General features: G+C 43.8%; 2 protein-coding genes across 2 annotated transcripts; both read left to right on the top strand.

Annotated features, from left to right (window-relative positions):
• Positions 1-41,050: 41,050 nt before the first annotated feature.
• LOC107384976 (protein-glutamine gamma-glutamyltransferase E) lies at positions 41,051-55,455 on the top strand. The gene is made up of 15 exons (XM_015958524.3): positions 41,051-42,258; positions 44,741-44,911; positions 45,048-45,302; positions 46,955-47,073; positions 47,228-47,356; positions 47,628-47,805; positions 48,732-48,864; positions 50,199-50,308; positions 50,728-50,843; positions 50,947-51,073; positions 51,993-52,165; positions 52,285-52,459; positions 52,592-52,755; positions 54,691-54,821; positions 54,994-55,455. Exons 1-15 carry the CDS (start codon positions 41,964-41,966, stop codon positions 55,139-55,141), a joined length of 2,424 nt encoding a protein of 807 aa, XP_015814010.1. The 5' UTR covers positions 41,051-41,963; the 3' UTR covers positions 55,142-55,455.
• Positions 55,456-57,860: 2,405 nt separating this feature from the next.
• On the top strand, positions 57,861-67,763 carry tgm8 (transglutaminase 8). Its single transcript, XM_015958525.3, has 15 exons — positions 57,861-58,080; positions 60,810-60,980; positions 61,118-61,372; positions 61,455-61,573; positions 61,996-62,124; positions 62,666-62,843; positions 63,029-63,164; positions 63,593-63,702; positions 63,966-64,081; positions 64,219-64,345; positions 64,497-64,684; positions 66,346-66,520; positions 66,682-66,845; positions 67,162-67,295; positions 67,544-67,763. The coding sequence occupies exons 1-15, from the start codon at positions 57,954-57,956 to the stop codon at positions 67,686-67,688; spliced, it is 2,274 nt and encodes a 757-aa protein (XP_015814011.1). The 5' UTR covers positions 57,861-57,953; the 3' UTR covers positions 67,689-67,763.
• The last annotated feature ends 3,981 nt before the right edge of the window (positions 67,764-71,744 follow it).

Raw genomic sequence — 71,744 nt, 5'->3', positions numbered from 1 at the left:
CTCGATTTAGTGGTTTTCGCACACGTTGTTTGGAGAGTGTTGCACCATCGCCCTTTTCACCAATCACCTTCAAACTTCTGCTATAGACTCTTAAGACAAAGGGGAAAAAATTCAACCTACGGATTTTAAATAAGTATAAAGGTGTGGGCGTGGCTAAGCCTCAAACTTTGACCTGTCGCCACGCCACTCTTTTTTTTCACCGCTCCCTATTGGACTCCTTTTAACCAATCACCACCATTCACTGGCAAATAGCAGCAGACAAGTTGAGGTCACTTGGTCTATAGTACTGGCAGGTTTCGAATAAAGGCGGGGCTTTGGGATCATGGCGAAATTCACCATCACGCCATGGAAATACGTTTGTGTCTCATTTCTTCAATCATTGTGACATCACCACACAATTTCTGATGAGTGATCTTACTCTGACCCCTAATAGAATTGGACAGCTGAAGTTTGTGGGCGTGGCCTATTTTCTGAAATAGCGCCCCCTAGGACCATTAAAACTATCAGCCCCAAGCCATGCTTTGACTGAGGATCACGAAATTTGGCACACTAATGTAGTGTCTCAGGACCTACAAAAAAGTCTCTTGGAGCCAAGTACAATGTCACACAGGAGGTCGGCCATTTTGGTCCAAGTACTCGATTTAGTGGTTTTTGCACACGTTATTAGGAGAATGATGTCTCGTCGTCCTTTCCACCGATCACCTTCAAACTCCTTCTATATACTCTTAAGACATAGAGGAAAAAATTCAACCGTCGGATTTTAAATAAGTATAAAGGTGTGGGCGTGGCTAAGCCTCAAACTTTGACCAGTCGCCATTACGTTACATGACTTAATAACTCCCATGTGCATGATCAGATCAATGTCAAACTTTGTCTGTGTGATCACTGACCACATGTGAAGACAGTGACAATGTGGACAGCTGACATCACCTAAGCCCCGCCCCCTGACTACAGGAAGTCTACTGTTTTATGGTGAAATGCCCATATTTGTCCCCTCTAATTAAGTCAACATGACACTAAGGTCATGCACTGTCTTCATGATGTTGTAATGACCATTCAGATCTGATAGCTTTTCAGAAAGGGAGGGGCTTTGATGCCATGGCGATTTCTGGCGTGACGCTGTGACCTTACGTTTGACTGTAACTTCCACAAACAGCCTCCGATTTGCCCGAGACTGAACATCACATCACCAGTGTGGTAAAGATAGAGTATCTCCTAGTGGTGAGACGTGTAATGGTGGGCTCAGAGGGGATGCTGAGTCAGGGTGAGGTGTGGACGAGGAGGCCGTTCACGGTTTCTGGTGTCGGGGTGGTTGACTTTCTGTTCTGCCAGACGTGCCCTGGTGCCCCCGGCTGCCGGCCAGGACGGAGAAGCGCGGAGCTGGGTTTGGAGAGCGTAGGGGATGGAGCGGAGGGGGTGCGGAAGGAGGGCGAGCAGCTTCGCTGCGAGGGCCGAACGACGCTGCTTGCAGCTTTAATTAGGCCCGAGCAGTGAAGCTGCGAAGGCCTATTGTATCTGCTCCGTTTATTATTTTTTTTTTTTTCTTTCTTTCTTTCTTTTTTTTTCTTCCGCGTCTTTGGATGGCCTTTAGGGGGTCTTAGCATATCCAAAAAGTCACCAAATTCTGGCCCAATATAGAAAGTGCGTGAAATTTACGTATTTCACTGGCAACCTGAAAGTTGGTAAAAAAATGTTTCAACAGCGCCCCCTGGAAAATTAAAAATACCCCTCCGCTTTGACCTTTTTTCATAGTAGAGTGATGAAATTTGGTACACTTGTAGAACTCAACAATACGCACAGAAAAGCCTCTTGCACCCATGGTCAATATCAAACAGGAAGTCGGCCATTTTGGACTAAAGTGGCCATTTTGACCCCGTTTTGGCCATTTCTAGGGTCTATATTTGGTTTAACAGTTTGGTCATTTTTCGCACGATCGTCTCAAAAATAGTGTGCGATCGAACAGAAGCGATGGACGATTAAAATGAGACAATAAAATTGACTTTTCGTAAATACTGAAGGGGCGGGACCAGGCCTCAAAGTTCGAGCACTCGCCAAAAAAATTCAAATTGCTATAGATTCATAAATGAAAGAATTACAGTTAAAGAAATGTTCTAAGGACAATCGTCGTCGCCCTCCGAAGACAAATGAATGGTCGATTGATGATGTCACATAAGCCCCGCCCCCTCAGGACTTAAAAGGTCAAGATTTACTGGGAAATTTTCCAAAATTCGCCCTTTCCAATAATCACCCCAAATTTGTAGCGGGCAACTGAAGACAAGTTGGGGTTGCTTGGCGTCACTTTATGGGAGTTTTCTCCAGAAGGCGGGGCTGTGGCGGCGCGGCGAAGTCAGGCGTACCGCTTAGGCCTTACGTTTGCCTCCCATTTCGTCATTTCTAGAGATATCGCCACAAAACCTCTTGGGAGTGATCCTAGTTCAGCCCCCCACAAAATGTGATGTGAACATCCGGTGGGCGTGGCCTATTTTCTGAAATAGCGCCCCCTAGGACCATTAAAACTGTCAGCCCCAAGTCATGCTTTGACTGAGGATTATGAAATTTGGCACACTAATGTGGTGTCTCAGGACCTACAAAAAAGTCTCTTGGAGCCAAGTGCAAAGTCGCACAGGAAGTCGGCCATTTTGGTCCAAGTACTCGATTTAGTGGTTTTCGCACACGTTGTTTGGAGAGTGATGCTCCATCGCCCTTTTCACCAATCGCCTTCAAACTTCTGCTATAGACTCTTAAGACATAAAGGAAAAAATTCAACCGTCGGATTTTAAATAAGTATAAAGGTGTGGGCGTGGCTAAGCCTCAAACTTTGACCTGTCACCACGCCACTCTTTTTTTCACAGCTACCTATTGGACTCCTTTTACCCAATCGCCTGCAATCTCTGGCGAATAGCAGCTGACAAGTTGAGGTCACTTAGTCTCCAGTACTGGCAGGTTTTGAAAAAAGGCGGGGCTTTGGGAGCATGGCAAAATTCACCATCACGCCATGGCAATACGTTTGCCTCTCATTTCTTCAATTATCGTGCCATCACCACAAAATGTCTGGTGAGTGATCCTAGTCTGACCCCCAATAGATTTGGACAGCTGTAGTTTGTGGGCGTGGCCTATTTTCTGAAATGGCGCCCTCTAGGACCATTAAAACTGTCAGCCCCTAGCCATGCTTTGACTGAGGAGTACGAAATCTGGTACACTAATGTGGTGTCTCCGGTCCTACAAAAAAGTCTCTTGGAGCCAAGTGCAAAGTCGCACAGGAAGTCGGCCATTTTGGTCCAAGTAGTCGATTTAGTGGTTTTCGCACACGTTGTTTGGAGAGTGTTACACCATTGCCCTTTTCACCAATCACCTTCAAACTTCTGCTATAGACTCTTAAGACAAAGGGGAAAAAATTCAACCTACGGATTTTAAATAAGTATAAAGGTGTGGGCGTGGCTAAGCCTCAAACATTGACCTGTCGCCACGCCACTCTTTTTTTCACAGCTCCCTATTGGACTCCTTTTAACCAATCACCAGCAATCACTGGCAAATAGCAGCAGACAAGTTGAGGTCACTTGGTCTATAGTACTGGCAGGTTTCGAATAAAGTCGGGGCTTTGGGAGCATGGCGAAATTCGCCATCACGCCATGGAAATACGTTTGTCTCTCATTTCTTCAATCATTGTGACATCGCCACACAATTTCTGATGAGTGATCCTACTCTGACCCCTAATAGAATTGGACAGCTGAAGTTTGTGGGCGTGGCCTATTTTCTGAAATAGCGCCCCCTAGGACCATTAAAACTGTCAGCCCCAAGCCGTGCTTTGACTGAGGATCACGAAATTTGGCACACTAATGTAGTGTCTCAGGACCTACAAAAAAGTCTCTTGGAGCCAAGCGCAATGTCGCACATGAGGTCGGCCATTTTGGTCCAAGTACTCGATTTAGTGGTTTTCGCACACGTTATTAGGAGAATGATGTCTCGTCGCCCTTTCCACCGATCACCTTCAAACTCTTGCTATATACTCTTAAGACATAGAGGAAAAGATTCAACCGTCGGATTTTAAATAAGTATAAAGGTGTGGGCGTGGCTAAGCCTCAAACTTTGACCAGTCGCCATTACGTTACTTGACTCAATAACTCCCTTGTGCATGATCAGATCAATTTCAAACTTTGTCCGTGTGATCACTGACCACATCTGAAGACAGTGACAATGTGGACAGCTGGTTTCACCTAAGCCCCGCCCCCTGACTACAGGAAGTCTTCTGTTTTATGGTGAAATGCCCATATTTGTCCCCTCTAATTTAGTCAACATGACACTAAGGTCATGCACTGTCTTCATGATGTTGTAATGACTATTCAGATCTGATAGCTTTTCAGAAAGGGAGGAGCTTTGATGCCATGGCGATTTCTGGCGTGACGCTGTGACCTTACGTTTGACTGTAACTTCCACAAACAGCCTCCGATTTGCCAGAGACTGAACATCACATCACCAGTGTGGTAAAGATAGAGTATCTCCTAGTGGTGAGACGTGTAATGCTGGGCTCAGAGGGGATGCTGAATCAGGGTGAGGTGTGGACGAGGAGGCCGTTCACGGTTTCTGGTGTCGGGGTGGTTGACTTTCTGTTCTGCCAGACGTGCCCTGGTGCCCCCGGCTGCCGTCCAGGATGGACAAGCGCGGAGCTGGGTTTGGAGAGCTTCGGGGATGGAGCGGAGGGGGTGCGGAAGGAGGGCGAGCAGCTTCGCTGCGAGGGCCGAACGACGCTGCTTGCAGCTTTAATTTTTTTTTTCTTTCTTTCTTTCTTTTTTTTTCTTCCGCCTCTTTGGATGGCCTTTAGGGGGTCTTAGCATATCCAAAAAGTCACCAAATTCTGGCCCAATATAGAAAGTGCGTGAAATTTACGTATTTCACTGGCAACGTGAAAGTTGGTAAAAAAATGTTTCAACAGCGCCCCCTGGAAAATTAAAAATACCCCTCCGCTTTGACCTTTTTTCATAGTAGAGTGATGAAATTTGGTACACTTGTAGAACTCAACAATACGCACAGAAAAGCCTCTTGCACCCATGGTCAATATCAAACAGGAAGTCGGCCATTTTGGACTAAAGTGGCCATTTTGACCCCGTTTTGGCCATTTCTAGGGTCTATATTTGGTTGAACAGTTTGGTCATTTTTCGCACGATCGTCTCAAAAATAGTGTGCGATCGAACAGAAGCGATGGACGATTAAAATGAGACAATAAAATTGACTTTTCGTAAATACTGAAGGGGCGGGACCAGGCCTCAAAGTTCGAGCACTCGCCAAAAAAATTCAAATTGCTATAATTTCATAAATGAAAGAATTACAGTTAAAGAAATGTTCTAAGGACAATCGTCGTCGCCCTTAGAAGACAAATGAATGGTCGATTGATGATGTCACATAAGCCCCGCCCCCTCAGAAATTAAAAGGTCAAGATTTACTGGGAAATTTTCCAAAATTCGCCCTTTCCAATAATCACCCCAAATTTGTAGCGGGTAACTGAAGACAAGTTGGGGTTGCTTGGCGTCACTTTATGGGAGTTTTCTCCAGAAAGTGGGGCTGTGGCGGCGCGGCGAAGTCAGGCGTACCGCTTAGGCCTTACGTTTGCCTCCCATTTCGTCATTTCTAGAGATATCGCCACAAAACCTCTTGGGAGTGATCCTAGTTCAGCCCCCCACAAAATGTGATGTGAACATCTGGTGGGCGTGGCCTATTTTCTGAAATAGCGCCCCCTAGGACCATTACAACTGTCAGCCCCAAGTCATGCTTTGACTGAGGATTATGAAATTTGGCACACTAATGTGGTGTCTCAGGACCTACAAAAAAGTCTCTTGGAGCCAACTGCAAAGTCGTACAGGAAGTCGGCCATTTTGGTCCAAGTACTCGATTTAGTGGTTTTCGCACACGTTGTTTGGAGAGTGATGCTCCATCGCCCTTTTCACCAATCGCCTTCAAACTTCTGCTATAGACTCTTAAGACATAAAGGAAAAAATTCAACCGTCGGATTTTAAATAAGTATAAAGGTGTGGGCGTGGCTAAGCCTCAAACTTTGACCTGTCACCACGCCACTCTTTTTTTCACAGCTACCTATTGGACTTCTTTTACCCAATCGCCAGCAATCTCTGGCGAATAGCAGCTGACAAGTTGAGGTCACTTAGTCTCCAGTACTGGCAGGTTTTGAAAAAAGGCGGGGCTTTGGGAGCATGGCAAAATTCACCATCACGCCATGGCAATACGTTTGCCTCTCATTTCTTCAATTATCGTGCCATCACCACAAAATGTCTGGTGAGTGATCCTAGTCTGACCCCCAATAGATTTGGACAGCTGTAGTTTGTGGGCGTGGCCTATTTTCTGAAATGGCGCCCTCTAGGACCATTAAAACTGTCAGCCCCTAGCCATGCTTTGACTGAGGAGTACGAAATCTGGTACACTAATGTGGTGTCTCCGGTCCTACAAAAAAGTCTCTTGGAGCCAAGTGCAAAGTCGCACAGGAAGTCGGCCATTTTGGTCCAAGTAGTCGATTTAGTGGTTTTCGCACACGTTGTTTGGAGAGTGTTACACCATTGCCCTTTTCACCAATCACCTTCAAACTTCTGCTATAGACTCTTAAGACAAAGGGGAAAAAATTCAACCTACGGATTTTAAATAAGTATAAAGGTGTGGGCGTGGCTAAGCCTCAAACATTGACCTGTCGCCACGCCACTCTTTTTTTCACAGCTCCCTATTGGACTCCTTTTAACCAATCACCAGCAATCACTGGCAAATAGCAGCAGACAAGTTGAGGTCACTTGGTCTATAGTACTGGCAGGTTTCGAATAAAGTCGGGGCTTTGGGAGCATGGCGAAATTCGCCATCACGCCATGGAAATACGTTTGTCTCTCATTTCTTCAATCATTGTGACATCGCCACACAATTTCTGATGAGTGATCCTACTCTGACCCCTAATAGAATTGGACAGCTGAAGTTTGTGGGCGTGGCCTATTTTCTGAAATAGCGCCCCCTAGGACCATTAAAACTGTCAGCCCCAAGCCGTGCTTTGACTGAGGATCACGAAATTTGGCACACTAATGTAGTGTCTCAGGACCTACAAAAAAGTCTCTTGGAGCCAAGCGCAATGTCGCACATGAGGTCGGCCATTTTGGTCCAAGTACTCGATTTAGTGGTTTTCGCACACGTTATTAGGAGAATGATGTCTCGTCGCCCTTTCCACCGATCACCTTCAAACTCTTGCTATATACTCTTAAGACATAGAGGAAAAGATTCAACCGTCGGATTTTAAATAAGTATAAAGGTGTGGGCGTGGCTAAGCCTCAAACTTTGACCAGTCGCCATTACGTTACTTGACTCAATAACTCCCTTGTGCATGATCAGATCAATTTCAAACTTTGTCCGTGTGATCACTGACCACATCTGAAGACAGTGACAATGTGGACAGCTGGTTTCACCTAAGCCCCGCCCCCTGACTACAGGAAGTCTTCTGTTTTATGGTGAAATGCCCATATTTGTCCCCTCTAATTTAGTCAACATGACACTAAGGTCATGCACTGTCTTCATGATGTTGTAATGACTATTCAGATCTGATAGCTTTTCAGAAAGGGAGGAGCTTTGATGCCATGGCGATTTCTGGCGTGACGCTGTGACCTTACGTTTGACTGTAACTTCCACAAACAGCCTCCGATTTGCCAGAGACTGAACATCACATCACCAGTGTGGTAAAGATAGAGTATCTCCTAGTGGTGAGACGTGTAATGCTGGGCTCAGAGGGGATGCTGAATCAGGGTGAGGTGTGGACGAGGAGGCCGTTCACGGTTTCTGGTGTCGGGGTGGTTGACTTTCTGTTCTGCCAGACGTGCCCTGGTGCCCCCGGCTGCCGTCCAGGATGGACAAGCGCGGAGCTGGGTTTGGAGAGCTTCGGGGATGGAGCGGAGGGGGTGCGGAAGGAGGGCGAGCAGCTTCGCTGCGAGGGCCGAACGACGCTGCTTGCAGCTTTAATTTTTTTTTTCTTTCTTTCTTTCTTTTTTTTTCTTCCGCCTCTTTGGATGGCCTTTAGGGGGTCTTAGCATATCCAAAAAGTCACCAAATTCTGGCCCAATATAGAAAGTGCGTGAAATTTACGTATTTCACTGGCAACGTGAAAGTTGGTAAAAAAATGTTTCAACAGCGCCCCCTGGAAAATTAAAAATACCCCTCCGCTTTGACCTTTTTTCATAGTAGAGTGATGAAATTTGGTACACTTGTAGAACTCAACAATACGCACAGAAAAGCCTCTTGCACCCATGGTCAATATCAAACAGGAAGTCGGCCATTTTGGACTAAAGTGGCCATTTTGACCCCGTTTTGGCCATTTCTAGGGTCTATATTTGGTTGAACAGTTTGGTCATTTTTCGCACGATCGTCTCAAAAATAGTGTGCGATCGAACAGAAGCGATGGACGATTAAAATGAGACAATAAAATTGACTTTTCGTAAATACTGAAGGGGCGGGACCAGGCCTCAAAGTTCGAGCACTCGCCAAAAAAATTCAAATTGCTATAATTTCATAAATGAAAGAATTACAGTTAAAGAAATGTTCTAAGGACAATCGTCGTCGCCCTTAGAAGACAAATGAATGGTCGATTGATGATGTCACATAAGCCCCGCCCCCTCAGAAATTAAAAGGTCAAGATTTACTGGGAAATTTTCCAAAATTCGCCCTTTCCAATAATCACCCCAAATTTGTAGCGGGTAACTGAAGACAAGTTGGGGTTGCTTGGCGTCACTTTATGGGAGTTTTCTCCAGAAAGTGGGGCTGTGGCGGCGCGGCGAAGTCAGGCGTACCGCTTAGGCCTTACGTTTGCCTCCCATTTCGTCATTTCTAGAGATATCGCCACAAAACCTCTTGGGAGTGATCCTAGTTCAGCCCCCCACAAAATGTGATGTGAACATCTGGTGGGCGTGGCCTATTTTCTGAAATAGCGCCCCCTAGGACCATTACAACTGTCAGCCCCAAGTCATGCTTTGACTGAGGATTATGAAATTTGGCACACTAATGTGGTGTCTCAGGACCTACAAAAAAGTCTCTTGGAGCCAACTGCAAAGTCGTACAGGAAGTCGGCCATTTTGGTCCAAGTACTCGATTTAGTGGTTTTCGCACACGTTGTTTGGAGAGTGATGCTCCATCGCCCTTTTCACCAATCGCCTTCAAACTTCTGCTATAGACTCTTAAGACATAAAGGAAAAAATTCAACCGTCGGATTTTAAATAAGTATAAAGGTGTGGGCGTGGCTAAGCCTCAAACTTTGACCTGTCACCACGCCACTCTTTTTTTCACAGCTACCTATTGGACTTCTTTTACCCAATCGCCAGCAATCTCTGGCGAATAGCAGCTGACAAGTTGAGGTCACTTAGTCTCCAGTACTGGCAGGTTTTGAAAAAAGGCGGGGCTTTGGGAGCATGGCAAAATTCACCATCACGCCATGGCAATACGTTTGCCTCTCATTTCTTCAATTATCGTGCCATCGCCACAAAATGTCTGGTGAGTGATCCTAGTCTGACCCCCAATAGATTTGGACAGCTGTAGTTTGTGGGCGTGGCCTATTTTCTCAAATGGCGCCCTCTAGGTCCATTTAAACTGTCAGCCCCTAGCCATGCTTTGACTGAGGAGTACGAAATCTGGTACACTAATGTGGTGTCTCAGGACCTACAAAAAAGTGTCTTGGAGCCAAGTGCAAAGTCGCACAGGAAGTCGGCCATTTTGGTCCAAGTACTCGATTTAATGGTTTTCACACACGTTGTTTGGAGAGTGTTACACCATTGCCCTTTTCACCAATCACCTTCAAGCTTCTGCTATAGACTCTTAAGACAAAGGGGAAAAAATTCAACCTACGGATTTTAAATAAGTATAAAGGTGTGGGCGTGGCTAAGCCTCAAACTTTGACCTGTCGCCACGCCACTCTTTTTTTCACAGCTCCCTATTGGACTCCTTTTAACCAATCACCAGCAATCACTGGCAAATAGCAGCAGACAAGTTGAGGTCACTTGGTCTATTGTACTGGCAGGTTTCGAATAAAGGCGGGGCTTTGGGAGCATGGCGAAATTCGCCATCACGCCATGGAAATACGTTTGTCTCTCATTTCTTCAATCATTGTGACATCGCCACACAATTTCTAATGAGTGATCCTACTCTGACCCCTAATAGAACTGGACAGCTGAAGTTTGTGGGCGTGGCCTATTTTCTGAAATAGCGCCCCCTAGGACCATTAAAACTGTCAGCCCCAAGCCGTGCTTTGACTGAGGATCACGAAATTTGGCACAATAATGTAGTGTCTCAGGACCTACAAAAAAGTCTCTTGGAGCCAAGCGCAATGTTGCACAGGAGGTCGGCCATTTTGGTCCAAATACTCGATTTAGTGGTTTTCGCACACGTTATTAGGAGAATGATGTCTCGTCGCCCTTTCCACCGATCACCTTCAAACTCTTGCTATATACTCTTAAGACATAGAGGAAAAGATTCAACCGTCGGATTTTAAATAAGTATAAAGGTGTGGGCGTGGCTAAGCCTCAAACTTTTACCAGTCGCCATTACGTTACTTGACTCAATAACTCCCTTGTGCAAGATCAGATCAATTTCAAACTTTGTCCGTGTGATCACTGACCACATCTGAAGACAGTGACAATGTGGACAGCTGGCATCATCTAAGCCCCGCCCCCTGACTACAGGAAGTCTTCTGTTTTATGGTGAAATGCCCATATTTGTCCCCTCTAATTTAGTCAACATAACACTAAGGTCATGCACTGTCTTCATGATGTTGTAATGACTATTCAGATCTGATAGCTTTTCAGAAAGGGAGGAGCTTTGATGCCATGGCGATTTCTGGCGTGACGCTGTGACCTTACGTTTTACTGTAACTTCCACAAACAGCCTCCGATTTGCCAGAGACTGAACATCACATCACCAGTGTGGTAAAGATAGAGTATCTCCTAGTGGTGAGACGTGTAATGCTGGGCTCAGAGGGGATGCTGAATCAGGTTGAGGTGTGGACGAGGAGGCCGTTCACGGTTTCTGGTGTCGGGGTGGTTGACTTTCTGTTCTGCCAGACGTGCCCTGGTGCCCCCGGCTGCCGGCCAGGATGGACAAGCGCGGAGCTGGGTTTGAAGAGCGTCGGGGATGGAGCGGAGGGGGTGCGGAAGGAGGGCGAGCAGCTTCGCTGCGAGGGCCGAACGACGCTGCTTGCAGCTTTAATTAGGCCCGAGCAGCGAAAGCGCTGCGAAGGCCTCTTGTTTTTGCTCTGATTATTATTAGGCCCGAGCAGCGAAGCGCTGCGAAGGCCTATTGTATCTGCTCCGTTTATTATTTTTTTTTTCTTTCTTTTTCTTCCGCGTCTTTGGACGGCCTTTAGGGGGTCTTAGCATATCCAAAAACTCACCAAATTCTGGCCCAATATAGAAAGTGCGTGAAATTTACGTATTTCAATGGCAACGTGAAAGTTGGTAAAAAAATGTTTCAACAGCGCCCCCTGGAAAATTAAAAATACCCCTCCGCTTTGACCTTTTTTCATAGTAGAGTTATGAAATTTGGTACACTTGTAGAACTCAGCAATACGCACAGAAAAGCCTCTTGCACCCATGGTCAATATCAAACAGAAAGTCGGCCATTTTGGACTAAAGTGGCCATTTTGACCACGTTTTGGCCATTTCTAGGGTCTATATTTGGTTGAACAGTTTGGTCATTTTTCGCACGATCGTCTCAAAAATAGTGTGCGATCGAACAGAAGCGATGGACGATTAAAATGAGACAATAAAATTGACTTTTCGTAAATACTGAAGGGGCGGGACCAGGCCTCAAATTTCGAGCACTCGCCAAAAAAATTCAAATTGCTATAATTTCATAAATGAAAGAATTACAGTTAAAGTAACTTTCTATGGACAATCGGCATCGTCCCACGAAGACAAATGAATGGTCGATTGATGATGTCACATAAGCCCCGCCCCCTCAGGACTTAAAAGGTCAAGTTTTACTGGGAAATTTTCAAAAATTCGCCCTTTCAAGTAATCATCCCAAATTTGTAGCAGGTAACTGAAGACAAGTTGGGGTTGCTTGGCGTCACTTTATGGGAGTTTTCTGCAGAAGGCGGGGCTGTGACGGCGCGGCGAAGTCAGGCGTACCGATGTGGCCTTACGTTTGCCTCCCATTTCGCCATTTCTAGAGATATCGCCACAAAACCTCTTGGGAGTGATCCTAGTTCGGCCCCCCACAAAATGTGATGTGAACATCCGGTGGGCGTGGCCTATTTTCTGAAATAGCGCCCCCTAGGACCATTAAAACTGTCAGCCCCAAGCCATGCTTTGACTGAGGAGTACAAAATTTGGTACACTAATGTGGTGTCTCAGGACCTAGAAAAAAGTCTCTTGGAGCCAAGTGCAAAGTCGCGCAGGAAGTCGGCCATTTTGGTCCAAGGACTCGATTTAGTGGTATTCGCACACGTTGTTTGGAGAGTATTGCACCATTGCCCTTTTCATCAATCGCCTTCAACCATCTGCTATATACTCTTAAGACATAGATGAAAAAATTCAACCGTCGGATTTTATATAAGTATAAAGGTGTGGGCGTGGCTAAGCCTCAAACTTTGACCTGTCGCCACGCCACTCTTTTTTTCACAGCTCCCTATTGGACTCCTTTTAACCAATCACCAGCAATCTCTGGCAAATGGCAGCAGACAAGTTGAGGTCACTTGATCTATAGTACTGGCAGGTTTCGAATAAAGGCGGGGCTTTGGGAGCATGGCGAAATTCGCCATCACGCCATGGAAATACGTTTGTCTCTCATTTCTTCAATCATTGTGACATCGCCACACAATTTCTGATGAGTGATCCTACTCTGACCTCTAATAGAACTGCACAGCTGAAGTTTGTGGGCGTGGCCTATTTAATGAAATAGCGCCCCCTAGGACCATTAAAACTGTCAGCCCCAAGCCATGCTTTGACTGAGGATTACGAAATTTGATACACTAATGTGGGGTCTCAGGACCTACAAAAAAGTCTCTTGGAGCCAAGTGCAAAGTCGTGCAGGAAGTCGGCCATTTTGGTCCAAGTACTCGATTTAGTGGTATTCGCACACGTTGTTTGGAGAGTGTTGCACCATTTCCCTTTTCACCAATCGCCTTCAAACATCTGCTATATACTCTTAAGACATAGATGAAAAAATTCAACCGTCGGATTTTATATAAGTATAAAGGTGTGGGCGTGGCTAAGCCTCAAACTTTGACCTGTCGCCACGCCACTCTTTTTTTCACAGCTCCCTATTGGACTCCTTTTAACCAATCACCAGCAATCACTGGCAAATGGCAGCAGACAAGTTGAGGTCACTTGATCTATAGTACTGGCAGGTTTCGAATAAAGGCGGGGCTTTGGGAGCATGGCGAAATTCGCCATCACGCCATGAAAATACGTTTGTCTCTCATTTCTTCAATCATTGTGACATCACAACAAAATGTCTGATGAGTGATCCTAGTCTGACCCCCAATAGAAATGGACAGCTGAAGTTTGTGGGCGTGGCCTATTTTCTTAAATAGCGCCCCCTAGGACCATTAAAACTGTCAGCCCAAGCCATGCTTTGACTGAGGATTACGAAATTTGATACACTAATGTGGGGTCTCAGGACCTACAAAAAAGTCTCTTGGAGCCATGTGCAAAGTCGCACAGGAAGTCAGCCATTTTGGTCCAAGTACTCGATTTAGTGGTTTTCGCACACGTTGTTTGGAGAGCGTTGCACCATCGCCCTTTTCACCAATCGCCTTCAAACTTCTGCTATATACTCTTAAGACAAAGGGAGAAAAATTCAACCATCGGATTTTATATAAGTATAAAAGTGTGGGCGTGGCTAAGCCTCAAACTTTGACCTTTCGCCATTACATTACTTGACTTAACTCCCATCTGCATGATCAGATCTATATCAAACTGTGTCTGTGTGATCATTGACCACATCTCAAGACAATGACAATGTGGACAGCTGACATCACCTAAGCCCCGCCCCCTGACTACAGGAAGTCTATTTTTTATGGTGAAATGCCCATATTTGTCCCCTCTAATTTAGTCAACATGACACTAAGGTCATGCACTGTCTTCATGATGTTGTAATGACCATTCAGATCTGCTAGCTTTTCAGAAAGGGAGGGGCTTTGATGCCATGGCGATTTCTTACTCTGACCCCTAATAGAATTGGACAGCTGAAGTTTGTGGGCGTGGCCTTTTTTCTGAAATAGCGCCCCCCTAGGACCATTAAAACTATCAGCCCCAAGCCATGCTTTGACTGAGGATCACGAAATTTGGCACACTAATGTAGTGTCTCAGGACCTACAAAAAAGTCTCTTGGAGCCAAGTACAATGTCGCACAGGAGGTCGGCCATTTTTGTCCAAGTACTCGATTTAGTGGTTTTCGCACACGTTATTAGGAGAATGATGTCTCGTCGTCCTTTCCACCGATCACCTTCAAACTCCTGCTATATACTCTTAAGACATAGAGGAAAAAATTCAACCGTTGGATTTTAAATAAGTATAAAGGTGTGGGCGTGGCTAAGCCTCAAACTTTGACCAGTCACCATTATGTTACTTGACTTAATAACTCCCATGTGCATGATCAGATCAATTTCAAATTTTGTCTGTGTGATCACTGACCCCATCTAACTTCCACAAACAGCCTTCGATATGCTCGAGACTGAACATCACATCACCAGTGTGGTAAAGATAGAGAATCTCCTAGTGGTGAGACGTGTAATGGTGGGCTAAGAGGGGATGCTGAGTCAGGGTGAGGTGTGGACGCGGAGGCCGTTCACGGTTTCTGGTGTCGGGGTGGTTGACTTTCTGTTCTGCCAGACGTGCCCTGGTGCCCCCGGCTGCCGGCCAGGATGGAGAAGCGCGGAGCTGGGTTTGGAGAGCGTCGCGGATGGAGCGGAGGGGTTGCGGAAGGAGGGCGAGCAGCTTCGCTGCGAGGGCCGAACGACGCTGCTTGCAGCTTTAATTAGGCCCGAGCAGCGAAAGCGCTGCGAAGGCCTCTTGTTTTTGCTCTGATTAGGCCCGAGCAGCGAAAGCGCTGCGAAGGCCTCTTGTTTTTGCTCTGATTATTATTATTTTTTGTTATTCCGTGCCCCCTTTGAACAGCTTTTTGGGGACCTTAACATACCCCAAAACTCACAATATTTTGCACACTTGTCAGGCCTGGTGAAAAATTTGATATTTTAAAGGTCCCAAAAAAATCGCAAAGAAAATGGCTGAACAGCGCCCCCTACAAAGTGAAAAAAACCCCTCTCCATAAAGCTTAGTTTATCGTACAGTTATGAAATTTGGTACACTTGTAGTACTCAACAGTCCGCACAGAAAAGTCTCTTGCAACCATGGTCAATATCAAACAGGAAGTCGGCCATTTTGGGTTGAAATGGCGATTTTTTGCCGTTTTTGCCGTTTTTAGGGTCCGTTTCTGATTGGATTGCTCGATCATTTTTCGCACGATCGTCTCAAAAATTGTGTAAAATTGCTCAGAAGCGATGGGCGAACAAAATGAGATAAGGATTCTGAGTTTTCGTATATGTTGAAGGGGCGGAGCCAGGCCTCGAAGTTTGACTACTCGCCAAAAATATTTAAATTGCTATAACTTCATAACTGAATGGAATAGAGTTACCAAACTTTCTGTGGTCATTCGTCATCCACCCACAAAGTAAATTGAAAGGTCGGATGATGACATCACACAAGCCCCGCCCCCTCAGGACCAAAAAGATCAAGTTTTACTGTGAAAGGTCCCAAATTGCCCCATTTCACTTAATCACCACAAATTTGTAGCTGGTAACTCAAGACAAGTGGGGGTTGCTTGGCGTCACTTTATGGGAGTTTTCGGCAGAGGGCGGGGCTGTGGTGGCGCGGCGAATTCAGGCGTACCGCCTTGGCCTTACGTTTGCCTCCCATTTCGTCATTTCCAAAGATATCGTCACGAAACTTCTTGTGAGTGATCCTAGTCCGGCCCCCCAAAAGATCTGATGTGAACATCTGGTGGGCGTGGCCTATTTTCTGAAATAGCGCCCCCTAGGACCATTAAAACTATTAGCCCCAAGCCATGCTTTGACTGAGGATTACGAAATTTGGTACACTAATGTGGTGTCTCAGGACCTACAAAAAAGTCTCTTGGAGTCAAGTTCAAAGTCGCACAGGAAGTCGGCCATTTTGGATCAAGTACGCGATTTAGTGGTTTTCGCACACGTTGTTTGGAGAGTGATGCTCCGTCGCCCTTTTCACCAATCTCCTTCAAACTTCTGCTATATACCCTTAAGACATAGGGGAAAAAATTCAACCGTCGGATTTTTCAAAAGTTGAAAGGTGTGGGCGTGGCTAAGCCTCAAACTTTGACCTGTCGCCACGCTACTCTTTTTTTCACAGCTCCCTACTGGACTCCTTTTACCCAATCACCAGGATTCTGTGGCAAACAGCAGTAGACAAGTTGAGGTTACTTGGTCTCCAGTACTGGCAGGTTTTGAAAAAAGGCGGGGCTTTGGGACCATGGCGAAAATCGCCATCACGCCATGGAAATACGTTTGTCTCTCATTTCTTCAGTTATCGTGATATTGCTACGAAACTTCTGGTGAGTGATCCTAGTCTGAGCTCCAAGAGAAATAGACAGCTGAATTTTGTGGGCGTGGCCTATGTTTTGAAATAGCGCCCCCTAGGACCATTTAAACTATTAGCCCCAAGCCATGCTTTGACTGAGGATTACGAAATTTGGTACACTAATGTGGTGTCTCAGGACCTACAAAAAAGTCTCTTGGAGTCAAGTTCAAAGTCGCACAGGAAGTCGGCCATTTTGGATCAAGTACGCGATTTAGTGGTTTTCGCACACGTTGTTTGGAGAGTGATGCTCCGTCGCCCTTTTCACCAATCTCCTTCAAACTTCTGCTATATACCCTTAAGACATAGGGGAAAAAATTTAACCGTCGGATTTTTCAAAAGTTGAAAGGTGTGGGCGTGGCTAAGCCTCAAACTTTGACCTGTCGCCACGCTACTCTTTTTTTCACAGCTCCCTACTGGACTCCTTTTACCCAATCACCAGGATTCTGTGGCAAACAGCAGTAGACAAGTTGAGGTTACTTGGTCTCCAGTACTGGCAGGTTTTGAAAAAAGGCGGGGCTTTGGGACCATGGCGAAAATCGCCATCACGCCATGGAAATACGTTTGTCTCATTTCTTCAGTTATCGTGATATTGCTACGAAACTTCTGGTGAGTGATCCTAGTCTGAGCTCCAAGAGAAATAGACAGCTGAAGTTTGTGGGCGTGGCCTATATTCTTAAATAGCGCCCCCTAGAGCCATTAAAACTTTCAGCCCCAAGCCATGCTTTGACTGAGGATTACGAAATTTGGTACACTAATGTGGGGTCTCAGGACCTACAAAAAAGTCTCTTGGAGCCAAGCGTAAAGTCGCACAGGAAGTCGGCCATTTTGGTGCAAGTACGTGATTTAGTGGTTTTCGCACACATTGTTTGGAGAGTGATGCTCCGTCGCCCTTTTCACCAATCACCTTCAAACTTCTGCAATACACTCTTAAGACATAGGGGAAAAAATTCAACCGTCGGATTTTTCAAAAGTTGAAAGGTGTGGGCGTGGCTAAGCCTCAAACGTTGACCTTTCGCCATTACTTTACTTGACTTAATAACTCCCATGTGCATGATCAGATCTTTTTCGAACTTTGTCTGTGTGATCATTGACCATATCTGTAAACAATGACAATGTGGACAGCTGACATCACCTAAGCCCCGCCCCCTGACTACAGGAATTTATTTTTTATGCTGAAATGCCCATATTTGTCCCCTCTAATTTAGTCAACATGACCCTAAGGTCATGCACTGTCTTCATGATGCTGTAATGACCATTCAGATCTGATAGCTTTCCAGAAAGGGAGGGGCTTTGATGCCATGGCGAATTCTGGCGTAACGCCGTAATCTTAATATTCAATTTAATGGTGAGCTCAGAGGGGATGCTGAGTCAGGGTGAGGTGCAGACTAGGAGGCCATTCGCGGTTTCTGGTGTCGGGGTGGTTGACGTTTCTGTTCTGTCAGACGTGCACTGGTGCGACGGCAGACCGGAGCGGCGCGGAGCTGCGAGGGCCGAACGACGCTGCTTGCAGCTTTAATTATTTTTTGTTATTCCGTGCCCCCTTTGAACAGCTTTTTGGGGACCTTAACATACCCCAAAACTCACAATATTTTGCACACTTGTCAGGCCTGGTGAAAAATTTGATATTTTAAAGGTCCCAAAAAAATCGCAAAGAAAATGGCTGAACAGCGCCCCCTACAAAGTGAAAAAAACCCCTCTCCATAAAGCTTAGTTTATCGTACAGTTATGAAATTTGGTACACTTGTAGTACTCAACAGTCCGCACAGAAAAGTCTCTTGCAACCATGGTCAATATCAAACAGGAAGTCGGCCATTTTGGGTTGAAATGGCGATTTTTTGCCGTTTTTGCCGTTTTTAGGGTCCGTTTCTGATTGGATTGCTCGATCATTTTTCGCACGATCGTCTCAAAAATTGTGTAAAATTGCTCAGAAGGGATGGGCGAACAAAATGAGATAAGGATTCTGAGTTTTCGTATATGTTGAAGGGGCGGAGCCAGGCCTCGAAGTTTGACTACTCGCCAAAAATATTTAAATTGCTATAACTTCATAACTGAATGGAATAGAGTTACCAAACTTTCTGTGGTCATTCGTCATCCACCCACAAAGTAAATTGAAAGGTCGGATGATGACATCACACAAGCCCCGCCCCCTCAGGACCAAAAAGATCAAGTTTTACTGTGAAAGGTCCCAAATTGCCCCATTTCACTTAATCACCACAAATTTGTAGCTGGTAACTCAAGACAAGTGGGGGTTGCTTGGCGTCACTTTATGGGAGTTTTCGGCAGAGGGCGGGGCTGTGGTGGCGCGGCGAATTCAGGCGTACCGCCTTGGCCTTACGTTTGCCTCCCATTTCGTCATTTCCAAAGATATCGTCACGAAACTTCTTGTGAGTGATCCTAGTCCGGCCCCCCAAAAGATCTGATGTGAACATCTGGTGGGCGTGGCCTATTTTCTGAAATAGCGCCCCCTAGGACCATTAAAACTATTAGCCCCAAGCCATGCTTTGACTGAGGATTACGAAATTTGGTACACTAATGTGGTGTCTCAGGACCTACAAAAAAGTCTCTTGGAGTCAAGTTCAAAGTCGCACAGGAAGTCGGCCATTTTGGATCAAGTACGCGATTTAGTGGTTTTCGCACACGTTTTTTGGAGAGTGATGCTCCGTCGCCCTTTTCACCAATCTCCTTCAAACTTCTGCTATATACCCTTAAGACATAGGGGAAAAAATTCAACCGTCGGATTTTTCAAAAGTTGAAAGGTGTGGGCGTGGCTAAGCCTCAAACTTTGACCTGTCGCCACGCTACTCTTTTTTTCACAGCTCCCTACTGGACTCCTTTTACCCAATCACCAGGATTCTGTGGCAAACAGCAGTAGACAAGTTGAGGTTACTTGGTCTCCAGTACTGGCAGGTTTTGAAAAAAGGCGGGGCTTTGGGACCATGGCGAAAATCGCCATCACGCCATGGAAATACGTTTGTCTCTCATTTCTTCAGTTATCGTGATATTGCTACGAAACTTCTGGTGAGTGATCCTAGTCTGAGCTCCAAGAGAAATAGACAGCTGAATTTTGTGGGCGTGGCCTATGTTTTGAAATAGCGCCCCCTAGGACCATTTAAACTATTAGCCCCAAGCCATGCTTTGACTGAGGATTACGAAATTTGGTACACTAATGTGGTGTCTCAGGACCTACAAAAAAGTCTCTTGGAGTCAAGTTCAAAGTCGCACAGGAAGTCGGCCATTTTGGATCAAGTACGCGATTTAGTGGTTTTCGCACACGTTGTTTGGAGAGTGATGCTCCGTCGCCCTTTTCACCAATCTCCTTCAAACTTCTGCTATATACCCTTAAGACATAGGGGAAAAAATTTAACCGTCGGATTTTTCAAAAGTTGAAAGGTGTGGGCGTGGCTAAGCCTCAAACTTTGACCTGTCGCCACGCTACTCTTTTTTTCACAGCTCCCTACTGGACTCCTTTTACCCAATCACCAGGATTCTGTGGCAAACAGCAGTAGACAAGTTGAGGTTACTTGGTCTCCAGTACTGGCAGGTTTTGAAAAAAGGCGGGGCTTTGGGACCATGGCGAAAATCGCCATCACGCCATGGAAATACGTTTGTCTCATTTCTTCAGTTATCGTGATATTGCTACGAAACTTCTGGTGAGTGATCCTAGTCTGAGCTCCAAGAGAAATAGACAGCTGAAGTTTGTGGGCGTGGCCTATATTCTTAAATAGCGCCCCCTAGAGCCATTAAAACTTTCAGCCCCAAGCCATGCTTTGACTGAGGATTACGAAATTTGGTACACTAATGTGGGGTCTCAGGACCTACAAAAAAGTCTCTTGGAGCCAAGCGTAAAGTCGCACAGGAAGTCGGCCATTTTGGTGCAAGTACGTGATTTAGTGGTTTTCGCACACATTGTTTGGAGAGTGATGCTCCGTCGCCCTTTTCACCAATCACCTTCAAACTTCTGCAATACACTCTTAAGACATAGGGGAAAAAATTCAACCGTCGGATTTTTCAAAAGTTGAAAGGTGTGGGCGTGGCTAAGCCTCAAACGTTGACCTTTCGCCATTACTTTACTTGACTTAATAACTCCCATGTGCATGATCAGATCTTTTTCGAACTTTGTCTGTGTGATCATTGACCATATCTGTAAACAATGACAATGTGGACAGCTGACATCACCTAAGCCCCGCCCCCTGACTACAGGAATTTATTTTTTATGCTGAAATGCCCATATTTGTCCCCTCTAATTTAGTCAACATGACCCTAAGGTCATGCACTGTCTTCATGATGCTGTAATGACCATTCAGATCTGATAGCTTTCCAGAAAGGGAGGGGCTTTGATGCCATGGCGAATTCTGGCGTAACGCCGTAATCTTAATATTCAATTTAATGGTGAGCTCAGAGGGGATGCTGAGTCAGGGTGAGGTGCAGACTAGGAGGCCATTCGCGGTTTCTGGTGTCGGGGTGGTTGACGTTTCTGTTCTGTCAGACGTGCACTGGTGCGACGGCAGACCGGAGCGGCGCGGAGCTGCGAGGGCCGAACGACGCTGCTTGCAGCTTTAATTAGGCCCGAGCAGCGAAAGCGCTGCGAAGGCCTCTTGTTTTTGCTCTGATTATTATTATTTTTTGTTATTCCGTGCCCCCTTTGAACAGCTTTTTGGGGACCTTAACATACCCCAAAACTCACAATATTTTGCACACTTGTCAGGCCTGGTGAAAAATTTGATATTTTAAAGGTCCCAAAAAAATCGCAAAGAAAATGGCTGAACAGCGCCCCCTACAAAGTGAAAAAAACCCCTCTCCATAAAGCTTAGTTTATCGTACAGTTATGAAATTTGGTACACTTGTAGTACTCAACAGTCCGCACAGAAAAGTCTCTTGCAACCATGGTCAATATCAAACAGGAAGTCGGCCATTTTGGGTTGAAATGGCGATTTTTTGCCGTTTTTGCCGTTTTTAGGGTCCGTTTCTGATTGGATTGCTCGATCATTTTTCGCACGATCGTCTCAAAAATTGTGTAAAATTGCTCAGAAGGGATGGGCGAACAAAATGAGATAAGGATTCTGAGTTTTCGTATATGTTGAAGGGGCGGAGCCAGGCCTCGAAGTTTGACTACTCGCCAAAAATATTTAAATTGCTATAACTTCATAACTGAATGGAATAGAGTTACCAAACTTTCTGTGGTCATTCGTCATCCACCCACAAAGTAAATTGAAAGGTCGGATGATGACATCACACAAGCCCCGCCCCCTCAGGACCAAAAAGATCAAGTTTTACTGTGAAAGGTCCCAAATTGCCCCATTTCACTTAATCACCACAAATTTGTAGCTGGTAACTCAAGACAAGTGGGGGTTGCTTGGCGTCACTTTATGGGAGTTTTCGGCAGAGGGCGGGGCTGTGGTGGCGCGGCGAATTCAGGCGTACCGCCTTGGCCTTACGTTTGCCTCCCATTTCGTCATTTCCAAAGATATCGTCACGAAACTTCTTGTGAGTGATCCTAGTCCGGCCCCCCAAAAGATCTGATGTGAACATCTGGTGGGCGTGGCCTATTTTCTGAAATAGCGCCCCCTAGGACCATTAAAACTATTAGCCCCAAGCCATGCTTTGACTGAGGATTACGAAATTTGGTACACTAATGTGGTGTCTCAGGACCTACAAAAAAGTCTCTTGGAGTCAAGTTCAAAGTCGCACAGGAAGTCGGCCATTTTGGATCAAGTACGCGATTTAGTGGTTTTCGCACACGTTGTTTGGAGAGTGATGCTCCGTCGCCCTTTTCACCAATCTCCTTCAAACTTCTGCTATATACCCTTAAGACATAGGGGAAAAAATTCAACCGTCGGATTTTTCAAAAGTTGAAAGGTGTGGGCGTGGCTAAGCCTCAAACTTTGACCTGTCGCCACGCTACTCTTATTTTCACAGCTCCCTACTGGACTCCTTTTACCCAATCACCAGGATTCTGTGGCAAACAGCAGTAGACAAGTTGAGGTTACTTGGTCTCCAGTACTGGCAGGTTTTGAAAAAAGGCGGGGCTTTGGGACCATGGCGAAAATCGCCATCACGCCATGGAAATACGTTTGTCTCTCATTTCTTCAGTTATCGTGATATTGCTACGAAACTTCTGGTGAGTGATCCTAGTCTGAGCTCCAAGAGAAATAGACAGCTGAATTTTGTGGGCGTGGCCTATGTTTTGAAATAGCGCCCCCTAGGACCATTTAAACTATTAGCCCCAAGCCATGCTTTGACTGAGGATTACGAAATTTGGTACACTAATGTGGTGTCTCAGGACCTACAAAAAAGTCTCTTGGAGTCAAGTTCAAAGTCGCACAGGAAGTCGGCCATTTTGGATCAAGTACGCGATTTAGTGGTTTTCGCACACGTTGTTTGGAGAGTGATGCTCCGTCGCCCTTTTCACCAATCTCCTTCAAACTTCTGCTATATACCCTTAAGACATAGGGGAAAAAATTTAACCGTCGGATTTTTCAAAAGTTGAAAGGTGTGGGCGTGGCTAAGCCTCAAACTTTGACCTGTCGCCACGCTACTCTTTTTTTCACAGCTCCCTACTGGACTCCTTTTACCCAATCACCAGGATTCTGTGGCAAACAGCAGTAGACAAGTTGAGGTTACTTGGTCTCCAGTACTGGCAGGTTTTGAAAAAAGGCGGGGCTTTGGGACCATGGCGAAAATCGCCATCACGCCATGGAAATACGTTTGTCTCATTTCTTCAGTTATCGTGATATTGCTACGAAACTTCTGGTGAGTGATCCTAGTCTGAGCTCCAAGAGAAATAGACAGCTGAAGTTTGTGGGCGTGGCCTATATTCTTAAATAGCGCCCCCTAGAGCCATTAAAACTTTCAGCCCCAAGCCATGCTTTGACTGAGGATTACGAAATTTGGTACACTAATGTGGGGTCTCAGGACCTACAAAAAAGTCTCTTGGAGCCAAGCGTAAAGTCGCACAGGAAGTCGGCCATTTTGGTGCAAGTACGTGATTTAGTGGTTTTCGCACACATTGTTTGGAGAGTGATGCTCCGTCGCCCTTTTCACCAATCACCTTCAAACTTCTGCAATACACTCTTAAGACATAGGGGAAAAAATTCAACCGTCGGATTTTTCAAAAGTTGAAAGGTGTGGGCGTGGCTAAGCCTCAAACGTTGACCTTTCGCCATTACTTTACTTGACTTAATAACTCCCATGTGCATGATCAGATCTTTTTCGAACTTTGTCTGTGTGATCATTGACCATATCTGTAAACAATGACAATGTGGACAGCTGACATCACCTAAGCCCCGCCCCCTGACTACAGGAATTTATTTTTTATGCTGAAATGCCCATATTTGTCCCCTCTAATTTAGTCAACATGACCCTAAGGTCATGCACTGTCTTCATGATGCTGTAATGACCATTCAGATCTGATAGCTTTCCAGAAAGGGAGGGGCTTTGATGCCATGGCGAATTCTGGCGTAACGCCGTAATCTTAATATTCAATTTAATGGTGAGCTCAGAGGGGATGCTGAGTCAGGGTGAGGTGCAGACTAGGAGGCCATTCGCGGTTTCTGGTGTCGGGGTGGTTGACGTTTCTGTTCTGTCAGACGTGCACTGGTGCGACGGCAGACCGGAGCGGCGCGGAGCTGCGAGGGCCGAACGACGCTGCTTGCAGCTTTAATTATTAGGGTTCCAAGCCCAAAGGGCAGGGAACCCTATTGTTTTTCTACGGATTTTTCATTATTTATTATTTATTATTATTCTTCTCCGCTAAAAGTATATGGGCGCAAGAGCCTGAAATTGCCAGGGAAAATCTGACATGGCAGTCTGATAGAAAATCCTGACCGCTACTCAGATTCGAAAATTTGGTCCCCGCGTCACCTAGGTGGCGCTATTGCGGAGGTCAACACGTTTCAGCTACTAGCTCCCAAACCGTAGGTCCTACAGTCAAAAACTTTATATGTACATGATCCTTGGATGATTCCCCATCTTTTTTGTATTGGCCACGCCCATTTCCGCCTAACTAGATTTTTTGCTAGATCGCAAAAAATGCAAAACTTAGTTTTAATCACCTATTCGTCATTTTTCGTCGAATCAACTTCAAACTTCGTACATATGATCTATGGACTAAGGTAAGTTGTTGTGATGAAGAAAAATGCAGAAATATTGAAAATTGGGCTAATGACACCATGTCAAAATCAGTGTGCTAGCTAGCACAAGTGGTAATTGATGATATCTTCACCATTTCTCAAGATAAATTGATGAGACTCTAGACCCTTATGAAGTATGAGCGGTAAGCCCTATCTACCCCTAATTGTCTGAATTCACCAATAGGGGGCGCTAAAGAGTCAAAAAGTTTGTTTCAGCTAAACGGCTTGATGGATTTCCACAGAACTTGGCACATATGTTAATCATCGGACCCTTAAGCTATATTTTGAAAATGATTAAAAAGTGGGCGTGGCTTATAGGCTATAAATAGGCTTTAAAAGTTTTCGCCCATTTACTCATGAAAAATACATATTCTATACAGAAAATTACAATTCATATCAGTCATAGTGACATCTACAATCACAGAAAATTTTTTGAATTTTGTCCAATAGGTGGCGCTGTGGTACCCCAAAAATATTTTTGGCATGTTTCTCCCCATTTCTTTTTTAAAAAAACAAATGATCTCATCCAGTATGTTCATTGAGTCAGTCAAATTTAGATAAGTATTTTAAAAAATGTTTTAAACTTTTGCAAATTAGTAGAAATTTGCATAGTAAGTCCAACGTACTTTCGTTAACTCCTCCCGGCCGTCAAACTCAATCACATCACAACTTTCCCTGACAAGAGAGGAGGAGCGGCTGACCAAAATTTGTGAAGGGATTTTGGATAATTTGCTTAATTTTTTTAATATGATTTTTTAAAATAATTTTTTGGGAATGAAAAAGTTTTTTTAGCGTAACTTCAAAAGATTTTGACATTTTTCAAAGCTGTTCATAACAGTCATACCTAAGGTCAATTCAAGTGTATGTCCTGGTTTTCAACTTGATTAAACAAGAGGGGGCGCTATAACTGGGACGAAATTATACTGCTGAACCGGCTAAATGGATCTGCACGAAACTTAGTGGTTGTCATCACTATAGAGTCTTAAGACTACATTATCACTATGGTAATGATTGATCAAAGTGGGCGTGGTTTATGATCATTTAAAATGTCAAATTTGAAAAATTTCCTTAAAATCATTATTTGCATGTAAGAGGCTAAGATTTCCAGATTGTGTTAACTGGGTAGGCTAGAGCTTATGCCATGAAAGCCGCAGCTCCACATAGAGGTTTGCGCTTTATATTTATGAAAATACATTTTTAGGCTAGCAATTGTAGCGCAAATTCTGTTCTCACAATCTTCTTGTAATTTGGCACAAAGTTCACTCTTAGGTGGTTTATGAAACAAAAAAAATGTCGTCTGGATTTGAGCTCCCCCTTGTGTTTAATTATAGGACATATTTTTGTCTACAGCCACTAAGGCAAATATTATTTTATTGTAAGAAAAGTTTAACAATTATGATCCTTACAAAAATATGAGCACAATAGACACATCACAGAGGCAATCTGGGAATATTTTGAGATTTTTGTACAAAAGCATTGATTTTTAATGAATTTTTTACTTTTTGCCAGTTTTTTGTATAGTTGGACAAAAAGTAACTATTTTTTGTTAGAAAGTTTTTCTTAGGTACAAAGTAAATAAAAAACATTTATAACATTCCACATGTGCCTATGGTGATCTGAGATTTTTCTATTAATTTTAGAAAGTAGCATTATTTTTTTATGAATATTTTAATTTTGACTGTGAACATTACAGTTATATTTACCGATTTTTCTTCAAAAAAGCTTTGAGTCTACTGATTTAAAAACAACATCATATTATTCTGCATGTTAACACTGCCATGTGAGAATATTTTGGTAATTTTATGATGATTTATGTATTTTTCATGATTTTTTAAAACATTTGGTCAGTAAGTCACAAAATGAAACTCATAGTTTTTGTTGAAAATATTTTAAATCTAAAGACATTATCAAGTATTTATAATATTTGTAATATTCTGTTGATGTTTAGATCATTGTCTGATAATCTCACTCATTAAATCTTCACGTTCTTTAATAAGGAAACAGTGGAATTCCATTGTAATCACAATTGAGAAGTCAGCCATGCCTCTGAAAGATATGTGTATAGGCTTTGCAGGTTTAATGACGTATCCTGAGTGTTACTGTCATTGCGCCGGTTGAAGTGAGCTGACGGGACGCCGGCGGGAGAACGTGTTTTTGGGGCGGGACCGCGTGAGGACCGGCGAAGGTGAGGGCGGGGCCAGGTGGGTGACTGGCGCTGGGGGCTTGGAACCCGTTGATAACTGCTTGCAGTTCTAGTTATTATTTTTTGTTATTCCGTGCCCCCTTTGAACAGCTTTTTGGGGACCTTAACATACCCCAAAACTCACAATATTTTGCACACTTGTCAGGCCTGGTGAAAAATTTGATATTTTAAAGGTCCCAAAAAAATCGCAAAGAAAATGGCTGAACAGCGCCCCCTACAAAGTGAAAAAAACCCCTCTCCATAAAGCTTAGTTTATCGTACAGTTATGAAATTTGGTACACTTGTAGTACTCAACAGTCCGCACAGAAAAGTCTCTTGCAACCATGGTCAATATCAAACAGGAAGTCGGCCATTTTGGGTTGAAATGGCGATTTTTTGCCGTTTTTGCCGTTTTTAGGGTCCGTTTCTGATTGGATTGCTCGATCATTTTTCGCACGATCGTCTCAAAAATTGTGTAAAATTGCTCAGAAGGGATGGGCGAACAAAATGAGATAAGGATTCTGAGTTTTCGTATATGTTGAAGGGGCGGAGCCAGGCCTCGAAGTTTGACTACTCGCCAAAAATATTTAAATTGCTATAACTTCATAACTGAATGGAATAGAGTTACCAAACTTTCTGTGGTCATTCGTCATCCACCCACAAAGTAAATTGAAAGGTCGGATGATGACATCACACAAGCCCCGCCCCCTCAGGACCAAAAAGATCAAGTTTTACTGTGAAAGGTCCCAAATTGCCCCATTTCACTTAATCACCACAAATTTGTAGCTGGTAACTCAAGACAAGTGGGGGTTGCTTGGCGTCACTGTATGGGAGTTTTCGGCAGAGGGCGGGGCTGTGGTGGCGCGGCGAATTCAGGCGTACCGCCTTGGCCTTACGTTTGCCTCCCATTTCGTCATTTCCAAAGATATCGTCACGAAACTTCTTGTGAGTGATCCTAGTCCGGCCCCCCAAAAGATCTGATGTGAACATCTGGTGGGCGTGGCCTATTTTCTGAAATAGCGCCCCCTAGGACCATTAAAACTATTAGCCCCAAGCCATGCTTTGACTGAGGATTACGAAATTTGGTACACTAATGTGGTGTCTCAGGACCTACAAAAAAGTCTCTTGGAGTCAAGTTCAAAGTCGCACAGGAAGTCGGCCATTTTGGATCAAGTACGCGATTTAGTGGTTTTCGCACACGTTGTTTGGAGAGTGATGCTCCGTCGCCCTTTTCACCAATCTCCTTCAAACTTCTGCTATATACCCTTAAGACATAGGGGAAAAAATTCAACCGTCGGATTTTTCAAAAGTTGAAAGGTGTGGGCGTGGCTAAGCCTCAAACTTTGACCTGTCGCCACGCTACTCTTTTTTTCACAGCTCCCTACTGGACTCCTTTTACCCAATCACCAGGATTCTGTGGCAAACAGCAGTAGACAAGTTGAGGTTACTTGGTCTCCAGTACTGGCAGGTTTTGAAAAAAGGCGGGGCTTTGGGACCATGGCGAAAATCGCCATCACGCCATGGAAATACGTTTGTCTCTCATTTCTTCAGTTATCGTGATATTGCTACGAAACTTCTGGTGAGTGATCCTAGTCTGAGCTCCAAGAGAAATAGACAGCTGAATTTTGTGGGCGTGGCCTATGTTTTGAAATAGCGCCCCCTAGGACCATTTAAACTATTAGCCCCAAGCCATGCTTTGACTGAGGATTACGAAATTTGGTACACTAATGTGGTGTCTCAGGACCTACAAAAAAGTCTCTTGGAGTCAAGTTCAAAGTCGCACAGGAAGTCGGCCATTTTGGATCAAGTACGCGATTTAGTGGTTTTCGCACACGTTGTTTGGAGAGTGATGCTCCGTCGCCCTTTTCACCAATCTCCTTCAAACTTCTGCTATATACCCTTAAGACATAGGGGAAAAAATTTAACCGTCGGATTTTTCAAAAGTTGAAAGGTGTGGGCGTGGCTAAGCCTCAAACTTTGACCTGTCGCCACGCTACTCTTTTTTTCACAGCTCCCTACTGGACTCCTTTTACCCAATCACCAGGATTCTGTGGCAAACAGCAGTAGACAAGTTGAGGTTACTTGGTCTCCAGTACTGGCAGGTTTTGAAAAAAGGCGGGGCTTTGGGACCATGGCGAAAATCGCCATCACGCCATGGAAATACGTTTGTCTCATTTCTTCAGTTATCGTGATATTGCTACGAAACTTCTGGTGAGTGATCCTAGTCTGAGCTCCAAGAGAAATAGACAGCTGAAGTTTGTGGGCGTGGCCTATATTCTTAAATAGCGCCCCCTAGAGCCATTAAAACTTTCAGCCCCAAGCCATGCTTTGACTGAGGATTACGAAATTTGGTACACTAATGTGGGGTCTCAGGACCTACAAAAAAGTCTCTTGGAGCCAAGCGTAAAGTCGCACAGGAAGTCGGCCATTTTGGTGCAAGTACGTGATTTAGTGGTTTTCGCACACATTGTTTGGAGAGTGATGCTCCGTCGCCCTTTTCACCAATCACCTTCAAACTTCTGCAATACACTCTTAAGACATAGGGGAAAAAATTCAACCGTCGGATTTTTCAAAAGTTGAAAGGTGTGGGCGTGGCTAAGCCTCAAACGTTGACCTTTCGCCATTACTTTACTTGACTTAATAACTCCCATGTGCATGATCAGATCTTTTTCGAACTTTGTCTGTGTGATCATTGACCATATCTGTAAACAATGACAATGTGGACAGCTGACATCACCTAAGCCCCGCCCCCTGACTACAGGAATTTATTTTTTATGCTGAAATGCCCATATTTGTCCCCTCTAATTTAGTCAACATGACCCTAAGGTCATGCACTGTCTTCATGATGCTGTAATGACCATTCAGATCTGATAGCTTTCCAGAAAGGGAGGGGCTTTGATGCCATGGCGAATTCTGGCGTAACGCCGTAATCTTAATATTCAATTTAATGGTGAGCTCAGAGGGGATGCTGAGTCAGGGTGAGGTGCAGACTAGGAGGCCATTCGCGGTTTCTGGTGTCGGGGTGGTTGACGTTTCTGTTCTGTCAGACGTGCACTGGTGCGACGGCAGACCGGAGCGGTGCGGAGCTGCGAGGGCCGAACGACGCTGCTTGCAGCTTTAATTATTTTTTATTATTCTTAGCCCGCTTTGAACGGCTTTTTGGGGACCTTAACATACCCCAAAACTCACAATATTTCGCACACTTGTCAGGCCTGGTGAAAAATTTGATATTTTAAAGGTCCCAAAAAAATCGCAAAGAAAATGGCTGAACAGCGCCCCCTACAAAGTGAAAAAAACCCCTCTCCATAAAGCTTAGTTTATCGTACAGTTATGAAATTTGGTACACTTGTAGTACTCAACAGTCCGCACAGAAAAGTCTCTTGCAACCATGGTCAATATCAAACAGGAAGTCGGCCATTTTGGGTTGAAATGGCGATTTTTTGCCGTTTTTGCCGTTTTTAGGGTCCGTTTCTGATTGGATTGCTCGATCATTTTTCGCACGATCGTCTCAAAAATTGTGTAAAATTGCTGAGAAGGGATGGGCGAACAAAATGAGATAAGGATTCTGAGTTTTCGTATATGTTGAAGGGGCGGAGCCAGGCCTCGAAGTTTGACTACTCGCCAAAAATATTTAAATTGCTATAACTTCATAACTGAATGGAATAGAGTTACCAAACTTTCTGTGGTCATTCGTCAACCACCCACAAAGTAAATTGAATGGTCGGATGATGACATCACACAAGCCCCGCCCCCTCAGGACCAAAAAGATCAAGTTTTACTGTGAAAGGTCCCAAATTGCCCCATTTCACTTAATCACCACAAATTTGTAGCTGGTAACTCAAGACAAGTGGGGGTTGCTTGGCGTCACTTTATGGGAGTTTTCAGCAGAGGGCGGGGCTGTGGCGGCGCGGCGAATTCAGGCGTACCGCCTTGGCCTTACGTTTGCCTCCCATTTCGTCATTTCCAAAGATATCGTCACGAAACTTCTTGTGAGTGATCCTAGTCCGGCCCCCCAAAAGATCTGATGTGAACATCTGGTGGGCGTGGCCTATTTTCTGAAATAGCGCCCCCTAGGACCATTAAAACTGTCAGCCCCAAGCCATGCTTTGACTGAGGATTACGAAATTTGGTACACTAATGTGGTGTCTCAGGACCTACAAAAAAGTCTCTTGAAGCCAAGTGCAAAGTCGCACAGGAAGTCGGCCATTTTGGTCCAAGTGCGCGATTTAGTGGTTTTCACACACGTTGTTTGGAGAGTGATACTCCGTCGCCCTTTTCACCAATCACTTTCAAACTTCTGCTATATAGTCTTAAGACATAGAGGAAAAAATTCAACCGTCGGATTTTAAATAAGTATAAAGGTGTGGGCGTGGCTAAGCCTCAAACTTTGACCTTTCGCCACGCCACTCTTTTTTTCACAGCTCCTTATTGGACTCCTTTTACCCAATCACCAGGAATCTCTGGTAAATAGCAGCAGGCAAGTTGAGGTCACTTGGTCTCCAGTACTGGAAGGTTTTGCAAAAAGGCGGGGCTTTGGGAGCATGGCGAAATTCGCCATCATGCCATGGAAATACGTTTGCCTCTCATTTCTTCATTTATCGTGATATCACCTCGACCATTGTTGTGAGTGATCCTAGTCTGACCCCCAATAGAAAAGGTCAGCTTAAGTTTGTGGGCGTGGCCTATTTTCTGTATTAGCGCCCCCTAGGACCATTAAAACTGTCAGCCCCAAGCCATGCTTTGACTGAGGATTACGAAATTTGGTACACTAATGTGGTGTCTCAGGACCTACAAAAAAGTCTCTTGGAGCCAAGTGCAAAGTCGCACAGGAAGTCGGCCATTTTGGTCCAAGTGCGCGATTTAGTGGTTTTCACACACGTTGTTTGGAGAAGGATGCTTCATCACCCTTTTCACCAATCACCTTCAAACATCTGCTATACACTCTTAAGACATAGATGAAAAAATTCAACCGTCGGATTTTAAATAAGTATAAAGGTGTAGGCGTGGCTAAGCCTCAAACTTTGACCTGTCGCCACGCCACTCTTTTTTCACAGCTCCCTATTGGACTCCTTTTAACCAATCATCAGCAATCACTGGCAAATAGCATCAGACAAGTTGAGGTCACTTGGTCTATAGTACTGGCAGGTTTCGAATAAAGGCGGGGCTTTGGGAGCATGGCGAAATTCGCCATCACGCCATGGAAATACGTTTGTCTCTCATTTTTTCAATCATTTTGACATCGCCACACAATTTCTGATGAGTGATCCTACTCTGACCCCTAATAGAACTGGACAGCTGAAGTTTGTGGGCGTGGCCTAATTTCTGGAATGGCGCCCCCTAGGACCATTAAAACTGACAGCCCCAAGCCATGGTTTGACTGAGGATCACGAAATTTGGCACACTAATGTAGTGTCTCAGGACCTACAAAAAAGTATCTTGGAGCCAAGCGCAATGTCGCACAGAAGGTCGGCCATTTTGGTCCAAGTACTCGATTTAGTGGTTTTCGCACACGTTATTAGGAGAATGATGTCTCATCGTCCTTTCCACCGATCACCTTCAAACTCCTGCTATATACTCTTAAGACATAGAGGAAAAAATTCAACCGTCGGATTTTAAATAAGTATAAAGGTGTGGGCGTGGCTAAGCCTCAAACTTTGACCAGTCCCCATTACGTTACTTGACTTAATAACTTCCATGTGCATGATCAGATCAATTTCAAACTTTGTCTGTGTGATCACTGACCACACCTGAAGACATTGACAATGTGGACAGCTGACATAACCTAAGCCCCGCCCCCTGACTACAGGAAGTCTACTGTTTTATGGTGAAATGCCCATATTTGTCCCCTCTAATTTAGTCAACATGACACTAAGGTCATGCACTGTCTTCATGATGTTGTAATGACCATTCAGATCTGCTAGCTTTTCAGAAAGGGAGGGGCTTTGATGCCATGGCGATTTCTGGCGTGACGCTGTGACCTTACGTTTGACAGGAAATTCCACAAACAGCCTCCGATTTGCCCGAGACTGAACATCACATCACCAGTGTGGTAAAGATAGAGTATCTCCTAGTAGTGAGACGTGTAATGGTGGGCTCAGAGGGGATGCTGAGTAAGGGTGAGGTGTGGCCGAGGAGGCCGTTCACGGTTTCTTGTGTCGGGGTGGTTGACTTTCTATTACGCCAGACGTGCCCTGGTGCCCCCGGCTGCCGGCCAGGATGGAGAGGCGCGGAGCTGGGTTTGGAGAGCGGAGGGGGTGCTGAAGGAGGGCGAGCAGCTTCGCTGCGAGGGCCGAACGACGCTGCTTGCAGCTTTAATTATTTTTTGTTATTCCGTGCCCCCTTTGAACAGCTTTTTGGGGACCTTAACATACCCCAAAACTCACAATATTTTGCACACTTGTCAGGCCTGGTGAAAAATTTGATATTTTAAAGGTCCCAAAAAAATCGCAAAGAAAATGGCTGAACAGCGCCCCCTACAAAGTGAAAAAAACCCCTCTCCATAAAGCTTAGTTTATCGTACAGTTATGAAATTTGGTACACTTGTAGTACTCAACAGTCCGCACAGAAAAGTCTCTTGCAACCATGGTCAATATCAAACAGGAAGTCGGCAATTTTGGGTTGAAATGGCGATTTTTTGCCGTTTTTGCCGTTTTTAGGGTCCGTTTCTGATTGGATTGCTCGATCATTTTTCGCACGATCGTCTCAAAAATTGTGTAAAATTGCTCAGAAGGGATGGGCGAACAAAATGAGATAAGGATTCTGAGTTTTCGTATATGTTGAAGGGGCGGAGCCAGGCCTCGAAGTTTGACTACTCGCCAAAAATATTTAAATTGCTATAACTTCATAACTGAATGGAATAGAGTTACCAAACTTTCTGTGGTCATTCGTCATCCACCCACAAAGTAAATTGAATGGTCGGATGATGACATCACACAAGCCCCGCCCCCTCAGGACCAAAAAGATCAAGTTTTACTGTGAAAGGTCCCAAATTGCCCCATTTCACTTAATCACCACAAAATTGTAGCTGGTAACTCAAGACAAGTGGGGGTTGCTTGGCGTCACTTTATGGGAGTTTTCGGCAGAGGGCGGGGCTGTGGCGGCGCGGCGAATTCAGGCGTACCGCCTTGGCCTTACGTTTGCCTCCCATTTCGTCATTTCCAAAGATATCGTCACGAAACTTCTTGTGAGTGATCCTAGTCCGGCCCCCCAAAAGATCTGATGTGAACATCTGGTGGGCGTGGCCTATTTTCTGAAATAGCGCCCCCTAGGACCATTGAAACTGTCAGCCCCAAGCCAAGCTTTGACTGAGGATTACGAAATTTGGTACACTAATGTGGTGTCTCAGGACCTACAAAAAAGTCTCTTGAAGCCAAGTGCAAAGTCGCACAGGAAGTCGGCCATTTTGGTCCAAGTGCGCGATTTAGTGGTTTTCACACACGTTGTTTGGAGAGTGATACTCCGTCGCCCTTTTCACCAATCACTTTCAAACTTCTGCTATATAGTCTTAAGACATAGAGGAAAAAATTCAACCGTCGGATTTTAAATAAGTATAAAGGTGTGGGCGTGGCTAAGCCTCAAACTTTGACCTTTCGCCACGCCACTCTTTTTTTCACAGCTCCTTATTGGACTCCTTTTACCCAATCACCAGGAATCTCTGGTAAATAGCAGCAGGCAAGTTGAGGTCACTTGGTCTCCAGTACTGGAAGGTTTTGCAAAAAGGCGGGGCTTTGGGAGCATGGCGAAATTCGCCATCACGCCATGGAAATACGTTTGCCTCTCATTTCTTCATTTATCGTGATATCACCTCGACCATTGTTGTGAGTGATCCTAGTCTGACCCCCATTAGAAAAGGTCAGCTTAAGTTTGTGGGCGTGGCCTATTTTCTGTATTAGCGCCCCCTAGGACCATTAAAACTGTCAGCCCCAAGCCATGCTTTGACTGAGGATTACGAAATTTGGTACACTAATGTGGTGTCTCAGGACCTACAAAAAAGTCTCTTGGAGCCAAGTGCAAAGTCACACAGGAAGTCGGCCATTTTGGTCCAAGTGCGCGATTTAGTGGTTTTCACACACGTTGTTTGGAGAGTGATGCTCCGTCGCCCTTTTCACCAATCGCCTTCGAGCTTCTGCTATATACTCTTAAGACATAGAGGAAAAAATTCAACCGTCGGATTTTAAATAAGTATAAAGATGTGGGCGTGGCTAAGCCTCAAACTTTGACCAGTCGCCATTACGTTACTTGACTTAGTAACTCTCATGTGCATGATCAGATCAATTTCAAACTTTGTCTGTGTTATCACTGACCACATCTGAAGACAGTGACAATGTGGACAGCTGGCATCACCTAAGCCCCACCCCCTGACTACAGGAAGTTTACTGTTTTATGGTGAAATGCCCATATTTGTCCCCTCTAATTTAGTCAACATGACACAAAGGTCATGCACTGTCTTCATGATGTTGTAATGACCATTCAGATCTGATAGCTTTTCAGAAAGGGAGGGGCTTTGATGCCATGGTGAATTCTGTTCTGGTGGACGTTTCTGTTCTGCTGACGCGCCCTGTTGTCCCGGGCTGCTGGTCAGGAAGGAGCGGCGGGGTGCTGGGTTTTGAGAGCATTGGGGATGGAGCGGAGGGGGTAAGGACGGAGGGCGAGCAGCTTCGCTGCGAGGGCCGAACGACGCTGCTTGCAGCTTTAATTAGGCCCGAGCAGCGAAAGCGCTGCGAAGGCCTCTTGTTTTTGCTCTGATTATTATTATTTTTTGTTATTCCGTGCCCCCTTTGAACAGCTTTTTGGGGACCTTAACATACCCCAAAACTCACAATATTTTGCACACTTGTCAGGCCTGGTGAAAAATTTGATATTTTAAAGGTCCCAAAAAAATCGCAAAGAAAATGGCTGAACAGCGCCCCCTACAAAGTGAAAAAAAACCCTCTCCATAAAGCTTAGTTTATCGTACAGTTATGAAATTTGGTACACTTGTAGTACTCAACAGTCCGCACAGAAAAGTCTCTTGCAACCATGGTCAATATCAAACAGGAAGTCGGCCATTTTGGGTTGAAATGGCGATTTTTTGCCGTTTTTGCCGTTTTTAGGGTCCGTTTCTGATTGGATTGCTCGATCATTTTTCGCACGATCGTCTCAAAAATTGTGTAAAATTGCTCAGAAGGGATGGGCGAACAAAATGAGATAAGGATTCTGAGTTTTCGTATATGTTGAAGGGGCGGAGCCAGGCCTCGAAGTTTGACTACTCGCCAAAAATATTTAAATTGCTATAACTTCATAACTGAATGGAATAGAGTTACCAAACTTTCTGTGGTCATTCGTCATCCACCCACAAAGTAAACTGAAAGGTCGGATGATGACATCACACAAGCCCCGCCCCCTCAGGACCAAAAAGATCAAGTTTTACTGTGAAAGGTCCCAAATTGCCCCATTTCACTTAATCACCACAAATTTGTAGCTGGTAACTCAAGACAAGTGGGGGTTGCTTGGCGTCACTTTATGGGAGTTTTCGGCAGAGGGTGGGGCTGTGGCGGCGCGGCGAATTCAGGCGTACCGCCTTGGCCTTACGTTTGCCTCCCATTTCGTCATTTCCAAAGATATCGTCACGAAACTTCTTGTGAGTGATCCTAGTCCGGCCCCCCAAAAGATCTGATGTGAACATCTGGTGGGCGTGGCCTATTTTCTGAAATAGCGCCCCCTAGGACCATTAAAACTGTCAGCCCCAAGCCATGCTTTGACTGAGGATTACGAAATTTGGTACACTAATGTGGTGTCTCAGGACCTACAAAAAAGTCTCTTGAAGCCAAGTGCAAAGTCGCACAGGAAGTCGGCCATTTTGGTCCAAGTGCGCGATTTAGTGGTTTTCACACACGTTGTTTGGAGAGTGATACTCCGTCGCCCTTTTCACCAATCACTTTCAAACTTCTGCTATATAGTCTTAAGACATAGAGGAAAAAATTCAACCGTCGGATTTTTCAAAAGTTGAAAGGTGTGGGCGTGGCTAAGCCTCAAACTTTGACCTGTCGCCGCACCACTCTTTTTTTCACAGCTCCCTACTGGACTCCTTTTACCCAATCAGCAGGAGTCTCTGGCAAATAGCAGTAGACAACTTGAGGTCACTTGGTATCCAGTACTGGAAGGTTTCAAAAAAAGGCAGGGCTTTGGGAGCATGGCGAAAATCGCCATCACGCCATGGAAATACGTTTGCCTCTCATTTCTTCATTTATCGTGATATCGTTACGAAACTTCTGGTGAGTGATCCTAGTCTGACCACAAAGAGACATAGACAGCTGAAATATGTGGGCGTGGCCTAATTTCTGAAATAGCGCCCCCTAGGACCATTTAAACTAATAGCCCCAAGCCATGCTTTGACTGAGGATTACGAAATTTGGTACACTAATGTGGTGTCCCAGGACCTACAAAAAAGTCTCTTGGAGCCAATCACAAAATTGCACAGGAAGTCGGCCATTTTGGTCCAAGTACGCGATTTAGTGGTTTTCGCACACGTTGTTTGGAGAGTGATGCTCCGTCGCCCTTTTCACCAATCGCCTTCAAACTTCTGCTATATACTCTTAAGGCATAGGGGAAAAAATTCAACCGTCGGATTTTTCAAAAGTTGAAAGGTGTGGGCGTGGCTAAGCCTCAAACTTTGACCTGTCGCCGCGCCACTCTTTTTTTCACAGCTCCCTACTGGACTCCTTTTACCCAATCAGCAGGAGTCTCTGGCAAATAGCAGTAGACAACTTGAGGTCACTTGGTCTCCAGTACTGGAAGGTTTCAAAAAAAGGCGGGGCTTTGGGAGCATGGCGAAAATCGCCAGCACGCCATGGAAATACGTTTGCCTCTCATTTCTTCATTTATCGTGATATTGTTACGAAACTTCTGGTGAGTGATCCTAGTCTGACCCCAAAGAGACATAGACAGCTGAAATATGTGGGCGTGGCCTAATTTCTGAAATAGCGCCCCCTAGGACCATTTAAACTATTAGCCCCAAGCCATGCTTTCATTGAGGATTACGAAATTTGGTACACTAATGTGGTGTCCCAGGACCTACAAAAAAGTCTCTTGGAGCCAAGCACAAAATTGCACAGGAAGTCGGCCATTTTGGTCCAAGTACGCGATTTAGTGGTTTTCGCACACGTTGTTTGAAGAGTGATGCTCCTTCGCCCTTTTCACCAATCGCCTTCAAACTTCTGCTATATACTCTTAAGGCATAGGGGAAAAAAGTCAACCGTCGGATTTTTGTAAAGTTGAAAGGTGTGGGCGTGGCTAAGCCTCAAACTTTGACCTTTCGCCATTACTTGACTTAATAACTCCCATGTGCATGATCAGATCTTTTTCGAACTTTGTCTGTGTGATCATTGACCATATCTGTAAACAATGACAATGTGGACAGCTGACATCATCTAAGCCCCGCCCCCTGACTAAAGGAAGTTATTATTTTATGCTGAAATGCCCATATTTGTCCCCTCTAATTTAGTCAACATGACACCTAGGTCATGCACTGTCTTCATGATGCTGTAATGGCCATTCAAATCTGATAGCTTTCCAGAAAGGGAGGGGCTTTGATGCCATGGCGAATTCTGGCGTAACGCCGTAACCTTACAATTCAATTTAATGGTGAGCTCAGAGGGGATGCTTAGTCAGGGTGAGGTGCGGACTAGGAGGCCATTTGCTGTTTCCGGTGACGGGATGATTGACGTTTCTGTTCTGCCACACATGCCCTGGTGCCCCGGGCTGCCGGCCAGGCCGGAGCGGCGCGGAGCTGCGAGGGCCGAACGACGCTGCTTGCAGCTTTAATTATTATTATTTTTTTTTTCTTCCGCGTCTTTGGGTGGCCTTTAGGGGGTCTTAGCATATCCAAAAACTCACCAAATTCTGGCCCAATATAGAAAGTGCGTGAAATTTACGTATTTCAGTGGCAATGTGAAAGTTCATAAAAAAGTGGCTGAACAGCGCCCTCTAGAAAGTGAAAAATACCCCTCTCCATTAAGCTTAATTTATCGTACAGTTATGAAATTTGGTTTACTTGTAGTACTCAACAGTCCGCACAGAAAAGTCTCTTGCAACCATGGTCAATATCAAACAGGAAGTCGGCCATTTTGGGTTGAAATGGTGATTTTTAGACGTTTTGGCCATTTCTAGGGTCTATATTTGGTTGAACAGTTTGGTCATTTTTCGCACGATCGTCTCAAAAATAGTGTGCGATCGAACAGAAGCGATGGACGATTAAAATGAGACAATAAAATTGACTTTTCGTAAATACTGAAGGGGCGGGGCCAGGCCTCAAAGTTCGAGCACTCGCCAAAAAAATTCAAATTGCTATAATTTCATAAATGAAAGAATTACAGTTAAAGTAACTTTCTATAGACAATCGGCATCGCCCCCCGAAGACAAATGAATGTTCTATTGATGATGTCACATAAGCCCCGCCCCCTCAGGACTTAAAAGGTCAAGTTTTACTGGGAAATTTTCAAAAATTCGCCCTTTCAAATAATCATCCCAAATTTGTAGCAGGTAACTGAAGACAAGTTGGGGTTTCTTGGCGTCACATTATGGGAGTTTTCTGCAGAAGGCGGGGCTCTGGCGGCGCGGCGAAGTCAGGCGTACCGACGTGGCCTTACGTTTGCCTCCCATTTCGTCATTTCTAGAGATATCGCCACGACACTTCTTGGGAGTGATCCTAGTCCGGCCCCCAAAAGAATCTAATGTGAACATCTGGTGGGCGTGGCCTATTTTCTGAAATAGCGCCCCCTAGGACCATTAAAACTGTCAGCCCCAAGCCATGCTTTGACTGAGGAGTACGAGATTTGGTACACTAATGTGGTCTCTCAGGACCTACAAAAAAGTCTCTTGGAGCCAAGTGCAAAGTCGCACAGGAAGTCGGCCATTTTGGTCCAAGTACTCGATTTAGTGGTTTTCGCACACGTTGTTTGGAGAGTGATGCTCCATCACCCTTTTCACCAATCACCTTCAAACATCTGCTATACACTCTTAAGACATAGAAGAAAAAATTCAACCATCGGATTTTAAATAAGTATAAAGGTGTGGGCGTGGCTAAGCCTCAAACTTTGACTTGTCGCCACGCCACTCTTTTTTTCACAGCTCCCAATTGGACTCCTTTTACTCAATCACCAGCAATCACTGGCAAATAGCAGCAGACAAGTTGAGGTCACTTGGTCTATAGTACTGGCAGGTTTCGAATAAAGGCGGGGCTTTGGGAGTATGGCGAAGTTTGCCATCATGCCATGGAAATACGTTTGTCTCTCATTTCTTCAATCATTGTGACATCACCACACAATTTCTGATGAGTGATCCTACTCTGACACCTAATAGAAATGGACAGCTGAAGTTTGTGGGCGTGGCCTATTTTCTGAAATAACGCCCCCTAGGACCATTAAAACTGTCAGCCCCAAGCCATGCTTTCACTGAGGAACACGAAATTTGGCACACTAATGTGGTGTCTCAGGACCTACAAAAAAGTCTCTTGGAGCAAAGTGCAAAGTCGCACAGGAAGTCGGCCATTTTGGTCCAAGTACTCGATTTAGTGGTTTTCGCACACGTTGTTTGGAGAGTGTTGCACCATCGCCCTTTTCACCAATCGCCTTCAAACTTCTGCTACATACTCTTAAGACAAAGGGGGAAAAATTCAACCATCGGATTTCAAATAAGTATAAAGGTGTGGGCGTGGCTAAGCCTCAAACTTTGACCTTTCGCCATTACATTCCTTGACTTAACAACTCCCATGTGCATGATCAGATCTATATCAAACTGTGTCTGTGTGATCATTGACCACATCTCAAGACAATGACAATGTGGACAGCTGACATCACCTAAGCCCCGCCCCCTGACTACAGGAAGTCGATTTTTTCATGGTGAAATGCCCATATTTGTCCCCTCTAATTTAGTGAACATGACACTAAGGTCATGCACTGTCTTCATGATGTTGTAATGACAATTCAGATCTGCTAGCTTTTCAGGAAGGGAGGGGATTTGATACAATGGCGAATTCTGGCGTGACGCTGTGACCTTACGTTTGACTGTAACTTCCACAAACAGCCTCCGATTTGCCCGAGACTGAACATCACATCACCAGTTTGGTAAAGATAGAGTATCTCCTAGTGGTGAGACGTGTAATGGTGGGCTCAGAGGGGATGCTGAGTCAGGGTGAGGTGTGGACGAGGAGGCCGTTCACGGTTTCTGGTGGCGGGGTGGTTGACTTTCTGTTCTGCCAGACGTGCCCTGGTGCCCCCGGCTGCCGGACAGGATGGAGAAGCGCGGAGCTGGGTTTGGAGAGGGTCGGGGATGGAGCGGAGGGGGTGCGGAAGGAGGGCGAGCAGCTTCGCTGCGAGGGCCGAACGACGCTGCTTGCAGCTTTAATTTGAATTGCTTTTATTTTTGATTTATTCACCATATTTAACTTTCTCTTGTACCATGTTCAGCGCCTTGGGCTTCTCGACAGGGTTGCGGAAGGCGCTTTATAAATAAAGCTTTAATTGATTGATTGAAATGAGACAAAATAGATAAAAACTCTGCTCATGGATACAAGTTGCATTTGTTATACATGTTTGAACAAAAAAGGAACAATAATCATCTAACACTGATAACAATAAAATATATATGAAACTAATTTCTGCTCTCTAAGCTTCACAGCCAGCCACATGGTGGCACAGTGACACAAAGGTCAAATGTTTGAATCCCAGCTGGCTGAAGCCATTCTGTCTGGAGTTCTCCCCAAGCGTGTGGGGGCTTCCTCCCACAGACCAAAAACATGCAGGTTGATTGGAGACCCTAAATGTTCCCTAGGTTTGAGTGTGTTTGTGTTTGACTGGTTAATTGTCTCTATGTGTCCTTTATGGGAGACCTGTTCAGGGTCTCTCCTGCCTGTTGCCCAGTGAATGCTGAGGATAGACACTATCTCCCTGCAACTGTAGTGATAAAGGCGCTTCAGAAAAAGAGTGAGTGGTTGAATTTGTCAGCTCATTTGTTTGAAATAAACAGATTCTAAGTCAGAAAGAGTCAGAAATGACCATATGGTTGGAGGAATTTACCCAAAGGTTGTGTGGGAACATAATGGTATACCTGTTTCCAGTCTTGTTCGGCTACTGTTCTTGGGAACTTGCCTGTGGGGGTTCTAACATGCATTCCTTTAAAGATTTAAATGCATTTGGGAGCGACAGGGCAGGGGCTTTAAAATCCACCTGTTCAGAGACACCTGTCAGTGTGCTACAGAGAGCCTGCAAGACATCCCTCAACTGTTTCTGCATCATCAGAGACAATTCTGCAAAGACCATGGGACTCGTCAGCACATCGAACTCAGGTACAGCTGACCTCGACTTAAGGGGCATTTATGTTAGTTGCTGTTTTTCAGTCAGACCAGTTGTATTTCTTAAATATTTCAACCAAACAGATGGAAATCTGATTCAAGGATCTTGCACTGAAAAATTCCTGCATATCAGGTATGATGATGATGTGAAGTCCAGCTAAAAAGGTGCCTGATGCTGGATATTTTAGTTGTTTCCCTTTTCTTACCTGATTCACTGGTTGAAACCTCCAAAGCATGAAGGATAGAAACCCAGAACAGGAGAGAAACCACTAAAACAACTGCCCTCTGATCAATGACTGTTGAGGAGTTTTATTATTTATTTATTTTTGCCCAGAGCAGCAGAATTCAAATTTAAAATGTGACATAAAAGAGTCTTCTTGGATAAAATCAAAGGACAAAATTGTCCCTCTCGAGTCCCCTACTCATTATCTTAGACTGAGACAACAAACAAAAAAAATCTGTTTTATTTACAAAAAATAAAATGGAACGGTCAAATATGCCACAAATTTAAACTAATGTCTCATGACACTGAGGAAGAAGGCTCTATGTTCAAACCATCCAGACAACGTGCTTTACAGATGATCAAGGCTGAAATATTTACTCAGCTTTTATTAAGTATATTTATTAAAGCAACAAATGGTTCCCATGCGCGGCTGTGTCTGCAGCTCACTGCTCCCCCAGGGGACGGGTCAAATGTGGAAATCTCATGCAGCTGAAATTCACTCAGGGGTGTGTCCAGGGAGTGGCCTGGGGTAGCACATGCCACCCAACTGAGTTTTGTTCACAAAGGTTTGAGGTTATAAACCTTGGGCAAGTACATTGGTTTCTAGCTCTGTATTATTGTTATTTGTTATTTATTTCACATTGTCATGAGTAATAGCAAGTTGGCTGAATGGTTAGCGTGCGTGACTCACCTGGGAGTCTGGGGATCGAATCCCGCCTCTCCACCTTGCCACATTAACAAGAAGCATTCGTGCGTTTCCAATGTACAAACAGCAACAACAACAACACACCCAGGAAATAGTCACGACAGCGTCCAGGTGACTTCATCCAAGGAAAACATAACTGCACCTTGTTTGCTTTTACTTTTCTGAGTGTGATCCAACAAAAAGTCAAACTGGTTTCTACCTTTAACTCCTACCTGTGGCCTGTAGAGTGACATGGAGCCATTCAGACTTTTTAAATAAACCAGAAAAACACAAAACGATTTTTCCATTTTCCACTTTCTCTAAATTCCTTCCAGGACAAAGAAAGGAATTCTGTGAACAGGATTATTAAGAAACGTGTCTTAAAATCTTCTTAACCAGTGGTTCTCAATCTGGGGTCCGCAACCCCTGCAAGGGGGGGCCCACAAGATGGTGGTGACTGTCAAGATAATACTTGTAAAAATTACTTTTATAAAATCCCAAAAACACACCCAATAATGTAATTGAGACTCTGTATAAGAGTTGTAACTCTGAACGTGTGTATAAAGTTTGTAATTAATCACTTCAGATGTGTGTATGGCGTGAGAGTTGGGGGTCCCTGGCTTGTCTTGGACACAAGCAAGGAGGTCCTCGTGGAAAAAATGTGGGAATCACCATTCCAAGCCAACTCTCGTCTTGTGCTGAAACAAAGCTCACATGATGCATCTGTGGGCAGATTTAGTTGTGTTTATCTCTTAAACCAAATTTAGATGAGATTTGTGTTTCTGTGGACATGTGCCAGTCCTAGACAGCAGGAGGGGCCCAGTGTGTGAGGTGTGTGTGAGGTGTGTGTCATGACATTTTCCTTTGCTGTTCTTTAACAACACTCCTCATTCTCACACTTACTGTACTTTCCTCGCTGGAACATTAGTCAAGAATGCATTAAATCACCAACCCGCCCTGATGTCTGCCACAGTTGTGAAAGCTTCACCAGATGTGGAAAGTTCATTGACAAGAATCCAGAACTTTCTACAACATGTCTTCATCTGCCTGCAGCCTCGTAAAATCATGCATGACTGGTTGAGTGAGAAGCTCGGTCATTCGGGAGGGGCTCTGAGTAGATCCGCTGCTCCTCCTTATCGAGAGGAGCCAGTTGAGGTGGCTCGGGCATCTTGTTAGGATGCCTCCTGGACGCCTCCCTGGTGAGGTTTTCCGGGTATGTCCAACTGGGAATAGACCCAAGGAAAGACCCAGGACCTGGAGGGACTCGCGGCTGGCGAGGGAACGCCTTGGGATTCCCCCGGAAGAGCTGGTCCAAGTTGTTGGGTAGAGGGAAGTCTGGGCGTCTCGGCTCAGGCTGCTGCCCCGCGACCCGACCCTGGATAAGCGGCTGAAAAGGGATGGATGGTTCATGAAGACAGTTCCGTTTAATTACTTTATGCCCAGTTACAGAATTTTTTTACTATTTACTATTGTTCAAGCAAAAATTAAAACTTGTCATTTTAATCTCTGCAGTCTAACTCTACAGTCAGTTAAGACTTATTTAAGGTGTTTTCTGTGTTTTATTGTAGTTTTTAAGGGAGTGGACCTCCACAGCAGGACCAACAACACTGAGCACCACACCAGTGAGATCTCTGTGGATCAGCTGATTGTGAGGCGAGGCCAGCCCTTCATCCTGACCCTGAAACTGGCTCAACCTTTCAACCCTGACCTGGATCAGCTCACCATGACAGCTGAGACAGGTTTGTGCCTTCTTCTCAGGCTGAAGCTGCGCCTGATTTCACAAGTGTGACAAGTTAGGACTCCATGCAGAGGTCTTTTACTGCATGGATGTATAAAGTGGAGTTTTGTGTCTGACTCAGTGGCTCCTCATCACAGGAAACTATCCATCTGAGACCCGGGGGACGATGTCACGCTTTGGTGTCCCAAACAAAATTCCAGCTTCAGCATCCTCTAAGGCGGTGTGGAAGGCAGAACTTAAGAAGGGTTCTTCTCCTGAAACAGGAAGCTTGACTCTGACCATCAAACCCCCAGCAGATGCCCCCATAGGGGAATACAAGCTGTCTGCTAAACACAAGGAGGAGAAGCAGGTGCTGGCTAACCTGTCGGTGCTCTTCAACCCCTGGTGTTCTGGTAGGTTTGTGATCTCTGTCCAACTGTGGTTCATTGATCTGTATCAGCTGTGTAATGTCCAGAAAAGGTCAGTTGTCACCTACAGATTGACCTACATGCCACCGGTCATCTTCAGACATGAATTCCATTCTCTAAGGTGGATTTTACATTCTATCTCCCAACAAGCCCAGACGATTCTGCAGCTCGGAACACATGATAACACATAGTCAACAAACTGTTTCCGTTTCAAGGCCTAAGCTCCCCTTATCGCTTCTACAGGATTCCTCATGTCTCTGAATAAAGTGACTATTTTCAGCTCATAAGTTAAATAATCATTAAATAATAATATGGTTGAATTAACAAATGTTATATGAATACTAATGAAATGTTTTGATTAATCTGTGCCTAATTCAATGAAGTTGAAATGAATTTTATTATCACAATGAAACATTTTGGCTTTATTATCAGTAATGTTTAACAAGTGAATAATTATCTACACTCAGACACAATGTTCATTAGAGATAAATTAAAGTTAAAGTAACGTTACAGCACATAGATATTTTCTTAACGACAAATCAGAGCATCCTGCATCTGAAAGAAGGTGTGACGTTCTGAGGTTTGTTTGTCAACACCCCTTAACATGGCATGTCCCGATTGGCCAAGTAAATCATAATATGAGAATATTTAAACAGAATCACTGGCGGAGACATTCAGCATTCCAGTATTCGAGCATTCTGTGAGATTTAGCATTCTGTTAGTTGAGCTAACTCTGACTGGCCATCGGAGGGAAACTCTGCTCCCATCGCATCTGTTGACAAGCTTTCGACATGCTAAAAGCTGCCTACAGCTGGCACAGCAAAACGGTTCCTTCAAGTATTCAGAAACAGCTGCTCTAGATGCAAACTAGTTCCAACCTGTGTACCTGGTGACATCTCTGGACTGGAGCGTCGGTGCTGCAGTTAATCTACTGAACCTCGGTGCCCAGAGGTCATCCGACCTCCCTGACCTCTGGATCCGCGAAGAGGGTCTCCAAAGAAAGGGTGAGGTAGACACACACAATTGCGCCTGATGACGGTTTGATAAAAACCAACTTCTTAGTTTAATGCAAACCAAATTCTTTTTCACACCCAGAACTCAATTCTTCTAGATACAAGGTTCTGATAAACACACACCATTCAATCACCACATCACATCACATCCACCGATTCATCCATCACAGTAGTCTTGGTTAACTTGTCTTGTTTTTAATTTGTTTAGAAAAACATTTCTTACCTTTTATAAACCTGACTCTGTCTGAATTGATACGAAGTGTGTTTGATCCCTGAAAAAGCAAAGCATCCTAGAATCTTCTGATTAAAGACCAAGCAGGTTGATATTCTATATTTATATAGAATATCACAGCTTATTGGTCATAAGTAAAGGTAACATATTAAGCGTAAAAGCAACAACATTTACCCTCTACAGTAGAGATGAACATCTTAAACATGAGATTTGATAAATTACAATAAGAAGGCAATTTAATGTAGTGGATGGTATCAGAAACGCACGGCATGATCCAATTTATATGTAGTAATATAAAAATTAGAAACTGTTGTTGATGTTTGGACTGATCAAGGATCTATATTTACCCCCCTACAGCTCTTTAGATGTTTTCATGTTTCTTTTGTCTGCAGACGACTGGGTGTTCCAGCCTGTTGATGCACAGAGACAAGAGTATGTCATGAATGAACACGGGGTCATTTACAGAGGAAATAACAGTCAGATTTCTCCATGTCAGTGGGATTTTGCACAGGTACAAGGACACACACACACACACACACACACACACACACACACACACACACACACACACACACACACACATTTATAATGGCAATATATTGATTCCTAAAAATAATGGTCAACTTTTTGTGAGTAATATCCAGTGTCGCTCACTTTCTGTCCAGTTTGAGGAGAACATGGTGAAAATCTGTCTGAAGATTCTCGACCTCAGCGTCAAATACAAGCGTGACCCAGCTGGTGATGTTTCTGCTCGCTGTAACCCCATCTACGTCGGCCGCATCATCACCAACATGGTGGGTTGCATGTTTCCTAAACAGGTTTTCTTCTTGTAAACAGAAACATTTAAAACCCAATTATACCAAGCTGTGCTGGAATTTGTTTTTGTACTTTTTAAAAATAAATAGATAAATAAACAATGATAATAGTAAAGCTGATAGAAGGAGGTAACAAACACCTCATGTCAAGTTCAACATTGTTATCAGAACTTTGCAAATGTTCCATTTATCGTTTCCCAACATCAAGATGAAGAAATTTGAACAGGTGATTTAATTCCTTTTCTTCCAGATTCACAATGAAAGCACATTTGGCGTCCTGGAGGGGAACTGGAGTGGTAACTACAGAGGTGGGATGAACCCCGCTTACTGGAGCAACAGCTACACCATCCTCAAGCAGTGGTACGACACATACTACAAAACGGTCAAATACGGACAATGCTGGGTGTTCGCTAGCGTCATGTGTTCAGGTAACAGCTGACTGTGTCACTCTTTCTTTCATGCACAATAGTTTTCATGTGGACGGGTGGAAGGCCATGCACACTTTGCTGGGTTTTTGTAAAACCAAATTTCCTGCCAACCCATCTAAGAAAATAACTTGTGTTTTCAGCCTGAAAGATCTTGAACATTTGCGTTGTGGCTCACGTTCATAGGCATTCCAAGCCTATAGGTGGCAGAAGTTCCCCAAATCAGTGGCATGTTTGCCTAAAACATTCTTCTGATACAAACATTTCTACATGAATAAAATAGAAAGCTAAATTTATTTTCGGCTTCCATGAACAGGTTCACAGAGAAACTCTGTGATAGTCTACTTCTATTTCCTGCATTAGCTTCTGATAGAAAAAAGATAGCTAGTAGAAGCTAACCGTTAGCGTTAGCAAGTCCACCACATGGCAGAACGCCTACAGATATGAGGAGATAAAACATCAACGTTGCAGAGCAAACAGAGTTTGTGGTTGAGTAATTGTGCTGTTAGCCAATCAGAGGCAAGATGTCCGAGATGTCAGGAGAAATGACTTCAAATCCTGCCATCTTCTGTTCCCCTCTGCCCTGGCTCACTTCGAGTTCCTGAAACAGGAGCACCAGAGCTTATTTCTGACAGAAATCGACTCACAAGGCATTAATTTATACTAGAGGCCGCTGCGGATGTGTTGATAATACAAGTAAACTGGGTCTTTAAACCTGATTTGATTTAAAAGTGATGTGTAGCAAAACTGAGTTTTACTCATTGTTATTCATCAACCCTACAGTACAAAATCAATGAAAGACCAAAAGGGCCAAAAACCACTTGTAAGAAAGGAATCAGTTAAACGTAAAGGCAGTAATTCCATATGTTAAACACTTAAATGAACACTAATAATGGATACTAACAAGAACACTGCCTGTTTGGTTCCAGTGATGCGCCTGCTGGGTATTCCCTGCCGTGTCGTCACCAACTTCGAGTCTGCTCATGACACTGACAGCAGCCTCACAATCGACACCTACTTCACTGATTGTGGTAGAGCGAAACCATCTGGAGACAGCGTCTGGTGAGAGGCTCAGATTTTCTACAGTAATGAGTTGGATTTGCAATAATGATGGGAATTTGCATAAAGAAAGATGACTTCCTTTTAAAGCCACAACTTTTTCATATTTTTAAATCATTTTCTTGAGCCATGTGCTAAAATACCCTTTACAAGGTTAATTAAATGTCACTCAGACCCCACTGTCCCTGTGGCCAGACTACTGCATTTGCAACTTCAGAGTTGCTGGTTCGGTCCCTGTTGGTGGGGGGAGCTGTGGAGGGAAATGGAGCTGACATGTTTCCTACTTGTTTTAGATCGTGAACACAGCTGATTTGTTTGATCTGGTGATGAATCACTCCTGTAGACACTAATAAACGCTGAGGAGACATTTCAGCTGGAAGATCGATGTGTTAAAAATGTGGGCACAGCAAGGAGATTAATCTGATTTTCGGATTAACCACAGTGAATTAATAACAGACACTTAGAGGGAGCTAAAAGCAAGCTAAACTGCCTAGTAGCCGTTTAAGGTGCACATAGATCGGTGCACGTCATGTTACTTTTGTTTTTTAATGAAATATTTAATTAAACTAATCTTCATCAAGTTTAATCCATTTCTGATTTGCTATCATTTAAGAACATACTTTTAGTTTTAGTTGGGAAAAAAAAAAGTCAGTCGGCTTTAGTATTCACCAGAAAGTGGACTCTTTCATCTGCTTTAAAGCAACAATTCGTGAAATTTTGGGATAATATTCCCAGTAATATGCAGACAGCACACAGTTTGGAGCCTGTAATAATTTTTCTGGTCAAGGCTGATATTTCTACTTCCTGGTTCTGCTGGAGGTCACTTCCTGTTCAAAGGGATGTTGATCCTTACCTTTCCCCTTCCATCTCAGGCATGTTCAAGACTTAATCAAAGTTGGCCCGTGTTCACCAAAAGTCTGAATGTTTTGTACTTCAAAAACTCACCTTTTGCATTCTTTTGTGTTGCCATGTGGGTCTCTACTGCCTCTATAAACTCACAAACGTGAAAAAAAATACACCTTTTTTTCTGGCTGCCTTTGGTCTTAGAAATGATGTATGAGCAGAAGCAGCTCTACTCTGTGCCCCTCCTGGATATTGGAGGTTCTCAGCTTATAGCAGCCTGACTGCCACCTTTCTAGGTGGGCGTGGCCAGCTGAAGCTTCTTTTCTTAAAGTGAAAGAGCCCTGAAACAGGCCCATTCTGGAAGGTTCTGGTAAAGAATAAAACTGCTGAAGTTGTTTTATATAAGGATAAGGATTTTGTGCAGAGAACTTCAAACACATGTTTTTTTAACTATAGAAATATTAGAACTTAACAAATAATTTCATGGTGATAAGGAACTTCCACGTTTGGGTCGAGGCCTGGATGAGGAGACCCGACATTGCCAACAACGGCAAATATGATGGTTGGCAGGTTCTGGATCCGACACCACAGGAAAAAAGTGAAGGTAAAGACTATGTGCTCTGTTATTTTACTGATTTAATTTCATTTATATTTTCTACCGAAAGCTGGTTAGACTGATTTATTTATTGCTACGGTGGCAAACTTCTGAGAGTCATCTTGACTCGCTGCAGTGACATTTCTGCATATTGGACCATCCTGCTGCATCAGTTCTGCTGTTTGAATTTCTTTGAAAGCACCTCTGTAAGCTGGTCATTTTCATGAATGGACTATCAGAGGAGCTGAGGCATTTATTTTTTTGTCCAGTAAAATCAGAGGCTAAGGGTGTATGCATGCACTATAGCAGTTAGTCTTATTTGACTGAAAGTAAGCCACGTTTCTCATTTTAGCATCACAGTTGATCGTGAATCACAACGAATGGTATGAAACTGATGAGATATAAAATAATTTGCTTTATGTGTGCAGGTATGTTCTGCTGTGGTCCAGCTCCAGTAGCAGCCATCCTGAACGGAGACACTCGTCTGAAATACGACGTCCCGTTTGTCTTCGCTGAGGTCAACGCTGACTGTGTTTCCTGGCTGGTTAGTGATGGAGCCAGAATCTTTTAGAAAACATGTCTGAACCAACACAGACCTACTTTTTACAATCTCCTAATACTGATTTTGTTTGGTTGTGTCCTGTCAGATCAAAGAAGATGGTTCTAAGATGAAACTATTGTCTGACACTAAGAAGGTTGGACAGTGTATCTCCACCAAGGCCATCGGCTCCAATAAAAGGATGGATCTCACTGATGCCTACAAATATAGAGAAGGTGGACTCGCACGACTTGATTCAAGCCAACACTGAAAACTAGGAATTCTTTTTTCTAATTCAAATGTAAAAATCAAACAAAATCCCTGTGTCAGTGATGGGATTGGTAGCAATACTGATACAAACCAAAACTGGTTTGGTTTATAACAGGTAGATTATGCTGCTACTGAGCACAAAGCAGAAGGAATACGCCTGCAACTTAGCAGGCAACAGGAACGCATTTAATTTATCGAAAATATTCATTTAATTGGTCAGGGATGAGGTCCTGCCTCAAGTGGAGATGTTTAAAAATCTTGGGGTCTTGTATACAGGTGAGTTCACGAGTAGTCTGTTGTGGTGAAGAGAGCGCTGAGCTAGAAGGCAAAGCTCTCAATTTACCGGTCGATCTACATTCCTACCCTCACCTATGGTCACGAGCTTTGGGTAGTGACCGAAAGAACGAGATCGCGGATACAAGAGACTGAAATGAGTTTTCTCCACAGGGTGGCTGGGCTCTCCCTTAGAAATGGGATGAGAAGCTCAGTCATCCGGGAGGGGCTCAGAGTAGACCTGCCGCTCCTGCACATCGAGAGGAGCCAGTTGAGGTGGCTCGGGCATCTAGTCAGGATGCCTCTTGGACGCCTCCTTGGTGAGGTTTTCTAAAAACATCCAACCAGGAGGAGACCTAAAGGAAGACCCGCTGGAGGGGCTATGTCTCATGGCTGGCCAGGGAAGGCCTTGGGATTCACCTGGAAGAGCTGGTCCAAGTGGGAAAAGGAAGTCTGGGCCTCCCTGCTTAGGCTGCCGCCCCCGTGACCCACCCCGGATAAGAGGATGAAGATGGATGGATGGACGTTATTGGATAAAATATTCAGTATAAAGTCTCAAGAATTAGTTAGTGAAGCTGATGTGTTTTTGTGGTTTTCCTGACTGAATGACAGGAAGTGAAAAGGAAAGAGCTGTCTTCGTGTATGCTCTCTCGAGCCTGACGAACGGTGCTGGGGAAGAAGAAAACGGTCATATGAGATCTACTAGACGTATGGGTGCAGTAGACGACATGAAGAATGATAAACCATCTGCTCCTCCACCACAGCTGCACATTCAGTTTGAAGAGGTGGGAGGAGGTTTCTGTCTGTCTGAGTCATGACCCTACAACTGCATTTCATTGATTGAGGAGTTTCGGTCCACTAACTTCCGCTAAATAATCCCGTCTCTGATTGTGTGCGGCTGCAGGACTCCAGACCAGTAATCGGTGAGGATGTGAAGCTGAAGCTGGTTCTGAGCAGCGACAGCACCGTCACCAGGCTGCTGTCGGTCAACATCAGCGTCCAGGCCATGAGGTACACCGGCCATCCAGCCGGGAACATCCAGACTGAGGTGACGGAGCAGAAGCTGCTGCCTGGGGAAGGTGACTCTAACTGGGATTGTTTATTTTAGAAATGTAGCCGTTTAGATTTTTTAATCAAACATCTGAGTTTTAGCTCAGACTTCACAGCATCTTGTTTTTAAAACTTGGTCACATCCATTTTATTTCCCACAGATCTGTCCATCCCGATCCTGGTTCCATTCTTGACCTACCAGAAGTACATGGTGCAGTGCAGAAACATGACATTTTCGACTATAATCACCGACCTGCAGAACAAAGAGAACAGATACTTGGCCGAGCGCCACATCAACCTGATGGATCCACCCATCTCCATCAACGTTAGTAACAAAACCTCTATTTGGCATTTTGACAGCTCTCCATACTTCCTAAACTCACCTTATGGGAAAAAAAAACACTCTTTAAAATATTTCTCCACTAAATGCTGAAAGGCCATGAAAGCGTAAAATAATCGCTGCATATTTGTATTTTTTATTCTCTGGAAGGCAAACTGTGTGACAGATGTACTCCAGGCATGAAAAAGGAACAGTTTGTAATCAGTGTGAAACAAAACAAAACATTATTTCCACTTTCATTAATCACCTTATTCCTGGGCCGGCTCATGGAGAAATTAATGATGCGTGCAACATCCGGTGAGATAATGGGAGTAGCTGAGAGCCATTGGCTTTCATGGTGAGGTTTCCTTTCTTATAGCAGTTTATTTTTTACTAAGCACATTGAATTGCCTCTGTGTTTGAAATGTGCCATATAAATAAAGCTGCCTTGCCTTTGTTTGAACATTTCAAAATGATTTAAAAACATATTTGCCCCTAAAAAATGTACTCCCGCGGCTCGGGAACATGGCGCGCTGTTGGCAGTTGTACCCAGACCCAGAAGAAGTTAAATGTGTGGCTACAGGAGCGATGTTTGGAACCTTGGACAGAGTGTGGGTGCATTCCACTTTTGCCACACGTCAGAAGGACCAGTTTCGCTCCGTTTGTCTGGATTTTCAACCTGAAATAAAAATAATTGATAAATATTTACACTGAACCTAAAATAATTGAACTGAATTATGCTTTTAGCTAGCAGACAAGTGATTAAAATAGAGCTCATTGTATAACATCATACGTGATCAAATGCTGTAAAAATGATTATTAAACCTGTTGTAAAGATGACCTTCCCAAGGATGGCAGTGGCATGGCAATAAGATCTGCCTTGACCTCCGATACGTCTTTCACCTGATGTAGAAACTAAAGTCCAGGCTTGATGATGAGAGATTTGAGGCTCCTACTCGGCTCTGAGTCCCACCTCTTTCATGACCACCCTTACTTCTTCAACGTAGGTGCCGATAAGTCTCGGACCTGCATTCTTCATTGCCTGGACATCATATAAGACAGTTAGGAACGTAGCTAAAATGGTACTGTGTGTTAGCTCTGGCCATCTTCCACCCAACTAGGCAGAGGGATTGTAACAGCCATTTCTGTCTAGACGAGACCTTGAGAACGTTGTTCGTGCCTTCATTAGCACCTTGGCTACTGATGTCTTATTTGTCGCAAGTCAGGGTACTATAGCTCACCTGTAGCTCGTTCAGAATGCTGCAGCGAGATTCCTGGAAGGCAAGAGAAAATTAGATCATGTGACATAAATTCTGGCTCTTCATTGGCTACCTGTTGAGTTTAGAATTCCTTTTAAACTTCTTATAATGGTGTTTAAGGCACTGAGTGGATTAGCGTCCAGTCTGAGCTATGACAGCTGGTGTTCACACATCGTTTATATCGTTTTAAAAAGATCGTAAAAAGTGGATTAATGCAAACAGATTGCATGGTCCATCTAATTAAAGTTAAAGCCTCATTAGTTGCCACACTGCTGTGTGAAGTTTGTTCTTTGTATTTGGCCTATGTGGGGAGCAGTGAGCTGCAGACACGGCTGTGTTCGAGAACCATTTGGTGGTTTAACCCCAAATCGAACTACTTAACACTGAGTGTCAAGCAGGGAGGCGTTGGGTCCCATTTTTAAAGTCTCTGGTAAGACCCGACTGTGGATTTGAACCCACGATCTCCCAGTCCCAGGGTGGACACTACCACTAGGCCACTAAGCTGGTTATCTGTGGTCTCCATGTAAACAAACACCGGACCGGAAGTCAGTCACATATTTCACGTAACGGATCACAGGGTATAGAAATAAGGTGAATTATTTATTTTCATTGTTTTTAAATAAATCTGTAGAAGTTTTTGGCTTTTTTAAAATCTGATTGTGTTAAAATAATTGTGTTGCAGGTGACTGATGAAGGCAGAGTGAACCAGCCGATGACTGTTGAAATGGTTTTCATGAATCCAGTAGAGGACACACTGAGAAACTGCACTTTGACTGTTTCTGGAAGTGGCCTTACGGAGGAAACCACTATTAAGTGAGTGTGACTGTAATGTAAATCTACAAGGATGCAGAAACATGTATAAGTTTTTATGCCGCTTGAAGTTGGAGGACGTTTTTAGCCGTCCCAACATTTCACCCTAATAAACCAGACGTGTGAGATATTCTGACCAGAATGCTATCTTTCCTTTCCTGTCTTTTTGTCTCAGACTTCAAGATCTGCAGCAAGGCAGAAGGCTCCGCGTCCAGTTCACCATCGTTCCCTATCGGAGCGGAGAACGGACTCTCCTGCTTGACTTCGACTGCAGCTTGTTCAGAGACATTAAAAAGAGCTGCTCTATCTGTGTGCAAGCATGACTTCATCTCATTTACTTTTCACTTGGAGGAAGGTGTTTAACGCAACTTTTTCTATGCCTTTATTACGAGACTTTTGCAAAAAAGCTCACAAAATCTGTGTGTGGTCTTTCTGCAGCATCAGAGTTTCAATTCTGATCCTGTTTTTAATGCTTCCAGTGTGTTTCTCAACACCCGAACCCTTTGCAGGTGTTTTGAGTTCATTAGCTAATTAGAGTTTGCCACTGAGCCCAATAGTCTGATATTTTGAATGTAAGGTTTTCATAAGCTGTAAGCCATAATCATCACAATTATAACTAATAAAGGATTGAAATATCTGGCTTTTCATGGAGTGAGTCCATCTCATAGACTAGTTTCACCTTTTAGGTTTAATTACCGAAATAAAGGAACTTTTGCACCTTATTCTCATTTTATCGAAGCCAGAGGTTTCCTGTGGTTCCTGTTTCCTCCTGTAATGATTCATTAGTTACATCTTAAGTAATGATCCATAAAATGTGAGATCCCATAGGAAATATGAAATCAATTTGATGGATCTTTGAATATTACTTTAACCAGAAGATCAGAACTTTTTATTGCAGGGATTAGGTAACACTTCATATTAACCCAGAGACGAGAGAGAGAGAGAAGAGAGAGAGAGAGAGAGAGAGAGAGAGAGAGAGAGAGAGAGAGAGAGAGAGAGAGAGAGAGAAGTTTTAAAGTTTAAGAAGATTTATTTCTAAACAATTTCAAACAAGGCTAACTAACTCTATACACTCTGAGTGATGAATGGATCTAGGTGTGAATGAGGCAAGATGGATGGTGCAATGTGGAATGTTGTTATCAGAACTCTCGTTTCCGGAGAAGCGTTAGTTCTGTGTGGGAGCGAATGTTTTGCTCTAAACTACAGTCGGAGTTTCAAAACCACATTCAGACGCCATATTTCTGCTCTAAATACCCTTGACGGAGACCTCCGTTGTAGATCCAGAATGCCAGGTCCTCGGATCCCCCTTTGGTACCGGAGCCAATGAAACAGCGTACGGTACGACAGACTAGTCTTGGAATGCCTCCAGGTAAGCGACAGGTGTTTGACAGCGTCAGCGAGACCCTGAAGGGTCAGTTAGTCCAGCTTTTACTCTGAAAGAACGTTGCGTTCAGGTGTAGCTTGCAACAGGTTTTGTTATCCAGCTTGTCAAGGTTCTTTGTTGTTAAAAAGTTAATAGTGGCCGGCTCGCAACTCTAGAATGTTTGAACACCAGTTAAGATGACGTGGGACATAGTTTTATGATCTGGATGTTTTGATTTACTGTCGAATCAGAATTTGACAACAAAAGGGGATGGTATAAGCACCGCACAGACCACGCCGCGCGTCAGAAAGGAAAGCTCTGATTGGAGAGACAAAAGGAATGTGTCATGTGATTTTAGCATTACGTGTGATCAGTCTAGTGTCTAGTTTAAAGTTATATTACTTATTATATACTATCATAGGATTATAATATCAAATAATTAATATTCTCATTTCACAGATTGATTGAAAATTAGGCTTCACATGATTATTTGGACTAACAAAGTTATTTGATTATTATTTAAAAAAAATAGTTCTTGGTCTTCTTTCTTGTGCTGTAGGGGGAGGCAAAATGCTAGTTAAAACAGTTTAGATGCAGAGGCATCAAAGACCTTGAGCAATATCTCAAGGAGAATAGTTCTTCATGAGGAGAGAGGGGAGATGACCTTTAGGTGGAAAACAGTTCCTTCATGACGCTACACTCCCAAAGTCCAGGAAAAAAAGTTTTTATTGTTAAAGTTTCAACTCAAAGAGCTCAGGTTTAGAGCGCTCCTAGTCTCATAAAAGCCTCCTGCCCTCTGGTGGAGGATTTAGGTACTGTAGATGAAATATAACAGTCATGTCTGTTTCTTTTGTATATTTATTACTAAAATATTTCTCGCCTCAAACGTTTATTGTTTTCGATTGAAGCCCATTAAATAATTAGTCTGATCAGAAACTAAAGCCCTTTTCCCTCTAGCATCGGCTCTGCGTGGTCTGGGTGGCATAGAGAGTGTCCACATTAGTATGGCCTGCCTTTTTCAGGGTGCAACCAGACTGTATTTCAGCCCTCTTACCGAGGTGATCTGATTCAGGCTGACCAGGGCCAACACACCCACTGCTGACTGATAAGCCGGCTCAAATTCACACCTTCCGTTAGGGGAAGCCTTTGATTGGGTAGAATCAGCCAGTTACCTAAGAGCTGAGAACATCACTGACTGCATGAGTTGTTTTAACTTTTATTTGCTGATGTTTTGACCTCTCAGCCATCCTCAGAGCTTGCCAACGTTGGCGGCGTCACTTCTTTCTCTGTTTATCCACAAGCAGCAGAGGATTCTGTCGCCCTCTGCTGCCCGCGCTCTCCTCACCGATGACACAGTCCCACGCACGATCCAATGTGTAGACCCCATTGACCAACAAGTCCAAGACACACAAGAGCAGTGAAACAAGAAGCAGAAATTACAATAAAGGCATCAGCCGTAACAGACCACTACACAAGGGGAAACCACTTGATGGACTGGGACAGAACACAAATCATAAACACAGAACAACATCAATAGAAAAGACGGATTAAGGAAGCCACAGAAATAAGGAGAGGTGGACACACAACCATGAACAGAGACAATGGGGTCTACACCTGAAAAGTTCTGTAACACAGCACAGCTCAATGTCAGAGATGTCACAAGTGCTGCAATTGGCAGCTGATTCCTGCCAAGGAATGTGTGACTAGAGTTGCAACATGCGTTAAATGGAATGAAGGGTGATTGGGTGTGATAACGGCTTTAAAATCCACCCATGCACAGAGTCACCTGTCAGAGCTGCAGAGCCACTAAGAGCTGTGTTTTCTTGTTGGGGAACAGATTCTTCAGAGAGATGATGGCACTGGACAGACCCAATAGCTACAGCAGATCCAACACAGCAGGTACTGAACAAAAACCTCCTCACCTGTCCGTCTCCTGTCAGGCTGTTGATGAATATGATGATAAATCTAAATGGTTTCATGTTAAAGCTAACCTGTTGTTCTGAGATCACAATGTCACCTCACTGCTTTTTTCTAGAGAGATATTGACCATCTGATTATTAATCTGATCATTAATCTCATCTGATATGGTCATTAATCGGATTGTTAATCTGATAATATTTTCTGATCATTATCTGGTCTGTAATATGACAGTTAATTTGATAATTAATCTGATAATTAATCTGATCATTATCTGGTCATTAATATGATTGTTAATCTGATAATTAATCTGATTGTTAATTTGATCATTAGTCTGATTGTTAATCCCTACCATCATCTGAATATTAATCAGATCGTTATCTGGTCATTAATGACGGTTAATTTGGTAATTAATCTGAGTGTCGGATTGTTAATCTGATAATCTGATTGTTAATCAGATCATTAATCTGATAATTAATCTGATCATCAACCTGATCAACAATTCCTTTATTATATTAACTCAGCATCTCAAACTTGTCTTGGTTCAATTTAAACATAATAAATAAATTCACAATCCTCAACAAGAACCAAGGACCTAGAATTAAAAGGATTCATTTTGTATCTTTGCAACTTTTAACCTTAGATTTTTTGTGGGGGGTTAGCCACATCCTAATCAAAGCTTGTTTAACTGAATCGATTAAAATCAAATCACCATCCAGCATTCACATCTAAGTTGTTTAATTCCATCATATTATTCATATTTATGGATTATATGCTCATGAGAAGGAATGTCCCAAAGTGAGCTGCTGCACAATGAGGAGGTGAAAGCTGATCATCTGAAACGTGTCCTAAACTATAGAATCAAGTTAAAACAAATGAATTTCATCGTTAAATTTCAAGATAAAGTAAGTAAATCTCTTTTTTAATGTCCCTTCTTGTTCTCAGTTTCAGAGAATAATTTGATGTGACAGGATGAGCGTCCTGTCACCGTATCCTGATTGATGATGCGCCCTGCCTACTTGGCCACAGGGATTTGTCTCTGACTGACTGGTTAGCGTGCGTGACTCTCACTCGGGAGTCTGGCGATCGATTCCCGCCTGGGCTCTCGCCTCTCCACCCTGCCACATTAAGAAGCAGCATTTGCAACAAGAAGCATTAATGCTTTTCAAACGCGCAAACAGCAACAACAACACACCCAGGAATTAGTCACTACAGCGTCCTGGTGACATCATCCAAGGAAAACATAACAGCACATTGTTTGCTTTTACTTTTCTGAGTGTGATCCAACAAAAGTTAGTAGTTACAGATCATTTCCTCCAACCCTTCCAAACGAGTCAAACTGGTTTCTACCTTTAACTGCTACCTGTGGCCTGTAGAGTGACATGGAGCCATTCAGACTTTTTAAATAAACCAGAAAAACACAAAACGATTTTTCCATTTTCCACTTTCTCTAAATTCCTTCCAGGACAAAGAAAGGAATTCTGTGAACAGGATTATTAAGAAACGTGTCTTAAAATCTTCTTAACCAGTGGTTCTCAATCTGGGGTTCGCAACCCCTGCAAGGGGGGCCCCACAAGATGGTGGTGACTGTCAAGATAATACTTGTAAAAATTACATTTATAAAATCCCCAAAACACACCCAATAATGTAATCGAGACTCTGTATAAGAGTTGTAACTCTGGATGTGTGTATAAAGTATGTAATTAATCACTTCAGATGTGTGTATGACGTGAGAGTTGGGGTTGGGGGTCCCTGGCTTGTCTTGGACACAAGCAAGGGGGTCCTCGTGGAAAAAATGTGGGAATCACCATTCCAAGCCAACTCTCGTCTTGTGCTGAAACAAAGCTCACATGATGCATCTGTGGGCAGATTTAGTTGTGTTTATCTCTTAAACCAACTTTAGATGAGATTTGTGTTTCTGTGGACATGTGCCAGTCCTAGACAGCAGGAGGGGCCCAGTGTGTGAGGTGTGTGTGAGGTGTGTGTCATGACATTTTCCTTTGCTGTTCTTTAACAACACTCCTCATTCTCACACTTACTGTACTTTCCTCGCTGGAACATTAGTCAAGAATGCATTAAATCACCAACCCGCCCTGATGTCTGCCACTGTTGTGAAAGCTTCACCAGATGTGGAAAGTTCATTGACAAGAATCCAGAACTTTCTACAACATGTCTTCATCTGCCTGCAGCCTCATAAAATCATGCATGACTGGTTGAGTGAGAAGCTTGGTCATTCGGGAGGGGCTCGGAGTAGATCTGCTGCTCCTCCACATCGAGAGGAGCCAGTTGAGGTGGCTCGGGCATCTTGTTAGGATGCCTCCTGGACGCCTCCCTGGTGAGGTTTTCCGGGCACGTCCAACTGGGAATAGACCCTAGGAAAGACCCAGGACACGCTGGAGGGACTCACGGCTGGCAAGGGAATGCCTTGGGATTCTCCCGGAAGAGCTTGTCCAAGTTGTTGGGGAGAGGGAAGTCTGGGCGTCTCGGCTCAGGCTGCTGCCCCCGTGACCCGTCCCTGGATAAGTGGCTGAAATTGGATGGATGGATGGTTCATGAAGAAAGTTCCGTTTAATTACTTTATGCCCATTTACAGAAATTTTTACTATTTACCATTTTTTAAGCAAAAATTAAAACTTGTCATTTTAATCTCTGCAGTCTAACTCTACAGTCAGTTAAGACTTATTTAAGGTGTTTTCTGTGTTTTATTGTAGTTTTTAAGGGAGTGGACCTCCACAGCAGGACCAACAACACTGAGCACCACACCAGTGAGATCTCTGTGGATCAGCTGATTGTGAGGCGAGGCCAGCCCTTCATCCTGACCCTGAAACTGGCTCAACCTTTCAACCCTGACCTGGATCAGCTCATCATGACAGCTGAGACAGGTTTGTGCCTTCTTCTCAGGCTGAAGCTGCGCCTGATTTCACAAGTGTGACAAGTCAGGACTCCATGCAGAGGTCTTTTACTGCATGGATGTATAAAAGTGGAGTTTTGTGTCTGACTCAGTGGCTCCTCATCACAGGAAACTATCCATCTGAGACCCGGGGGACGATGTCACGCTTTGGTGTCCCAAACAAAGTTCCAGCTTCAGCGTCCTCTAAGGCGGTGTGGAAGGCAGAACTTCAGAAGGGTTCTTCTCCTGAAACAGGAAGCTTGACTCTGACCATCAAACCCCCAGCAGATGCCCCCATAGGGGAATACAAGCTGTCTGCTAAACACAAGGAGGAGGAGCAGGTGCTGGCTAACCTGTCGGTGCTCTTCAACCCCTGGTGTTCTGGTAGGTTTGTGATCTCTGTCCAACTGTGGTTCATTGATCTGTATCAGCTGTTTAGATGTTTTCATGTTTCTTTTCTCTGCAGACGACTGGGTGTTCCAGCCTGATGATGAACAGAGACAAGAGTATGTCATGAATGAACACGGGGTCATTTACAGAGGGGTTGATAATTATATCTCTCAGATGCACTGGGATTTTGCACAGGTAGATAAACTCACAGCAACACGGTCCTTAGAAAACTCACGGTAGATGCTGAAGACATTTTGGATGTCAAACATTGCAACTGAAAAGTTCATTTGCAAGAACAAATCACTGTTTCATATCTTTAAAAATGCATTTTTTTTCTTATTTTCTTTTTGTGAAATCAGTTAAAGTAAAGTTTGGTAATTCTGATGAAAATGATTAATTTGCTTTTACAAATGATTATTATTTTTGTTCATTTTTGCTTCATTTTTAAAGTTACTTTCAAATTATTTAATAAAACTTGTTTGTGACTTCACGGTAATCTGACAGATTCAGTAGGTTTTATTCCTAAACATGCTTGAAAAATGTCGTCTCCTGAATATATTCAGCATCGATTTCATTACATATTTCATGTGTTTATGTGTCCTTGTCTTCCTGTCCAGTTTGAGGAAGACATGGTGAAAATCTGTGTGAAAATTCTGGACATGAACCTCAAACACAAGCGTGACCCTGCTGAAGATGTTTCTGCTCGCTGTAATCCCATCTACGTGAGCCGTGTGGTCACCTCTATGGTAGGACACGCAGGTGGTTCCTACACAGAAGGAACAGAACAACAGCAATACAAGAGCTGGATTATGGAAGCCACAGAAATGAAATGAAAAGTTAAAATTATGATGTTTTGTTTTTATTTTCACCTTAACTTAACAACAATTCCTCAAGACACCAGTTTATTATTCGTCATTATCATGAATTTAGAGAAAATTATCTTTTTGGTGACTCATCAAAATGGTGACATCATCTTATTTAATTTTTCTGCCTTAAAAATATTCCCTAAAATATAATAAACACATAGTAAATGGCCTGTATTTGAAATTGCATATTCTAGAGTCCTAGAACACCCCAATACACTTTACAACACATTCAGTCTTTCGCTCATTCACATGATGATGGTGATGAGCTACATCGTAGCTACAGCTGCCCTGGGGCATACTGCCGGGCACGGGTGCCACCGGTCCCTCCGACCACCACCAACAGTCATAAGAAACTTTGAAATCGATTTTGGACATTTGTTATAAAGAAATAAGAGCTTTGTTTGCTGTTTTGTTTCTCCAGATTAACAACGCAAACTTTGGAGGCATCCTGCAGGGAAGCTGGGGAAGTGACTTCAGAGGGGGGGTGCCTCCATCCCACTGGAGCGGCAGCTACGCCATCCTTAAGCAGTGGTACAGCTCTTTCTACTCGTCAGTCAAATACGGACAGTGCTGGGTGTTCGCTGGCGTCATGTGTTCAGGTAAACACACGAACACCAGCTCTGTGTGTGTGTGTGTGTGTGTGTGTGTGTGTGTGTGTGTGTGTGTGTGTGTGTGTGTGTGTGTGTGGATCTGGCTCAGAGACAATCAGTGTGCAGAAACAAAACATTTAAAAAGCATGTTTCAGCCATTTTTAAAAGTGATAAATAAATGATGATTGTTTCAGTGATGCGTCTGCTCGGGATCCCGTGTCGTGTCGTCACCAACTACCAGTCTGCTCACGACACCAACAGAAATCTGACCGTGGACACCTACTTTGCTGACTACGGCGTCAGAGCAAAGGAATCCAAGGACAGCGTCTGGTGAGGCTCATGTTCCTACAGAGAAGACAAGTATTCTGCTTTACGTTGGATTGTACCGTATTTGCAACTTCAGAGTGCCGGGCCAGCACCTGTTACTTACCTGGCACTGCAGTCTGCTTCCAGCACGTTTCCTGTATGTTTTAGATCATGAACACAGCTGGTTTGTTTCATTAAGTGGTAAATCACTCCTGTAGACACTAAGGAAGGCTGGGGAGACATATCAGCTGCTAGATTAAGGTGTAAAAAAGACAAACACACAGCGAGGAGACAAGTTTCACCTTTTTTGGGACCACAGATAATGAACAAAAGACACTAGGGGGTGCTAAAAGCAAATGAAACGGCCAAGTGTGCAGACTGATCTTCTAGCTCTAAGAAGGCCCCAAAAGGCCACCCGCCTCCTTGATCTGAATGTTGTTTTCTGTTTAAAGGAATTTCCATGTCTGGGTTGAAGGCTGGATGAGGCGACCTGATCTGGCAAAAAACAACAAATATGATGGATGGCAGGTTCTAGATCCAACGCCACAAGAAAAGAGTGATGGTATGTACTATTTCTAAATCCACATTTCCTGTTCTGTCTTTTTACTTATGTTCAGATTTACTGTTACTTTTCAAAAAAATAAATAGTTACAAATCAGAGGTTTTAGTAAACACAAACACACACACACACACACACACACACACACACACACACACACACACACACACACACACACACACAACCAGTTTAGTTTAACCAGTGAGGCGTCTTTTGATCCACGTTTGAAATCATAACGAGGGAAGTGACTCGTTTCCCGTCTGCAGGTATGTTCTGCTGTGGTCCAGCTCCAGTCACAGCCATCCTGAACGGAGACACTCATCTGAAATACGACGTCTCATTTGTCTTTGCTGAGGTCAATGCTGACTGTGTTTGCTGGCTGGTTAGTGAACACAACGCTAACTTCACCATAATCTGAAGTCTTAGAGTTTGATTGGAAAAACAGGCAAGGGGGAGCGGGTATATGCATCTCCTGTTGAGTTTGTTGTTGTTGCTGGGTGCGGTTATGGTTCCTGTCAGGTAAAAAAGGATGGCACCATGGACAAGATCTCCACTGACAACATAACAGTTGGACAGAACATCTCCACCAAGTCCATCAGCTCCAATAAGAGGATGAACATCACCGACAGCTACAAGCAGAGAGAAGGTGAACTCGCGAGGCCACATTCAGCTTTTAAGCTAAAACTCTTCCTTTTAACCATTTATGTTTTACTCGACTTCAAAACCAGATAGTTGTCAGCACATTGAATTATTTAACTTGTTTGTTCTCCTGACCTGATTCATTACCACCCTGACAGGAACTGAGCAGGAAAGATCTGTCTTTAGGTACGCCCTGGACAGACTGAAGAGTGAAGCAACAGGAGAAGGAGACACTGGTGGGAGCGGTGAGAAGGTCCTGAGCGGAACGTCAGAGATGAACACCACGGACCCCGTGCGCACAGCGGAGACAAACAAACCATCACAACTTATCATTCAGTTTAAAGAGGTAGGTCTGCAGATTCTGCTATCGCTCAGCCGTCTGTCTGCTTTTCTTACGGTTCAGTTTATTTAACTGTTGGTCAGTAGGTGTCTCTGCTCTGTGTCAAGTTAAAGATGTTTAACTCAATAAAAACCAGTCCAATCTAAAAACTGCTGAGCCGAAACTGTTGAGACTCAAATCAGATGATACATAATACAGCAAGGGTGCATATTACCCACAGGTACCTACAGAGATAAGTACAGGAACTGGGCTTTTTAGGGGGTAACCATCGACATAAATATACTGGACATCTCCTTTCTATAGGCTCCAATATCACGTTTTTGAGGCCAAGTGGGAGGTGGCCACCACCGCCATTTTGTCCATGTCACAGGTTCCGTCAAGCCCAGACAATTCCAAAAAAGGGAAGAGAGGAGGAGCTGAGGGTGGGGCTGTAAGGCTGGGATCAACTGACGACACCCGGTCGAACTAGCTACAAGCTAACCTGAAGCTAACCCAAAGCTAACATGGAGGTTGGAGCTAAGCTAACGGAGGTAGCAACCTAGCTACAACCGGAGTTAACTGTGCACTACACCAGAGCATCTGAGTCAGAGATACGCCGGGCTGACCGCTGGGTAAAACCGGGTGGAACAGAGGTCTCCGAGACCTCCACAAGCCGGCAGCCGCACAGCAGACAAGCGCCGCTGCGATCTGAGACGCGCAGAGCTGCCGCTGGGGAGAACCGGGTGGAAAGGTTTCCATCCCAGAGCTCCACAAGCCAGCAGCCCGCGCATCAAACAGAAGCCGCAATCAGACAGAGATGCACCGAGCTGCGGGGAGGGGAGAACGGGTGGAAAACATCAGTCTCCCGAGAGCTCCACAAGCCGATAGTCGGAACCCAGCTCCACCAACATGTTGTATTTCAACCCATTTTCTAAAGTGCAGCATTGTGTTAAATGCACTGGGTTTTACCCTATTACATTTAAATTTCATGGTTAAACAGTGCATGTTAAAATCTAAGCTCAGCTCAGCAGTGACCTAAAATACATAAATATAATTTTACTTACCGAAAAAAATGAAGTGGAGACTCCTTGGACGCTCTATTAGTGCAATTACTGCCACAGCAAGTCATTTTGTCCAACAATTGCGCTAAAAATATCCAAAAAAGAATACACAAACACAGAGACTCAAAATGCCGGAGCATTTTCCACGCCACACCGAGGCTCTACTGAGGCCTTTCCACGGAGCTAGCTCTGTGGTCACGTGTGTCGGATGCTCATTAATTATACAGAATTTTAGGCTTTTAATACACTTAAACAGAAGAGTGAGAAAAAAATTCACCCCCCTCAGAGTTGTCATGAGTGTAAACTATCATTTAAACAATAAACATGTTTTGGTACTAGGGTGTAAACATGTTTATTTGTGCTGTGAAATTGGTATTTTTAACATGGGAGTCAATGAGGATTTGCTCGCTTCTGACACCAGCCCCCAGTGGATGAGGGTGGAACTGCAATTTATTTCATTTCCGGGTTTGCCTCAATTTTAGAGCCGCATTGTGGGGGCTTGGGGGTAACCCAGATGTTTCCACAGCTCTGTTAACACAAAAAGATAGATTTCATTGTTTGAGGTGTTTTAGTCCACAAACTGCCTCTAAGTAATACTCCAGTCCACCTGATTGTGTGCGGCTGCAGGACTCCAGACCAGTCAACGGTGGGGATGTGAATCTGAAGCTGATTCTGAGCAGCGAAAGCACCGTCACTAGGCTGCTGTCCGTCAACATCAGCATCCAGGCCATGAGGTACACCGGCCAACCAGCTGGGAACATCCAGACTGAGGTGACAGAGCAGAAGCTGCTGCCTGGGCAAGGTGACTTTCATGTTTTCAGACACAAATGCTGCTGTCTCTCTTCAGGTGGACACAACTCATATTTAGTTCTCAAGCTGTGGCTTTGTAAGAATTTTGGAGTGTTTTGTATGCTTAATGCAGAACTGAACTTAAATAATTTCCCTCCATTTTGTCTCCATCAGATCTGTCCATCCCGATCCTGGTCCCATTCTTGACCTACCATAAATATATGATAGTGTCTCAAAGCTTGAACGTTTCAGTCATAATCACAGACCTGCAGAACAAAGAGAACATCTACCTGGCTGAGACCCGCATTAAACTGATGGACCCACCGATCTCCATCACAGTCAGTACAAAAACACTCCCTCTTTAGTCATACTGTCATACCCATATACCAGCCCTAGGTCAATAACCAAATAAACAACCTCAAAACAAAGAAACTTCCACCTAAACTATGACTGGGTTTGTCCTGAGTATTATAAAACACGTGCAGGATTCATTCCCACCTGCTCTCGCGTTCATTTTAGGGCTTAGTTAAAAAACCAAGTAGCATTGCTGAAAACTCACAAATCAGAAAATTCTGATGCCGTATAAAGTCTGCTTGTTTCAGCCTTTTCTTGTTTTTTTATGCAGACTTTTCCAAAACCCCTTTACTTGCTCAGGTTTTAGGTGAAGCCGTGGTGGGCCGTGAGCTGACTGCAGAAGTGATGTTCATGAATCCAGTAAAGGAGACACTGAGGAACTGCACCCTGACTCTTTCTGGAAGTGGCCTTTTCACTGGGGAGATTATAACCAAGTGAGTTCATGTCTGTTATTAAAATAAAGGTTAAAAAAATTATATTTTGGAAAATCTAGGAAAAGGTGAAGCGTTTTCAAGACGCTTCATGTAGTTCAGCTGCTATTTTAACAAGATGTTAGCAGCATAGAAGAAATGTAAAACGCAAACAAAAACAAATGTTTAGTCTCAATGCTGCGATCAAAGAATCAGCATCACAAACAACACTAAACTGATTTGTATTTCCTGTTTCTTAAATTCACCTGCAGCCTTCCAGACCTGCAGCCCAGCAACAGAATCCGAGTCCAGTTCCCGATGTTTCCCTACAGGAGCGGAGAAAGATCTCTCATGGTGGATTTTGACTGTTCCTCTTTCAGGGACATTAAAGCCAGCTGCACCGTCTATGTTAAATAATAAACCCATCTCATTTCTATTCCCTTTAAAGCATCTACATTTAAATTCGTGTTTGATTAAATGTGTTTTCATCAATTATTTCTATTGGAAAGAATCACATAGACAAGCACGATGAAGTTTATGTAAAGTAAGTTCATCTTTGCCCTTATTTAGTCTTTGTTAATTAGGATCTACTGGCAGGTAAACCTGCAGCAGGTACACATCAGAGCTGGATGACCAATAGCAGCATATTTTAGTGATACAGGCAGATGATTAAATCTAGAAATGACCTGTTTAAGGTGAGAACAGCTGCATCACAGGATGATTTATTACTCAGTAGGCTACCTCATCACAGTCAATCATTTTAGATCATGTTTAATTTGTTGTTTACAGACGTTCACAGTAGATTTGTACAAACTTGCAGACTTTGTCCTTTTCAACCAGAGGCTTCATAATTTATAATTTACTCAGTAAAAAGGTCAAGGTCAATTTTAAACGGCTGTTGCTGACCAAAGTGCTTCACAGCATAAGAAGCAGATCACAAGAATAAAATAGAAAAACTGAATAAAAACTGGCTTGATTAAATGTTCAGGGCAATTCTTGATGAAAGCCCTTTGCTTAAAAAAATCATATATATTATGAAATGACACTAAAACGAAATGAAAAGAGGTAGAAAATACCTCATTAGTCCCTAACTAAAAGCAAACTCCTAAAAATACTAGGTTTAAAAATGACTCCGTGTCTGAGCAGCCCTAACATCTGCAGGAAAACCCACCAAGAAGCCTGGGTTGATTGGTTTTATATTTTATAATTTAATGACTATTTTTTTCTGATGTTAATCCATTTCATTATGATTTTACAACTTTACGTTTTATTTTGTTTGGATCTGTGTGAAGTACTTTGTGATTCCATGTCTGTGATAAGTGCTATATAAATAAAATTTACTTACTTTACTTAATAATAATTAACAGTATAAAAACGAGAGGTTCTGCTTCAGGATAATTTACGATATTTTACAGCTTTTATTGTTTGATCAGGCATCGATGCAGCAACCTGCCCACGCATCGGTTTCGAGCGCTACGCTGCCGTCAGCGTTCGAAGCCTTGGGCGTCACGTGTGTGCCCCTGTCCACCGGGTCCTTTGATGACGTCAGGACGTCACGTGATCATAATAGTCTTTTATCAGGAGGACACCAGAGCGGTAGTTCACTTACTCTTAGCACACAGAACAGACCGGTCACGTTTTGAGGATGTTTAGGACCCAAATATGCAGAAACCCAGGATGACACGAGGCTGGAGATGATGTAAAGTAAATATGCTTTATTTTGCAGGACGAATAAAAATAAATCCAAAGGCAGCGAGCCAAAAGTCCAAAAATCCAAAAACCCTGGTAACAAAAACAAAAGCTCACTAAGAGCACCAAAACCTGGAGACATAAGCTCAACTAGAGCACGAAACAACGCTGACAAACATACAATGGACCGACAACAACACAGAGACAAGACAGGGCTTAAATAGACTGGGAAGATGAGAGGGAGATAATTGCAGGTGTTTGGGGAGAGGGACCAGGTGAATACAATTACTAAATCAGGAAGGAGGAAGAAAACACTGGTGGGAAAAACACACTAAATACTGAAAGGCTGTAACAAAGGAAAATGACCTAAGAGAAAAACAAAAGACCAGAAAGTATGAACCATGACTAAGATACTAAGGGGAAGCTGACACTAAAGGAAAACACTGTAGAAAGAAATAACAGGGGCGTGGCTAAGAGGGGGCCAAGAGAGCACAGGACCTGGGAAAGGGATGTCTGACGGGGGAAACCTAGAGGGCAAACGGGGAACACCAGGAGACACATGAGGAAGACGCAGGCATGACACATGAGGGCGCTAGAAGACACAAAAGGAGCACCTAGAGAGGATGGAGAAACACCAGGAGGCACATGAAGGAAGGGGCAGACGCAGACCATGACAAGACCAGTCACTGCACAGAATCTTTTAGCAAGATGCCTTTTTTAATCGCAGGATTCCTTTTTGGAAACTTTGTTTCTAAAACTGTTAGAAAAACCTTTGATTATTTCCTCGAAAAGCAAGAAAACGAAGAATTTGATGAAGATTCCGAAAAATTATTTCAGTCAGTTTCTGGTGATAATTTTACCATCAGACCTGAACCCAGAACCAACTCTGACAGAGAAACTAATCCATTTTTTTCTCACGGTGAGGGGAGGATTTCTAAATCTCCAGAGACACCTTACAGTCATGGAAACAGAGATTTACAAGAAATCTCAGTCGCTTATCTTGGGAGAGATGAAGCTCAGATTTCAGAGCTACATTTCCCTGAGGAAATGGGAGGTTGCCTGTCTGAATCCCTAGTCAGCCCCACAGAAAAACCGAATGCCCAGAAAAATGACCAACATTCACTTATTGACTCAGAAAGAGAATTCTCTTCTCTGCTGGACTACGGTGCATCAGGTAAAGCCAGCTGTAAGACTGCAGAGGCGTCCAACCATGAAAATATCAGAAACTTAGAAGGAACAGCTGTCACTTTAACGGGATTTCTCTGGAAAGATGAATCCCAAGTTACAGCTTTTCCAGAAGACAAATTTGCCAAGGCTTATGAGGAAATCCACCAATATGAGTCTGATGTTTCAGAAAACAGATATTTCTTTGATTCAGAGCCTGACGAGATATTTTCATCTGATGGGAGTGCCAGTACAACTTTCCCGGAGGAATCAGGAACAGATGAAGAGAAATTCTTGTTAGTTTCAGAGAATGGTGCTGATTGTGTGCCTGTAACGTCTGAAACACACGAAGCAAATTTCTTTAAAGCAGGAGATGTTCTTGAGATGTTGCCGTTTGATGAAAGCAGAATTCAAGTTTTCCGCTTTTCAAACTCAAATTTAGGTCAAACTGAAGACGAGATACCAGCTTCACAAAATAGTGATGGGGAAATGAATTTATTCGATCAAGAAGATGATTTTATTCAGTTTTTATTTTCTGAAGATTACCTCTAAAACAAGAAACACGTTTCTGGCTTCACAGGAAATCTTTGATGACAAATCTGTCTCTTATGAAGACGTCAACGTGGATTTGTTTGGTCAGAATCATCACAATCTTGAGCTGTCTTTAGATAAAAGCGACCCTCAAGTTTTATTCCATTTAAAAGAAAATTGTACACTAAAAGAAGCAGAACTCGTAATTCTGGATGGATTAGGTCAGGATGAAGCATCCTTCGCTCCACACAGTACAGAAGATGACAGCTCCAGCACTTCTGAAGACACTCAGGACCTGCTAGAACATTTAGGGGCCGCAGAAACTGAATATTTAGTTTCAGACGATGAATTTAGTGAGAAGGAAACATCAGCTTCAGCCGACGATGATGTTAAAGCAAATATGTTTGACGATTTATTATCTTCAGAGGAAACTGAAGCTGAATGTTTAGTTTCAGAGGGTGAATTTAGTGAGGATGAACTCAGTCAAGATGAAGATGCTTTGGATGAAGGAGATGTTGAAACAAATGTGTTGGATCTGGGTGATGAGACACTTCAGATCGGGCCTCTTGATAAGGACAGGACAACGACTCAAAGGGCCCTAGCTTTACAAGAGAGTACAGTTGAAAGAGCGTCGGTAACTGCAGAGGACAATGAACCTTCTGTAACGGAACGAATGACTCTTATTTTTCCCTTCTTTGCTCAGAACTAGTCTGCATGAGAGATAGTCTCAAGGTCTCATGCATTCCTTCTAAAGCTGGGCTGACACTGTGCGACTTTTTCACTCGTAGCACTCAGCTTCAGCTCAAAATGTACGACTTCCTCGCAGGGCAGATCTCACGAGTCATGCGCTCACACTGTACGACCCAGTTCTCTGTTGCGACCTGACTGCTCACACTGTACATCTGGTAGCAACACGTCTGACCTAAAAAATATGGTAAAAATATCAGTTTTTACACAACACGTCAGACTTTTTTGTCTTGTTTTGCCTGTTGTCCTTCGGGAGTGCTGCAGGAGGACACACAGGGATTTATGGGGGTTGGATGAGGAAAACGAAATAAAGAAAGTAAATCTGTGTTTTGTGATCAGTTT

This window comes from Nothobranchius furzeri, chromosome 3 (assembly GCF_043380555.1).
Source record: "Nothobranchius furzeri strain GRZ-AD chromosome 3, NfurGRZ-RIMD1, whole genome shotgun sequence".
In the NCBI taxonomy this organism is placed as follows: Eukaryota; Metazoa; Chordata; class Actinopteri; order Cyprinodontiformes; family Nothobranchiidae; genus Nothobranchius; species Nothobranchius furzeri.
The sequence above is the reverse complement of the archived record's forward strand: the minus strand, read 5'-3'. Positions and strand labels throughout refer to the sequence as shown.

Excerpts from the sequence above, each read along its gene's own strand:
- LOC107384976 (XM_015958524.3), top strand. The coding sequence starts at position 41,964 with ATGACCATATGGTTGGAGGAATTTACCCAAAGGTTGTGTGGGAACATA. Across the intron at positions 47,357-47,627 it reads GCCGCATCATCACCAACATG|ATTCACAATGAAAGCACATT; the intron begins GTGGGTTGCATG and ends CTTTTCTTCCAG. Across the intron at positions 54,822-54,993 it reads ACGGAGGAAACCACTATTAA|ACTTCAAGATCTGCAGCAAG; the intron begins GTGAGTGTGACT and ends TTTTTGTCTCAG.
- tgm8 (XM_015958525.3), top strand. The coding sequence starts at position 57,954 with ATGCACAGAGTCACCTGTCAGAGCTGCAGAGCCACTAAGAGCTGTGTT. Across the intron at positions 58,081-60,809 it reads CAGCAGATCCAACACAGCAG|TTTTTAAGGGAGTGGACCTC; the intron begins GTACTGAACAAA and ends GTTTTATTGTAG. Across the intron at positions 61,373-61,454 it reads CTTCAACCCCTGGTGTTCTG|ACGACTGGGTGTTCCAGCCT; the intron begins GTAGGTTTGTGA and ends TTTTCTCTGCAG.